Below are 72,089 nucleotides of genomic sequence, written 5' to 3' on the forward strand. Positions count from 1 at the left end.
TGGTCCTCAGAGACGTAGTCAGCTTCCTGGAAATAGAGAAGGCGTTGCGCTATATAATATGGCGATGGGTTGGATGGTCAATCCCCTTAGAAGTCCACCCCGTGTTGTACTCCATACTTTTTGTCAATTTAATATACCTACCCAGAGATACGTGTTTAACGAAATGTGTAAGTTCCTCCATGATCAGATAGCGGCCGATGCGCCTGACGAGGTGCTGACCGCCCTGTCTGATCTTCAGCTTCAGTTCGCAAATGGACTGATAGTAGATACTAACGTTCGACGTGCTGTTGAACGATTGCTATCTTTTCGTCCCGCTCCAATCCCTCATGCATTGTTTGTTGAAGATATTGAAAAACAGCCAGATGAGTCTGGCCAATATCCCATGCGTGAAGTTCCACCGGTTTGGATGCCAGGTAACCCCGCAGCTGCCCCTCCGGTCCCGCCGTATTTTCAGAGAGTATGGATACATCTCCCATGGAAAAGATCGGAAGTGTTACAGGTGAAGCAATCTTTGCCTGACCCTCGCAAAAATCCTGCAGGGTATTACAAAGAATTATCGCAGCTCGTAGATGCTACGGTAATGAATCTTGCCGATATCGATATGTTGTTTGGCAATGTTGTACCGCAACCGGTATGGGCTAAGATTCGTCAGGAAAATCACGCAAACGAACTAGGTGGTGATTGGGCGGCCATTGTAGCGGCGGATGGGTTGCAAGTTGGTGGTGCTAAGCCTGAACAGTTGATTGCTGCTCTCCCTCAAAGAATAATAACATTAATGAAAACGCTTATGCCAGCTATGAGGGTAAACTGGGACAAATTGTCAGCCTGTAAACAGAAGAAAGATGAGAGTGTTTCCGACTTCTTTACGAGGTTCGAGGAAGCATTCATCGACCATAGTGGACAGGATATGGGTACCGAGGGTGGCCAAAGATTGTTTGTGGATAAATTTGTTTCGAATTTATTGCCCGATTTGAGCAATAAGTTAAAGAATTCGGAAAGTGCATGGGCCGTTTCTACTTCGGCTCAGATATTGGCTACGGCGCAATATTATGAGAATAGGGAGAAAGAGGAGAATGACCGTGCAGATAAAAAGACGAAAGAGCTCAAAACTAAAGTGTTGCTTCAGCAAGCGTATCCTCCACGTTCGAATCAGAATAATTCTCAACAGAATAGATCGCAGTCGCAATCGAATCGATCGCAGCCGCGTAATGACTCCTCTTCCCAAAGATCCTCGTTGGGGTACAATCAATGTGCTTATTGTAGACAGGAGGGACACATTAAATTCAATTGTCCTGTTCTAAATGAACGTAGCAATGGTAACTCGTCTAGAGGAGGTCGTGGTGGTTCGCAGCAGGCGTCACGTAGTAGAGGCCGTGGTGCTCAGAATGATCGCTCAGATGACTCATCTAATTCTAATAATTGTTTCGATCAACGTGGATCATCGCAAGGACGATCTGCGCAGTACAATGTCGACGACTATTACGTCGATCAGGGAACTGACGACAGTAATTACTAGGACAGCCAAAGACAAGGAGAGGGAGTGGTATCAGTTCCGGTTGATCAGAGAGGGCCTTACGTCGCAGTTGCTACATCGGGCGTCGTTGAGCCTTTTCTGTTGGACACTGGTGCAGCGAAAAGTTCTATCATGCATTCGAAACTCCCTGACGCACCTTTGTCTGGCTTAACAAATGTTTCCGTTGGATTCTCTGGGGCCCACGTTAGCAATCCAGTTTCACGCCCTTTGCCCCTTACAATTGGGCCACGTGAGCTAGAAGCTCCGTTGATTCTAACCACAGGTTGTGGTGAAAATCTACTGGGCCTGGATTTGCTTAAACGTTTGTACGCGACTTTGTATTGTTCTCCTGCGGGTGTAAAGCTTACGTTAGGAGAGAGGGTTGTCTCTCCCATGTATTTGTCTCTCGATAAGCTTCCACCGGAATTGAGTTCTCTTCCTGCGTCTTTGTGGGCAACGGGTCCAAATGACGTGGGCCTACTTGATATCTCCCCTTATGTTGTTCAGTTGAAATCTAATGTGCGTTTGCCACGTATTCCCCAATATCGTATCTCCCTTGATGGTGAACGAGCACTGTTGGCGATCATCTATGATTTGATCGAGAAAGACGTTATTGAAGAGACTCGGGGAAACGTGTGCAACAGCCCTGTGCTGCCCATTCTAAAACGTACTGATCCTTCAAAACCGCCTGTTTATCGCTTTGTTATCGATTTACGGGAGGTGAATAAAATTGTGGTTCCTCAATTTCCCGTTGTGCCTGACATCACGGCGCTACTGACTCTGATTCCAGCTTCTGCATCATGGTTTTCGGTGATTGACTTGAAAAATGCGTTTTTCAGGATCCTGATTGCCGAGGAGAGCAGGGACCTTTTCGGTTTCTCTCTTGGTGGACGCAGCTTCCGGTTCAAACGCGCTCCTCAGGGCTACTGTGAAAGTCCATCGATTTACAGTCAAGCCTTGAAGGGTCAACTGGATGCGTTTAGGTTGCCGGTCGGTGCGGCCTTGATCCAATACGTCGACGACTTATTGGTGGCTGCTGAAACTCAGGACATTTGCAAAATTGCTACGGTGTCGTTGCTGCAACATCTCTGTGAGTTGAATCATAAGGTGTCCCCTTCTAAACTCCAATATTGTTGTCAAGAAGTAACCTATCTAGGTCACTTATTGTCAAAGGAGGGAAGGAGGTTGACCCCAGAGAGAATTGCAGCAATTGCGCGAATGGCTGTGCCAAAAACCCAAAGAGATGTGCGTGCCTTTCTAGGTATCACGTCGTACTGCAGGCAATGGATTCCTAATTTTTCATTGCTGGCGAAACCATTGGTGGCTCTTACGTGCAAGGACGTTTCAACTCCTTTACCATGGACGGAAGAATGTCAGAAAAGTTTTTCTGAACTACGTGATTCATTGTGTTCGGCTCCTGTGTTAGGTACTCCTGACTATAGTAAGCCGTTTACGTTATATGTTCACGAGAGGGAAGGTTGTGCTTTGAGCGTCTTAACGCAACCTTTTGGTGGTAAGCAACGTCCATGTGCATATTTTTCCTCGACCTTGGACCCAGTAGCTAGAGCATTGCCGAGTTGTTTACGAGCAACAGCGGCAGCTGAGGTCTCCATCCGACAATCAGCAGGATTGGTCATGGATAATATGCTTACGGTGATGGTTCCGCATGCAGTCGATACTCTTTTAAATCGAACGAAAACTCAGCACTTGACGAGTGCGAGGTTGTCTGCGTACGAGTTGACGCTTTTGGCAAGCCACATTCAAATAAAACGTTGTAATGTTCTGAACCCGGCAACTTTGTTACCAATTAGCACAGAGTCAGGTGAAGTAGCAGAACATGATTGCTATTTGAGGACTGAAGAGGAAACGAAAGGTCGAGTGGACCTTAAAAACACTCCATTGGAAGACCCGGATGGTACTTTGTATGTGGATGGGTCATGTTTTAAATTGCCGAATGGCGATGTGACTACTGCTTATGCTGTTGTAACATTGAATACTGTTGTTGAGACGGCGAGGTTGAATCAGAATTCTGCCCAAGCTGCAGAATTGATTGCTCTCACTAGAGCGTGTGTGTTAGCGAAAGGGAAACGTGTGAATGTGTTTACCGACAGCCAATACGCATTTGGCGTCGCTCACAGTTTTGGACGATTGTGGAGAGAGAGAGGTTTCTTGACGTCGCACGGTACGAAGATTCAGCATGGCCAGCTTGTGAATGACCTTTTGGATGCATTGACTTTGCCTACGCAAGTTGCGATTGTTAAGTGTAGTGCGCATCGTAAGGTGACGGATGATGTTGGTCGTGGTAATGCGTTTGCGGATGAGATTGCTAAGGAGACTGCCCGGAACCTTAGCACTCGAATGTATGTGACGAGTTCGGTTAGGTGGCCTACAGAATCGAGTATGTGTGAGGACACTATCGAAAGTGTGAAAGAAATTCAGAATGAGGCCACCGAGACTGAAAAGACGAAGTGGAAAGAAAGTACGGGAAAGTTGGATGCGAATGGTTGTTGGATTGATTTGACTGATCAGAAAAGATGGATGTTGCCTGATGCGTATGTGCTGGCCGTTGTGACAATGGCGCATGGGTTAGCACATATTAGCGCGAAAGGTATTTGTAAATTGTTGTCTCCGGTGTGGAAGAATGATGGCATTACGAAATGTGCTGAACGTCTGGTGAAGAATTGTATGGTGTGCATGATGTACAATCCTGGCAAAGGAACCCCAACTCCTCCTGGCAGTTTTGCTCCCCCTTCATGTCCCTTTGAGGTGATTCAATTGGACTTCATCCATATGGAGCGATGCAATAACCTGAAATACGTTTTAGTTGTGGTTTGCGCATTCTCCCGATGGATCGAGGCCTATCCTCTCAAAGACAATACTGCTTTGTCTACTGCGAAAATCCTACTGAAGGAATATTTTCCTCGGTATGGAATGCCTAGAGTCGTGTGGTCAGATAACGGAAGTGAGTTTGTTGGAAGTGTGATGAAGAGTGTGTGTAAGGGCCTTGGAATTAATCAGAAATTCCACAGCGCCAATCATCCCCAGTCAGCTGGATTGGTTGAAGGGTACAACGGCACCCTTAAACTAAAATTAGCAAAGATTCAGGCTACGACTGGTCTTTCGTGGCCTGACGCTTTACCTTTGGCATTACTATCAACTAGGGCGACTGTACACTCCCGAGTAGGGCTTAGTCCCTATGAAATAGTGTTCGGCCGTCCTGCAAATGTGTGGGGGGTTCCTAGGCCAGGAATGTTCTCTGACCTTGAGTACCCAATGTTGATCGATTATCTACATGACTTGACTGCTAAACTGAGGTTAATTCACCAACAGGTTCACGAAGCATTGCCGACGCAGACGGAGGGTCCAGGCCACCAACTCCAGCCCGGAGATTGGGTGGTGACGAGAAACTTTTCACGCAAGAATAACCTGGACCCGAGGTTTACCGGACCCTATCAAGTGCTCCTGGCCACGAGGACTGCCGTTCGTCTCGAGGGAAGTAAGAATTGGGTGCATGCCACTCACACCAAAAGAGTCCCCATCCCTTTGCCGGCAGACCCGTGGGTAAGGAGAGGCATTGCGTCATCTGAAACAGAAACATTGTCGGCGTTTGTACCTTTTAGCGACGCACAGCCTGTTGGAGAATCCTCAGCGCAGCAGAAAGACACTGTCGAACAGTTAGCATCAAAAGACTCAAGATCAGAACACTCAACTGATCAGCAGGACGCTGTCTCTTCAACGGATCCTTTGTTTGACGAGCAGACACGTCCTGGGAAAACTCGATACTTTTTGCGATCTCGCACTAAGGACAAATAAAAAGATCTTGCTTGCCGTATTGATAACTGCATTATTCCGTTTTCCGTGATCAGTTTTGAACCTTCGTATTACTGTAATTATTCCTGTATATGTATTGAGCTTCATTCCTTGTACTTTTTGCTTCCACAGCTGAGAGACTTTGTTTTTGCATATATACATATTGTGTATTGAAGGCCGTAGGGCCGCGCGCGTACTTCCTTCTGAATAGTAGGTCTTGACGCTAGGTTAAAGGCCGTCGGTTCCTGGGAACTCCTAGGGATTGACTATTGCTACACAGAACGAAGTGCGTCAAGAAACGTTGCGGACGGTCGTAGGGAATGGCATTCTCGAAGCTGAATGATTTGGAAGGAGCTCAGGTTCACAGATTCAAGCTGCAGCAACTCAGTCGTACCAAATGTTTTATATTCCAACTGTTTGTATTGTTTTTGACTGCTTCTGCATTATTGGCGGGTGGGGTGTATTATACGATGTCTTACTTCTTGCCTTTTGCTACACCTACTCCTACTCCTGACCCTAAACTTACCTCTACTGCTTCTCCCCATTCCTTTCACATGTTACCGGAACACGAGCAGGCTAGACGTGTAGAATTCCACAACAATTCCTTTATTCAGCTCCTTCATCAGCATCAGTTAGTGGTTAACACTACTAATTGTTGGGTGTGTGGGTTGATGCCACATACTACGGATAAGGGAATTCCATATCTGGTGTTACCGTATAGTTCCCAAGGGTCAGCTCGAGCATTTCAAACAATGTTTCGAAGCGCACTGGGTTTCCACCCCATTCGAGAACCACGTTCCCCCTACTCTGGTCCTACCTCGTATCAAAAACCTTTGTCGATAGCAATAGAGGATTTAGATAGTGATATCTATGATCCCTCGCTTATTCCCGAAGAAGAGGTACAGGCCTATAGGGTCCTAAGTAGAGGTGAATATAGTGCGTTCACTAGCGAAAAGCAGCTTAAAAGCTCGCCTCCGATATGGGTCGTACCCCACACTGGTAATTTTTGTCTCATGGGTCGTGGCCGAAGATCGCAAGCCCGACTTGGAGCAAGTGCTTGCACCGAAAATTACATTCTGCCGATGTTCTCGTCTCCTGTGTTTCTGGCTGCCAAGGGTACATACTTTATCTGTTATGATCGTGCATATGCATGGTTGCCCGCTGACTTCATGGGCTCATGCTTCATCGCAAATTTGTTGCCTCCGACGTTCACTGTAGATGCCGATTATCATAAGACCAGAGTTGTGCGAGGCGTAATTAGCGAAGAGGATACTGCCGGTCAAGAGGCAGGAGACTTTTTCAAGGGTTTCCTCCCGTTTTGGGGACCTATGGTCAATAGTAGGAACCTGAGACAGTTGACTCGAGTGGTAGAATCGACAGCTAATATTACTCCCAGTGCCCTTGGTAATATCACCACAGAACTTCAGGCGGATAGACTCATGAGGTTACAAAACCGTATGGTTTTAGATGTCATTTTAGCAGATCGAGGTGGGGTATGTAAGGTGATCCATTCGAGCTGCTACATTTTTATTCCAGATAATGCTCCTACTGTCTATCAAGCCATCTCGAGGTTGCATAAGATCTCCGAATCCATACACGTGGATGTAGGGGATTGGACACTACTTGGGTGGTTTTGGGGTCTGATGTCGACTTGGGGTTGGAAGATTCTGATGATCATCGGAGTCGTTGTAGTGTTCCTGTTCACGTGTTGCCTTTGTGTGCAGTGTGGTCCTGCCTTATGTGGTCTCTGTGCTACAACGTGTATGAGACAGCCACCTGTTACCAAGGGGACTCGGTTGGACAGAGCTATGCTACAGCAACATCTCGATGGTCTGATGAATATCGAATATGATTCCGACTAGTGCTTGCCTACATGAGGGCAAAAGGAGCGTCTGAGGTTCCGTGACAATTGTAAGTGGTGTTTTTAACTCGCACGAATATAGTCGAGTTTGGTATCTATGAACCGCAAATAACGAGTTTAGTAAGTGTGCGCAGTTTCGCTGTGCTAACTTAAACCGTTCGTTGGCTATGTGGGTTTTTGGTCTGTACCCACGGGTTCCATCTTAGATACGGCATCCATTTTGTCTCTTGCCCTCAAAGTAGCCAGCGAACGGACGATGTCCGCTTCGCGACCCTGGGACTCCCAAGATATTTGCGGAAGACACATGTTCTTTGTAAGTGTCTTTATGACGAGGGGGATGCTACTGTAAAGCAGATGGCGCCGCTCGAGGCTCATCTTGCCGCACGGACTTATTGTCTCAGCCGTGCATCTCATTAGGCACGTCCCTTTGATGCCTGTATCTCGTGTTTCTGGATACCTCCCCTTTTACACCCTTTCCGATCTCCCCACTGTTTCCGTCTTCCTCTGCACCTGTCCTTGTTCCTATTTCGATCTGTTTTACTGCTGATTGGAATTTGCTAATGGTGGGAAGATGGGTTTTTACAGTTGGGAACCGCCAAATGTTTCCGCACTTATGTTCCGGACCTCATGTGTATCAAAGTGACCAAAGCGACCCCTCTGGGGGATAATGGTGAGAACCAGGTTGTAAACTTTTGTGTACCATGTTGTTCTATGGGTAAAAACTGTATAAAAGGAGCGATCCACAGAACCAATTTGAAGCAGTCTCCCCAAGTTGCACGTGGTGTACTTGCTGTGACTTCTGTGTTCCCTGCAGTAAATAAACCTTGAATCTTTGACGTCGAAGGAAGTGTCCCGTGTCTCTGTGATTCGTACGCCGGAGCAGGTTACCCACGAAGGTTTCAGGTGTTGTGCCCTGGCACCGCTGGGTCTTAAAGAACCCAGTCCTTCAAGTCGGCTACTTACAAACTTGTTTCCAAATGAAAATGTTAGTCCGGATATAATGTACAAGAAAATTGGAGAAAAGTAGTCTATAATTTACTTAATGCCAACACTGCAAGAGTGTTCTACACTCAATCAAATTCCTTTGAAGCTGAAAAAACAACATATAATAAAAATGGAAGCCATCAATAAAATAGAACATGAAGGAATTACCATTATTCTCTCAGAAAAATTTAAATGAAAATTGGATTTTTTGGAAAAGTCTATATCTAAGACTGCTGGTTTTGAAAAGAATTTATATGTATGTGGAAACATTTGGGTAATTTTACTGCGTAATTTAGATGTAGAAAAAGGTTCAGTAAATGGAGGAATGGGAAAAGTTGTTGATTTTGTTAATTATCCAAAGGAGATGGAATTGATTGTTGAAGAGTACATTTGATCAGATTGAAGAGGTAAAACAGATTGTTCGTTGTGCTGTTCGTTTTTTGCTTGTTAAAGACTTGTATGCTCATATAAAACAGTTTCCTCTTTCTTTAGCATATGCGGTAACCATTCATAAATCTCAAGGTCTAATTATAGATAGTGCTTTGGTAAACATTGGATGTACAGTTTTTAAAGAGGGTATGGCATATGTTGCATTGTCTCGAGTGAGAACATTATCTGGATTGTATTTGATTGATTTTGATGATAAAAGGGTTGGTACCAATGCAACTTGTGCAAGAGAGTATAATTGGTTAAGAAGACTGTATGCTCCTAACTTTGGGGAATATCCCATATCGAAAAGCATGTAGTATGTCAAAAACAAACATATGAGGAACACTCTAGTGAGGTTGGAAAGGAGAAAACAATTCAAGAGAATGCTGAGGCTGCAAAGAAATAAAAATGGACGCTGTTGATGATATTGTAGGATACCAGTTAGAAAATAGTTCAGGTATCAACTGCTGTCCTAATGTAATGGCGAATGTCGTGTTTTTTCTAGAAAATCTTCATCATCAAATTATGGAGAATCGAGAAAAAAGATTTTGTTCTTTTTTGCAAATTATTTTAGAAAAATTGACAACTGATAAAACTAAAATCCATACTGCTTCTGGCATTGGGCATCTTTTGGATATATATTCTGGTTCTTCACAATTTACACTCAATGTACAAGGAGCGGCTGTCCTGATCCTTCTGGATTTGTCAGCGGCCTTTGACACGGTCGACCATGTCACTCTAGTCGACCGTGTCACAGCCCTGGGGATAAACGGTTTGGCCAGGGATCTTATTTCATCTTTTCTCGCAAACCGTACCCAGACGGTGAAGCTGGGAGAATTTTATTCACCTATCTCTGCTCTCCCCTGTGGAGTCCCACAAGGCTCCTCGCTAAGTCCAATGCTATTTAATATCTACGTAGCGGACTTGGCGAGGGTAATAAAGGCCTATGGGGTACGGCTTACATCTTACGCAGATTATACCCAGCTGGTCCTGGCTATCCACAAGGACGGCCTTGCTGTGGCAGCTAACTTCCAGAGAGCTATGCTTGAGGTCAGTACTTGGATGACCTCAAACTGTCTTAGGCTCAACTCGGACAAAACCGAGATTATGACCTTTGGAAAACTCTCCCCTGAATGGTCTCCCAGTTGGTGGCCGGAAAAGCTTGGCCACCCACCTGTTCCAGTGGACAAAGCCAGAAATCTGGGAGTGATATTTGATAGCAAGTTGGCTTTTGACCTTCACACTAACAAGGTCATTTCGTCATCATTCTTTGTTCTGAAAAAAATAAGGAAACTACTGCCTTATCTTCCACCCTCAGCTGGGAAGACTTTGGTCTCCACCTTAGTCTTCTCAAAAATAGATTATGGGAACGCTCTCTTTCTTCATACTCAGAAGCGTCTCATAACTAAGCTGCAATCCATTCAGAATGCGGCTGCCAGGATTCTCTTAAACATTCCTCGCCGCAAATCCACTACTCATGGCATTCGTCAGCTCCACTGGCTGAGAGTTGAGAGCCGTATAAAATTTAAGGCCCTCTGTATTGCATATAAGGCAGTACATGGCATAGGACCCAGGTTCCTGACTGAAGCCTTTCAGCTTTATGTCCCTAGAAGGCAATTAAGATCGGCTAACATCAGTCTCCTCCCTGTGCCACGTACAAGAACGGTCACTTGGGGAGACAGGCGTTTTCTTGTAGCCGTACCAAAACTTTGGAATCCCTTGCCACTTGCCATCAAAACTGCCCCGAATCTGATGAGCTTCCGCAGGCTCTTAAAGACATGGTTGTTTAACCAGTAAGAGGTTAGCTGAATCTAGTAGCTCCACAGCGCCGAGACACCTCAGGGTATTTGTTGCGCTATAAAAGTTGCGTAAATAAATAAATAAATAAACAAGATGCCAAAAAATGTCTTATATGTATTCTTGCAGTATTGGAATGTGAAGGAATACAAACTTTTTGGACTTTGTTACACGTGAGATCATAAATGTGAAGACTGTTTATTTTCTTAAACCACTGAAATAGACACTGAACAAGTTGTATATTTGACAATATCAGATTGCAAAACAGTGTCTTCTAACAAATTAGTAAAATTAGCTAATTAAGATATGAAATGCACTCACTGCAAATCTGAAATGTTGTCAACAATATTTATAGAAAGATTTGGACAATATGTCATTTTAATGCTACAACATTGTAAAGCAGATGGAAAAAAACTGGAAACCAAAATAAAAATGTTGTGGTACTTTATGATGATCAACATTGAAATCACTCTTTATCGTGAAATTCAATAGAATCTGAAAACAGCATAAAAGAGAACCTGAATATGTTATGTAATTCTGAAATTATTTTTTGTTCTTAAACCTATAATATTATTTGCATTAACAGTATATTTTTTCTCTTTCACAGAAAGTAAAACTAAGGTTTGAAAATATTATAAATGTACTTTACAATGAAACAACTGTAAACTATTTTCAATGATTTTGATATCTACTTCAATACAGAAGGTAAGATTAAATAATGAAATAAGCATAATAATAGCAATTAATGTTTACAATCACTTTTATTTCAGTTATTCCTTTTCTCAAACTCAATCATTTTATTTCTCAAATCACTTCAGCAGTACTTATGCAATCTTTCAATCACTGAAGCAGAATTTATGTTCTCATAAAATCACCCAGGCATTACTAATCCACACCTTTATTCAGTCTTTACACTCCTGCAATCATGTAGACATTAGTTCTACAGTTTTGCAATCACCCAAGTATTACCTATGCACTCCTTCAATCATCTACACATTAGTTTTGCACTGATGGGATCACCCAAGCAGTAACCATGCACTCATACAATCACCCAGGCATTACCTATACACTTCCAGAATCATTCAAACAATACCTATCCACTAATAAAATCGCCCAGGCATTTCAGCAATCATTAAGCCAGTACTCATCCACTCATGGAATAACCCACATACTACCCATGCACTCATATATTCATGTACACACTACTAATTCACTCCTTCGATTACTCGAGCACTCTTCATGCACGCCAACAATCACCCAGTCACTTCTCATGCACTTATAAAATCACCATACAGTATCTTTACACTCCTCCAAACACTCAAGCAGTACCTTTGAACGTATGTAATCAACAATGTACTAACCATGCATTCATGCAATAATCCAGACATTACAAATATACTCATGTCATTACCCAGGCATTAGCCATGCACTTACAAAACCAACCAAGCAATACCTATGCAGTTACAAAATCATCCAGGTACTGCCCATGTAATCTTGCAATTTCCTAGACACTATGCATCCACTCTTGCAGTGACACAGACACTACCCATGCGCTGCTCCAATCACCTGTCTACTACCTATTCACTCCTCTAATCACCCAGACAGTACTCATTTACTCCTTCAATTGCCCAGCCAGTAGCCATGCACTCCTTCAATCAACCAGTCACTATTCACCATGCAGTATTGTTACATTCCTCCAATCACACAGGCACTACCCATGCATTCATGCAATCACCTAGGCACTACATATGCACTAATGCAATAATCAACGCATTACCCAAAGACTCATGCAATCACCCAGGCATTACCCATGCACCTACATAATAACCCATGCAGTTACAAAATCAGCCAGGCACTACCCATGCACTCCTTCAGTTACCCAGGCACTGCCGATGCACTCCTGCAATTACCTAGACACTACTCATCCTCTCATGCAATAACCGAGGCAGTACCCATGCACTACTCCAATCACCTGTGCATTACACATGCACTCCTCCAATCACCCAGCCAGTACCTATGCATTTATCCAATCACTCAACCAACACCCAAGCACTTATAAAATTACCACGCACAACCCTTGCAATCTTACAATCAACTAGATACTACCAATACACTCATGCAATCATCCAGACATTAGCCATAAACTCATGCAAACACGCAAGCATTACCCATGCACTCTTACAATCACCCATACATTACTTGTGCACTCATGCAATCTCACAGCCATTACCCACGCACTTACAAAATCACCCAAGCAGCCTTCATCTACTTCCAAAATCACCCAAGCATTACCAATGCACTTTTACAATTTATTTATTTTATTTATTTATAGCATTTATAGAGCACACTGTTACCTATGGGTGTCCTGGCACTAAATCAGCCAAGCATAACTCATCCACTCGTGCAGTAACCCACACACTACTCATGCACTCCTCAAATCACCCATGCACAAGTCATCCACTCATGCAATAACACAGACACTACTCATACAGTTCTCCAATCACCCATGTACTATTCATGCACTCCTCCATTCACCCAGTCAGTAGAGTACCCATACGCTCATTGAATCACTCCACCACTACCCAAACATTCATAAAATCACCATGCAGTACCCTTGCACTTCTCCAATCACCCACACAATATCCTGACTCTCAAGGAATCACTCAGTTAATGTTTCTTTTTATAATCAATAGATGTGGTTCTGTAAGAACCGTTTTTGTTTAACAATTCTTTTTTTAAATCTATTTTCTTAATCTTTTTCTCTTTTTTGTGTGTTTTTGATTTTTTTTAAACAAAAGAAAATTGAAAACAGCAAACGAGCTGTTTAACAAAAAGAAAAGCACATTATAAAATAGTTAACATTTATGTGCTTTGATACAACTTGTCACAACGTTCATGTACTGCTCCGCAATGCACAGTTTGGTGTCACACTTTTTGCAGACTATAGCCACTTCAAAGAATTCAGGGACGATATGGGGCCTCGTGCTGGAGGAACTTGCTGAGACGAGGTAGATGGGGCATTTATGGTTTTGCTCTGCCACTTCGTTGAGTTGCCTCCTCCTCTCTTCCCTAACCAAGTGAACAGGGTGGAGAGTCTCAAGTTGCGTCTTCATGCTGCTGGTCCTGCATGAGTATTTTTTCTCTGAGCCTCTTGATAAAATCCATTTACAGATCGTGCAGGTTACCTCGCTGGCATTATCTTTCTTCTCGCCCTCTGGTACCGTAAAAAAGGCCCATACAACACTCTCCTTCCTCTTCTTCACAGGTTCCACAATCTTGTCCTCCTCCACATCCAGGGGATCGATGGCTGCATGACAGGATGCCATACTATAGATAGAAAATTCAAAAACACACAACATGGGTAAAAAAGTATATACCAACAAGCAGCAGGTCTTGTCGCCAAGATAGCCAAATAATAGGAGGGATATCAAAAGGATCGATCCTCCCTCTTACAGAATGAAAATTATTTAAACCAATCAGATCTTTCTTTTTCTGCTGACATGAAGTCGCGTAGAGTGCAGGCACCCGCCGCTTATGCGTCTGGCACCCATAAATTATTGTATACATAATTATAAACTATAATTAAATGTTTATACAATATTTTAACAAGGCTATTAGTGAAAGTGTTTATTCCAATATGGTATTCTAATTTTCAATAATGATATTTCACACTATACACCAAAGTTGTGACCCCGGCGCGATTCCAGCGCGACCCCGGAAAATACGTGCAGGGAGGGGTCGCACACAGTACACGCATACGTCCCGCAGTCGTGAAATTTTGTATAGTTAATAGTACAAAGAAAAAAAATTTTATAAATAGTTTTGTAAATTAAATTAGGTAAACATTTTCAGTAAAACTTTTATTGATAATTTCTTTAATGATATTTCACATTCTAAAATGCGCGCACCCCTCGAGTAGGTTTGCTTAAGGTGCGCAATCAGCAGTGCAGTTTTGTACAAGTAAAATGTCCAATTACCTATAACATCCCTGAAACCAGTGTTTTTTCAGTGAATATATATATATATATATATATATATATATATATATATATATATATATATATATAAATAAATATATATTCACGAAGAACTCCAAACACGCCACTTCCAACCACGCAGATCGGCGAAGCACTAAGTAGGAGACGGACCACCAGATTGAATAACAGATCTTTTAATCCAGGTTAGAAGTTATTTTGCAGGAAATTCATAACGCGTTTCGGGCTGCAAGCCCTTGTTCACATGCATAAAACTGTCTATTACATCTTTGCTTTTTATAATGCCTAGTGAACACCGGTGCAAGACCCTCCCACACATCATGTGATCATAGACAAGGTAGGCTTACTTCTTGCCGTGACATGTGCAAACAAGCTCAATAAATAGTATAAATACTAATATCAAACATATGATCATTGTTTGTTTAAAAGCAATAAAAACTATTACCGGATAAATCCGTTAATTGCTCTAGTTCTTTTCTATTTAGTCACAAACAAACACCCATGTAATTCATGGGTGGGGCGAACCCTTATTCATAGTATGTCACTAACATATTTAGGGATGGGCATAGACCAGTGAATAAAGTGTAAAGTGCTTGTCCTAAAGTGCAAAAAATCCCATTGATATTACAATTTATTTATATATTCACTGAAAAAAACATAGGTTTGACACCAGTTATAGTTAGCTGGAAATTTTACTGACATAAAACCATTGAAATTCCACGTTATAGTTAGTTGGACTCACTATAACTTGCGCGTGTAATGCACTGCTGATGACGTCATATATTACATCACTCATGACATGGTCAGTGACATCACTCATGACATCACTGATGGCACCATCCTTGTGACAGAGTGACAGACCTCCTTTCACTGTAACCCTTGAAACACATATTCAAAAATAGAAACTAAAATTTTCAAAAAAAAGGAGATACCCATACCAGGGGCGTGTCGGTCATGTGACCTGAAAATAACACTTTTTCTTGGTGCAGAACAGTTTTGGTTTCATAATGATGAAATCCCTGGTTTTGTGACCTGAAAATAACACTTGTCATTGGTTCAGGCCTTTTTTTTTTCCAAATGATGAAAGACCCCAACTTTTTTCCTTATTCTGACTTTGTCCTTTGACTTTGGAAGACCTGTTTGGCAATATTTCAGATATATTTTGTACTTTCAAATGGCTTCAATAGCAGCAGCAGCTGGAGCATCTGCACCACCACCACCACCACAACCACCAAGAGGACCACCACAAGATTACATTGGTGGTCAACAAGAGGAGGAGGAGGGGGAGGAGGAGGAGGAGGGGAGGAGAAGATGGCTGCAAGAACACAATACCCCATACCAGCCAAAACCACACATTGTATGGGAGTTTTTTTCGATCCCAGATGGAAAGAAAAAAGTAAATGCGGCCAAGGTGACTTGCCTAATCTGTGGCGTGGAACTTTCCAGGGGAAACCCTAATAATAAATACTCTTTTGGAAACAATACCATGATTCGCCATATGCAGCGCAGGCATCCAATCAACTATTCTGCTGCAGAGATGAGGGAACTGGCCAGTAACCTTCCCCAATCTTCAAGCTCCACCTCCCAAAGAAAGCAGCCCACTCCAACGGGACCAGAGGCAAGGGAGACGATCCCTTGCGTTCAGACATGGTTTGCGGATTTCCGTATAACATGTATACATTGTGGTAAGACCATCTCCTATGGTGAACTGAGCATAAAGCTCATCGTCCTTGCTGGGGACAACCACAAATGCCCCAAAAAACCCTAATTTTTTCTTATTTTTTTTTCTGCTCCAGTTGAGCCATTTTCAATTCCCTGTTTTTTCGTTTATCCCCATAAAAATACCCAAAAAAATATAAAATAGTTCATAAAAGCCAACAAAAGTACAAAATGTTCAAAAAACACAAAAAATATAAAACAACAAAAAGAAGAAAAAAAACAGTTCTTTTTAGAACTACCTCCAATTTATAAAAAAAGGCTAAATTTTTTAATAACTGTCATTCTTCTTACCCCATGGGCCGCTCCCCGGTCGCTCCCCGGTGCGCATACCGGACGCTCCCCCGCGCAAATAAAAAAAAAACATATATATATATATGTATATATTTTGCACCGCGGGTCCCTTTTATAGCCCCCACATCAAACCTAGGGGGTCAGGGGGGGTCTACCCTGCCCCCTTATGGTCAAGATGGCGGACGGTGCGGACTGTTTCGAATGTTTACAGACACCCAAGAGCCAATCAGCTTTCCGTGCGCACCTCGCGTGTCGCGCCCGCTGCGCTCCCCGGTGCGCGTACCGGGACGCGGCCATAGATATATATATTTTTTTTAACCTAAATTACTCAAAATCCACTGGAGCACATATCTTGAGACATAGCAAAGGCACATCAGGCTACCAGTCCCTACAATTTTGCCAAGTTTGGTGGAAATCCATTCAACCGTTCGAGCTGAAAGTGAGTTTGACCGCCCTATGGAAATTAACATGGGGAAAACACATTTTGGGACCCCCCTTTTACCTCACCCCCGCTTGACGAATCCCCCCCCAAACTTTCAAGGAAGGACCGGAGCTCCGCAAGGCAAATTTGAGGAAATTTTCAGGCAGATTCGTTAACCGGCGCCAAAGTTAATCCAAATAGAATTTTGAGATTTTGCATTGAAAAAAATTCTAACTATAACTACCTACTGGCGACCGCCAGTAGGTTATATATATATATATATATATATATATATATATATATATATATATATATATATATATATATATATATATATATATATATATATATATATATATATATATATATATATATATATATATATATATTTTTTTTTAAGCAAAGGTTATTATTTTTTTTTAAGCAAAGGTTACAGGGACGTTATTGTAGCCTCAGGTTTCACTCATACAAAACCAGTGTAATTCGGAAGTTATAATTAGCTGAGTTACCTCTAACTTGAGCCCCCTGCAGTGCAACACAGTAGCAGGTTGGAAAAAATTCACGACGGAGTTTGCAAATAATTATTCAACAACCGTACGGCATTTTCCACCAAAAGCACCTGTTGGCACAAGGAAGATGTCGGGCACTCAGAAACTGGCCATGAAATCCCACAAAAAAGCGATTAATAAATCTTTAAGACTGCTAAAAAAAAGCCCGGGGGACGGAATTCTCCTAGCACAGCTTCACAATCACCGTGCAGATCTCAAAAAGTTGAAATGGGCAATGAAAAGAACTAATGCTTCCAAGGACAGCAACAGCGCCCAGTTCTGGTTGATTATAAACAAACTGTTAAATCCGAAAAACAATGGTATAACATCTCACATAACAAAATCGTCTTGGGAATCATTTCTTGACGAACACTTCAATCATCAGGATGGCAAAACAAGTGAGCTCCACAATCTTCTTGAGTGCCGACAACCTCAAATATGCTCACCACGTGAAGACGACAAACTGATACCCTCTGCGGCCCAAATCAGGAAATTAATTTCCAAAGGTAGGAAAGGCGGCGCAGCTGGACCTAACGGTATTCCGCCGGCCCACTTCAAACTCGAACCGGAATACTGGGCTGATATGTTGATTCCCCTCTACTCATCTGTTAACAACTCTGGGCGCCTCCCTACCTCATGGTGGGGCTCAATCATCTCACCGATTTACAAGGCGGGGGACAGACTTTTTCCAAAAACTACCGCCTGATTGCACTCCTTCATATTGAGGCTAAATACTTTGCTGGCCTCCTATTGACCCAGCTGCGAGAATGGGCTGCAAACCAAAGCTTAATACCATCTAGCCAAATGGGATTTTGCAAAGACTTGGGAACAACAACTAACCTGATGGCCATCTCGTTACTCATCGATAAGTCTAGGGTGACCAAGCAGGCTCTCCACCTCTGCTTTGTGGACTTCAAGGCGGCCTTTGACAATGCCAACCGAGAAATCCTCTGTCGAAAACTGGCCTCCTGGGGGATCCCTTCGCCTCTATTAAGCCTCCTGATTGAATTGTACAGGAACACGTGGGTCCAGGTAAAGCTTAGGAACGGCTCGCACCTCTCTAGGCGTATTCCTACCACAAAGGGCCTAAAGCAGGGGTGCGTGTTAGCTCCATCTCTTTTCAATTTATTCACAGCTGACCTGCCACCCGCCCTAGAGGCTTGCAATTCCCATGCCCCCCGGTTAGGGGGCAAGAGCTGCCCAGCATTTCCTAAGCAGACAATGTGGTCCTGGCAGCCACACGAAAGTTGGTCTTCAAAACCTTATTAACACGCTTCACGGCTATGCCGCTGAAAACCTACTAGAACTGAACATCAGCAAGACAAAAGTTCTGTCCATAACTGGGAACAAAAAGTCGCATACTTGGTCGCTTGGCACAAAAGTAATTTCAAATTGCTCTGAATACAAATATCTTGGGATCCTAGTCGACAAAGGTGGCCGCTACCTAAACCAACTAGAGGCCATCAAGAGGAAAGGCATGCTAATAGCCATGACACTGAAACAGCTAAAGCCCAATTTGAACTGCAAGACTCTATTGCCACTACTTCGAGTAGCCAAAACCAAAATAGAGTCATCAATTGCGTATGGCAGTGAGGCTCTAAGTGGAACTGACGTAAAACTTCTGGACACAACTATTTCAAAGGCCTATAGACTTCTCTTCAACCTGCCATCGTATACTTTGCAAGCCCAGATTCGGTTGGAATTTGGGCTGATGAGCCAAACCCTTGCATGAAGAGGGTCATACATCAAGTGCTGGCACAATTTAAAGAACTCTCCAGAAAATACCTTGAATCGACAGCTCTGGCAAGACTTGACTAGCTCATCCAGAATGCCGGCGAAAAAATACTTAGAAGAATCCCTGACCATCAAAGGATTGAAAGAGCTATGGGAAACTCCTCTATCACATTTGCAATTCAAGCACACAGTGAACAACAGCTTAAAGAGATACTCGCATGTGGAGGACAAAGCCACGTTTTCTCACAGACGCCATGCCTGGTTGACCCTGTGTACATACAAAACACCGGGGCTCTGAGCATATTTTGGTTTGGGGTATTGCTGGAAAACTAAAGAAGCCTTTTTAAAACACAGGCTAGGGATCCTACTCACCATTTCTCACCTACCACCGTGGCTGAGACACAACTATGGGTCTAAATGCCGGCTTTGCAGACGTGGACCGTAGCCTTATAACATCTACTATTCACTTGCTCGAGGCTGAAAGAGGAAAGGGCAGCCCTGTTGAAAACAGCCTTTAACGAACTAGGAGTCCGCTCACGCAGACAAGCCGTCCTCGCCTGTTTCGATCCTGGTCTCCCACCACTAAATGGGAAGCTGGTGAAATTCCTGAAATTAGCAGAATGAAAACAAACAACCCGGGCACTTGGCTAAGAGGAAACCTCGGGCTAGGTCCAAGCTGCCACGAACAATATATCCAACCCGCACTTTTATTGTCTTTTATCTTTGCCATTTTTTTAATCAAAAATTCTTGCTTTTAAAGGTTTTCTTTTAATTTCTCTCGTGGAGACTTGTCTTTTTTAAATGCATTCTTTTTTGTAATGGTTTTTATTAACCTAAAAACAATAAATATTTACTGTCCTCAGCAGAAGCGGCCGCTCCCACCACCTCCTCCCGACCTGACATCCTACCACAGATCCTCAACTCCGCTAAGTACTCGTTCTGCTGGGCTTCTGTTGCGCTTTGCTGGAATCGCTCTGCTGGCACTTCTGTAACGCTTTGCTAGCTTCGCTCTGCTAGAATATAGTAGCGCCTCTTACTATCGCTCTGTTGGGCTTCATAGCGCTTGGTGTTAGCGCTTATACTATTGAACTTCTGGGCTTCATAGCGCTTGGTGTTAGCAACTGTACTAGTGAACTGCTGGGCTTCATAGCGCTTGGTGTAAGCAACTGTACTAGTGAACTGCTGGGCTTCATAGCGCTTGGTGTTAGCAACTGTACTAGTGAACTGCTGGGCTTCATAGCGCTTGGTGTTAGCAATTGTACTATTGAACTGCTGGGCCTCATAGCGCTTAGTGTTAGCACTTTACTATTGAACCACTGGGCTTTGTAGAGCTTGGTGTTTTTATTTCACAGATCTCCGAGTATACTTTATCATTGCTAATTTAGTCTAGCCTCGACCTACGGGCTGCACAATTACATAACTTAGTGAACTTCACCCAAGTACTGCCTTACCTCGTAGCGCTCTATCCTCCCCCATTAACGCTCCACTATATTTACAGCTGGTACCTAACATCGTCCTATTTGAGAAGTAACAACCTAGGCAATTTAACACATTGAAACACCAATAGATCAAAAGATATATAGCAATGGACTACAGCTAGCTTAAAAAACAAGTTTTTATTAGTTAATTAACACAAGTAAAAAAGGTTCATATATATGACATTAAAATAACAGTAAAAAAGTTCCATAGGGTATGGTTGACATTCACAATTTAACACTTTACAGACAATAAAATATTTTTTTTTATAATGGGGATGGGTGGCATGAAAATTCAATCTCTACACGCGTTTCGGCGGCCAGCGCCTTCTTCCTGGAGGAGCCACACAATATTAATTGGAAATTTTAGCAGAAAGTAGTTGTTTAAAACTAGATATTCAATTTCTTTTTTGAAATCCTTTCAGTGTCGGATATGATAAAACTGATTGTATAGATGCTTAAGTATCTAAGCCCGCCAACCGGAACCCTTTAGCGTGGATGAGTGCCTGATAACGATCGGTCCTTGATATTCTGGATTTAGGATCTATTACATTATATTCGTTTCTTTTAAGATGTTGGAATGGACTCGCTGTTTGTTGATATATACTCTCTTTTAATATAGTCCTGAGCCCTAAAACGATAGGTACTTTTCTTTTCTAGTTCACCGAAATGTGAGAAGTTTCTTGATCCTCAATGGTGTTGAGTTCAAGAAATTAAAAGATCTCCCTGCCTAGCAATGATCGGCAGGGCTCCCTATGTCCGGTGGCGGGTGGTACGTCTCGTCGAATGGTGAGCGCGGCAAAAAATGGTGACCTAACACCGTCCTGCCTTGCAACATTTGTTTGTTTACTGTTGCCGCCATTTTGTTTGCAGTGCCGTCCTCCCACACCGTCACTCCACCTGACTCCCCGCCTCCCAGCTGCCCCTCCCACGCTCCGCCCCCCCCTGCCCATTTATAGCACATGTTCCAACGCGCAGCGTCCACGCGCTGCGGCCGCGCCGAAGGTGCGGCAAAGGTAAGCCCATCTACGCCCATCCGCGCCTGGACCGCGCCCAGCGCCAGACCCCCTGGTCCTCGCACCACCCACCCCTCCCGCATTACATACGACGCCACCACCCTCTTAGCCCTAAACCACGGCCGTCTCCCCAACTGCGTCCAAGCCGCTCCCGGACACACCCATGGACCCTTCTCCTGCAACTCCTGCAAGTTCGACGGCACCAAGAACAACTCCTCATCCACTAACACCAAACAGATTTCTGACACCAACCACCTACAATGCATCCTACTCAACACCCGCTCGGTCCACAGGCACGCCATCGACCTTTGGAATCTACTAGACACCATCTCCCCGGACGTCGCCTCCCTAACAGAGACATGGATGAACGCCTCATCAGCCCCAGACATCACCATTGCCATCCCGGAAGGATACAAGATCATCCGTAAGGAGCACACCGACCAAACAGGAGGAGGCATCGCTATCGTCCATAAGAATTCCATCCGCATCTCAACTAGCTCTGACGTCAACCTTGCTAGCGCCGAACACCTTCACTTCCAGATCCACACCGACCCCAAGACCACACTCAGAGGCACTCTCCTCTACCGGCCTCCAAGGCCCCGTGCACAATTCAATGACGACATCACTGACTTTATCACCCCACACGCCCTCCCCTCCGAGGAATACATTCTATTGGGAGACCTCAACTTTCACCTGGAAAAGAGCAACGACAGCAACACCACCACCCTTCTGGACAATCTCGCCAACCTCGCACTCAAACAACTTGTCACTACCCCCACCCACATTGCAGGTCACACACTCGACCCTATCTTCACTTCCAGCAAACATGTCTCTTTCAGTCACACCACAGCTCTCCATTGGACGGACCACAGCTGCGTTCACTTTATCTACAATAAAACCACAACACACAACCATCCTCAACCTACTCTGCGAAGAAACTGGAACAAAATCACCATCGACCAGATCTCCTCAGCGCTTCTTCAAAACCCCCCTGCCCACCCCTCAAACCCCGACCAAGCAGCCATTAACCTCTCCCAATGGCTATCCAACAGCGCCGACATCCTAGCACCGCTGAAAAAACGTCAAACCAAACTAGGCAGCAAAAACGCCTCCTGGTTCAACGATGATCTTAAGAAATCGAAGAAACTGTGTCGCTCCCTCGAGAAGGCCTGGAAAAAAGACCCTAACACCAGCACCAGGGATGCCTTCAAAAACGCCACCCGCATACACCACCAACTAATCCGGTCTGCCAAGAAAGCCGCTTTCAAAGACCGACTAGACAACAACGCCCACAACAGCAAGGAATTATTCAACATCGTCAAAGAATTTACCAACCCTTCAGCCAACTCCAACGACATCACTCCCTCTCAAGCCCTCTGCGACTCCCTAGCCTCATTCTTCCACAACAAAATCGCAGACATCCACAACAGCTTCGACAACAGACCCGGAGACCAACCCACCCAACCTTCTGCAGGACCCTCACCCCCCTTGAACATCCTTAATGACTGGAACCCAATCTCCACTGAGGACACCATCCGCCTGATGAACTCCATCCACTCAGGATCCCCCACAGACCCATGCCCTCACCACATCTTCAACAAAGCAGACTCCATCATAGCACCACACCTCCGAGACGTCATCAACTGCTCCCTCAACTCTGCCACCTTCCCGGAAAGCTGGAAACACGCCGAACTCAGCGCCCTTCTGAAAAAACCCACAGCTGACCCCATCGAACTCAAAAACTACCACCCCATCTCGCTCCTTCCATTCCCAGCCAAAGTCATTGAGAAAGCTGTCAACAACCAGCTCGCCGCCTTCCTCGAAACCAACAAATCCCTCGACTCCTCACAGTCTGGCTTCCGAGCCAAACACAGCACTGAGACCGCCCTCATCGCAGCAACAGACGACATTCGAACCCTACTAGACAATGGAGACACAGTCGCCCTCATCCTCCTTGACCTCTCCGCAGCCTTCGACACAGTCTGTCATAGCACCCTGCTACAATGCCTCAGAAACATCGGAATCCATGGAAAAGCACTGGAATAGATCACCTCGTTCCTCACCGGAAGAACCCAGAGAGTCCGCCTCCCACCATTCAAGTCTGAGGCCACTGAAGTCATCTGCGGTGTACCACAAGGATCTTCACTCAACCCCACCCTCTTCAACGTATACATGAGCCCCCTCGCGGCCATCGCACGCCAACACAACCTCAACATCATCTCCTACGCTGATGACACTCAACTGATCCTATCACTCACCAGAGACCCCAACACTGCCAAAACCAACCTACATGAAGGAATGAAAGAAGTAGCCGAGTGGATGAAGCACAGCCGTCTGAAACTGAACTCAGACAAAACAGAAGTCCTTATCTTAGGTACCTCCCCCTCCGCCCGGGATGACTCTTGGTGGCCAGAGGCCCTTGGAAAAGCACCCATCCCGACGGACCACGCACGGAACCTGGGCGTCATCCTGGACTCCTCACTCTCTATGAACAGACAAGTCAACGCCGTTTCATCATCTTGCTTCAACATTCTTCGCATGCTCAAAAAAACATTTCGCTGGATCCCCACCGAAGCTAGAAAAACAGTCACCCACGCACTGGTCATGAGCCGCCTGGACTACGGAAACACCCTATACGCCGGTACCACCGCAAAACTCCAGAAAAAACTCCAACGCATCCAGAACGCTTCAGCCAGACTCATACAAGGCATCCCGCGTAAAGACCACATCTCCCCGTCAATAAGAGGATCACTTTCCGCCTCCTAACCCACACACACAAAGCACTTTACGATCTGGGACCCGAATGCCTCAATGCACGACTCTCCTTCTACACCCCCCCCCGCCAGCTACGATCCTCCAACCAAGCCCTTGCTACTGTACCTCGCATCAACAAAACCACCATGGGAGGGAGATCCTTCTCCTACCTGGCAGCTAAAACCTGGAACTCACTCCCTACTCACCTCCGCCTCACTCAGAACCACCTAGCATTCAGAAAGCAACTTAAAACTTGTAATTCCCCACCCTTCTTCAAGCGCCTTGAGACCCTCTGGGTATGTAGCGCGCTATATAAATCTTTTTGACTTGACTTGACTTGACTACTTTCCTTGCAGTGCACTGCTTATGACCTCACATATTACATCACTCATGACATGGTCACTGATGACATATGACATGAATGATGACATTCTCTGGTGTTTTAAAAAGTTTATTAGTATTAACTATATATACACCAAGGTGTATTGGAGAATCAGTGGTGTGTGGCTGACTGTATAAGTGAGTGATTAGGTGTCTCAGTGAATGTATGGGTGAGGTATTGTATGTATGTCTGTATCAGTCTGTCAGTTGGTGTCTGTGTGTATGGGTGTGTGAGTGGGTACAAGTTCAAGTTTTATTCACATTTATTTGGACAAAATATCCTCAAACATTTTCACAAATACCTTAAAAATACATTGAAAATCTCACATCATTAAAAAACATAAAAAATCATATTATACACTCAGCTTCTCTTTCAGCTTCGCCCATAAGCAAAGGCACCAGATAGTATTACATTTCATTTCTAAAACCATTAAAACATACTTTAACCCTTGGCATGAATTTCCCAATAGCAACAGTTATATCTAAATGGCTCAATTATTTTACAAGGGTTACTGCCTGGGCCTTATTTTTTATATCATACTTCTTAAAAATAGGTCATAAAAACTGCATTTGAATATCTAAAATCTTCTGACTGTCCATTAATATATGTAAAATTTCTCATGAAGTACCCAAAGTGCAGGTGCCTTTTCTTTATTGTTTATTATAGATCCTTTCCCCCCATTATTTACGTTACAGGGGTTCACCCCAATTCTTATTCTTAATATTTCTCTTCATACATGCCAGTCAGGTAAAATATCGATATAAGGGAAGCATTGTTTGTTTTTCCACGCTGTAGCCATAAAATGTACTGAAATTTGATTCAAGAGATAGTCTAGATCCTGTGCCCGCGAAAATTCTTTCCCCTGCACCCTAAGTCTTGTCAATTTTCATCAGGTAAGTGTTGGGGCACAATTTAACCTTCATCAGACAACATGCCTTTGTGATAATTGCTCTTATGTCTTTTGCCCCATTTAATTCACTCTTCTGAATTTCGTTTTTGCACCATTGTGATATTTTAAAAATCTCCCCTTATCCTAGGCGCTTCCAGAAACGAAGTAAGGCCATACAAGCTAAAATGCCCCATGAGGTAATTCCTAATTCAAGTCTCACTGCCTGAACCTACGTAATGAGAATCCTCAGCATCCCAACCATATTTTCAGGTAAAGTAATTCAGGACCATTCAAAAACTGAGGGGGTACCATAGCTGAGTAAGCTTTTAAAACCGGTCTATCTGACATCGCGCCATAAGCCGAATTATTTTTTTTTCAATCCGCTGGCCGATGCTGATGATCTCAGCTTATGTGCATCAAGGTGTGTATGCCATTTCAGTCTTCTAACAAAACACATTTCCAGATACCTATATTCTACAACCTTTTCCAGCTTCTCAGCACCCAGAAACCAAGTAAACCTAATTTTTTTCCTGCCAAATCCTAGTATCTTTGTCTTGCCAATGTTGACAACAAGTTTTTTCAAGCAACAGTAATCATTGAACCTACTTAACTTCCTTTGCAGGGCAATTTCAGTTAGGTCCATAATTACTAGGTTGTCCGCAAGTAATAGGCATTCCATATACTTTTCATCTTGTTTTGGGCTTGCCCCATTTTCATTACCTAAAATTGATGGCAAATCTGCTGGGAATAGGGAGAACAGCAGAGGGGCCAATATACACCCATGCCACAGCCCATTTCTGATCTAAATTTTTGGGGAAATGCTTCCTTCTGTTTCCAAAATTATCCGGTCCCAGTTGTTTGTATTGACAACTGGTATCAGTCCTAACAAATCCTTTGGGATACCATATCCAATTAAAGTCTCCCACAGCAGCTCCTAGTTCACTAGATCAAATGCTGCGTGGAAGTCCACGAAGCAGCAGAACAAGCTTTCCCTCTGCTCAATCGACATCTGTGCAGTGGACCAGAGAGCAAAGCAGTGGTCGACCATAGAAGGACCTGATTTAAAACCCCCCTGTTCAGGGGGTACAATCTGATTTTCTTCAGCCCAGTCTCTGAGCATGAGTAGCAGTATTGTTGAGTGATTGGTTGACTGAGTACTTGTATGGTTGTTTGAGTATCTGTGTGGGTGGGTGAGGGTGTGACTGCCTGTATGGATGAGTGAGTGCTGGGGTAGAGAGGCTGTTTTGGTTAGTGAGTGCATGTGTGAGGGGCTGTATGAGTGAGTGAGTGTGTGTATGGATGTGTGGGTGAGTAAGTAGATGTTTCAGTGGTATATGGGTGAGTAACTGAGTATGTGAAAGGCAGTAAAGGTAAGCAATGGGGAAGATGAGTGATTGTATGGGTGAGTGAGAGAATGTGAGAGTGGCTATATGGGTTAGTGTCTGCTTGTATCAGTGAATATATAGGTGAGTGAGGTGAGTGAGTATGTGTTAGTATCTATATGAGTAAGTGAGTGTGTGTGTGTATCTGTATGGCTGAGTCAGTGGCTGTGTGATTGACTGTATGGGTGAGTGACTAGGTGTGTGAGAAGTCCTATGGGTAACTGACTCAGTGTGTGAGTGGCGGTATAGGTGTATAAATGTATATGTCAATGGCTGTATTAGTGACTGAGTGGGTGTATGAGTGGCTTTATGGATGAGCGGGTGAATGTGTGTGCAGATCTATGAATCAGTGAGTGGGTGTGTAGGTGCTGGTATTGGTCTATGAATGGGTTTGTGAATGGTTGTGTGTTAGTTGGTGTATGAAAGGTTCTTGGGCTGTGAGTAGATATGTCAGTGATTCTGTGGATGATGTCGTCAGTGATGTCATCAGTGATGTCATTTCGGATGTCCTCATTGAATTCATCAGTGATGTCAGTGAACGTCATGAGTGATGTAATATATGCGGTCATTAGCAGTGCATTGTGGGGAGTGCGAGTTATAGTTAGGTCCCATAAGTTATAGTGGCCCCCCATTCCATGAGCTGATTTTGGCCCGGGTCCCACCCCCCAGGGCCAAGCCATTATATTTTTAGAGGCTTTTTAAAGGGAGGCACTGAGTGGCCCTCCTCCCAGGCCATCTTTTGTGCCGAGGACCCCATTCCCTGGCGCCTGGCCACTTCATAGGGGACTGCAAGGGGGGCCTGAAGGTCCTGTGGTCCCTGCCAGCTCCCTGCCTCCTACAGGAATCTGCATTGCTCTAACACACATGAAGCTGCTGACATGCAGCTCCCTGTGTTTAAAAGCAAAATGCTCCACTTTGAGCAAGGGAGAGCAAAATGCTCTATTATTTCATTATTTATTTATTTATTTTAAGGTTTTATAGAGCACGAACATGACCCGTGAGGGTATCAGAGCGCTTTACAGGTACAATAGAGTAATACAGGTGCTTTACAGGTACAATAGAGTAATACAGGGTCACGGCAGGTCATAACATACCAACAATCAGGTAAAAATGATAAAATTAGTATATATGCGCAGTACTCCTTGCTTATATCCTCCCGCCATGCCTTAGCAAACTGCAATGTCTCAGGGATGGGCACCCCAAGACATTGCTACAGCCAGCCCTTGGGGGTGGTGGTCCCCAGAGGCATTATCGGCTCCTGAAGGGAGGCCGCGGGCACTACCTTTGGTGTGCAAAGGACCCCCTTCATTCATATTCATATTATTGTATTTGCCCCGGGTAGGTCTCTGGGGCTGCAAAGGATTTGCTCGCCCTCTGCAATGTATTATATAAGCCCCGGGGAGGTGGTGGTCCCTCGAGGCCCACACTCTCAATTTATTTAAGCTCCAAAGAGGTGGTGGACCCCAGGGTAGCAGGGGTCCACATGGCTCCTGCACTATGTTCAAGTGAAACCTCAGGAAGGTGGCAGTTCCTGGGGCAGGGGGGTTCATGCAGCCTCCCCACTCATCTCTAATGGTAGCCCTGAGGTGGTCATCCTCAGGGCTACTATAAGCTCCAGTAAGGGGCCTTCTGCGCCCCTTCCTTTTTTACACCTCAAAGGCCCTGGGACCTGGTCCACCCGGAGGCCATGTTAACTGAAAGCAGGAGACCGTGTTTTTTTCTTAAATCTCAGAAAAATTTGTGGCTCCACCTGGAGGTTTTTCTTAGCTGTGGAGGGGTATCTGAGAGACCACTGCACCACGGTCAGGAGCTCAGGGTGTCCATACACTGGCCCTTTTCATTTTTTAAAGTAATTCTAGGACTCACCTTCAAGCCGAGTCCCAAGATGGCTGCCAACACGTCCTGGTTGAATTGTTGGCAACCAATCAAATGTTAGTAAGATTTGTGAGTCCACTGCAAGGACTCGCATCCTAAAATATCTATTTTTTTTAAGGTTAGATATCTTAAAACCTACTGAATATATTTACACCAAATCACAAATAACACGCTTTCTGAACCTACATCTAGCCATCTGCCAAATTTGGTGTAATTCCGTTCAGCAGTGCGGGCAGTTGTCATGTTAACAAAAAGAAAAGTGCCTATAGATTTAACGTGGGGAAAGCATGCTTTGGGAGCACCCTTTTTTCCCAGCCGCTGCTTGACAGATCACCCCTAAACATTCAACACAGCAGCTGAACTAAAAAGGGGACTTTGGTCTTAACTATAACTACCTACTGGTGACCGCGAGTAGGTAATATATATATATATCTTTAACTGGGGAGAGGATGTGGCCTAAGGGCTAGGGCAGTCGATCTCAAGTCTGGGGAACCGGGTTCGAGTCTTGGCAAAAATGCTCAACATCCTGTGATTCTGGGCAAATCACTTTGGGCCAGATGTACAACCTTTGGCAATTACGACTCACAAATTGCGCCAAATTGCGAGTTGCAATTTGTGAGTCGCAATTACCAATGTAAAACAGTGTCTGAGACACTGTTCACGATTCCCATTGGGGTTGCAAATTGCATACTCATGCATATTAATGAGGCTGTTGCATTTTGCGACCCCATTAGGAATGGCTGGCACTACCAGGAATGGTGGCCTGCTGTGATCAGCAGACCTCCATGTCCGGGACTGCTTTTAAATAAAACAGTTTTTTTAATGCAGCCCATTTTCCTTAAAGAAAATGGTATGTATTTGAAAAAATAAATGAAACTTTTTTGATTTATTTTTTAAGAGCAGGTACTGGTCCCTGGGACCACGGCCTGCTCCGAAAAAAAATATGCGCACCTATTCACAAAGGGGCAGGGGTTCCCTGGGGACGCCTTCCTGTTTGCGAATGGTTTACCACACTCTTGAAGAGGCAAACTGCAAGTGTTTTGCAACCGCAATTCTTGCATAGGGTTCAGACTCGCTATTAGTAAGGGACACCCTTGGAACGCCCCTTCCTAATAGAGAGTCACTAACCCTATTTTGCGAGTCGCTATTTAATTACCGACTGGTAAAATAGGGAGAGCATATGGCCCACAGGTTTTTTACATGCACAAACGGGTCTCAAAATCATTTGTGAATGTAAAAATCTGTCAAACATCTGGCCCATAATCTACCCGTGTCTAACAAAAATCAATGTGTCCTTGTGTAATGCAACTGGTGCTCATGTAAAGCACTCTGATAACTAATACCTTCGGGTCAAGTTTGCACAATGGTGTTCCTATCCAGGAGTATATTCCTCATGAATCAAAATACTGAAAACATACCACATTTTTGATATTGAGATGCTTACTTGCAAAATGCATCTAGTATATATTTTGCAAACCAGGTAAATAAAAAAAAGTGCTTCAGTGCTGCATATTACATAATAAATACAGATCATATAAAATAAATCTCCTCCACTTGATGTAAAAATAATGTGTAGAAATGCGCATATCTTGCCATTTCCAGACCAGTGCAAAATGTGCTACGTGCATTTCACAGTACAATTGCATATCATTTCACATTTTCTAATGATACATGGACTTTAAACAACACACCATGTGTATATGCAATTAATGTGCCTAATTACATATGCATTAAAGAGAGCCTTGTTAGTCTCATGTATCAGACAAATGAACAATCAATTTTCCAGTTCGTCTCACTGTCATATAAGTCACAGCATGCCAAATGGTTGAGATAACATCTACACTGATATATATCTGCGCAATTCACAATCCAATATATAACACAGACTGAAACCTGAGCTTTTCTTCATACGCAGAACACTCCCCAATCCTGAAAGTCTTGTTGACCTCATAAAGTGCCAATGCAAATCAAAGAGCAAATGCCAATTCTTGATGTTTGGGTAACCTGATAAAGTGCCAATGGAGATCAAAGTGTCAATGCACTCATTCCTAAATTAGGTCATTATTACTATCTCAAATCTCTAGTTCATTCATCAGCTTCAAACTTAAAGTGCTGGTACAGAAGGAACATCCCCTAAAGATAAAATGCATAAAATAGATGTACTACGATGAAAAAAATATGTACACCCGTGCATATGTATAATCCATGTTCACACATCCTTATACAAATTCAATCACATATAAATAAAAAAGGCCACCACATACAAACATACATATATATATATATATATATATAGCAATCCACTTCTGATGATGTCACATATTACATCATTCATGACATGGTCAGAGACATCACTGATGACATCTCAAATTACATCACTGATGACATCATCCAGTGAATGTGGTGTGGTTTGTTATTCAAATATGTATTATATATATCGCAATTTGCATTGAAGAATGAGTGGATATATAAATATAAATATCTGGATGGAGGATTTAGTAGCAGTGTGATTGACTGTTTACTTCACTAATTTAAAGTGTATCTCTTAATATATTGGATAGTGACTAAACCTTGTGAACATCTGTATCACTTTGTCAGTTGTTGTGTAAACTGCTTCTCCAGTTTGTTACTAGCTATTTGAAAGTCTATATTAGTTATTGAATAGTTAACTGAGTATTTGTAAGGGAAAGTAAATGTGTGTGTGGTTCGGTGGGGGGGGTGTGACTGCTCAAAGATGTGTGAATGAATAGTTGATTCAGTAGGTATATGAAGTTAAAACTACATGGTATAACAGTTGTTTGGGTGAGTGAATATCTTTATGGGTGTGGTGATGAGCAAATGTGTCTCTCAATTGTACATGTCCAACAGACTAGAACAATAAAAAGCAGTGTATGTGTCAGTTGTTATTTATAAATAGGTATTTATAAGACTCAGTGATTGTATTAGTGACTATATGGATAACTGTATACTTGTAATAGTGATTTTATAACACACTACGTATGAGTTACTATCTATATGAATAGATAAAGTGGTGTTTGTATAAGTGTATAGCTAAGTAAATATAAGTGTGATACATTGTTTGCATAAGTGAATAGGATGTGTGCTGTGTGTGATGTTGAGATAGGTGTATAAATATATTTGATAGTGTTCTATTGATCATTGACTGCATGTGTGAGTGAATCTATAGGTAAGTGATTAGATGTGTGTATAGATCTAGGAATCACTGAGTGGGTTTTTAGAAACTTGTATTGGTGTGTCAATGGATTTAAATATGGTACTCTGTATTTTACAGTGTGTGATGAAAGGTTATACTATTGTATGATGAGGTGCATCTGAATGTCACGTGGATGATGTCATCAGTGATTTCATCAGTGATGTCATTTGAGATGTCATCAGTGATGTCACTGACCATGTCATGAATGATGAAATATGTGACATCATCAGCAGTGGATTGCGGGCGTGCAAGATATAGCGAATACAACTAACTATATCAGAGGAATTTCAATGGTTGTGTACGAGTGAAATGTCCAGCTAACTATAACACCCCTAAAACATATGATTTTTTCAGTGAATTCCTAACGATTTTTAAATGCTAATTCCTAACTATGTCAGGCCTGAAACCTATGGTTTTTTGTGAATTCCAAAGGTTTTTTAAATGCTAATTCCTAACTATATCAGGCCTGAAACCTATGGTCTTTCCAGTGAATTTCAAAGGTTTTGTAAATGACAATTTTTAAATGTATTAATTGTTATTTATATTTTTTGGATACTGATTTACTACATTTTTTAAACTAATTATTTTTAGATATTTTATTTTTTAAATTACATTATAATTACATTATACATTACATTACAAAATATAGTTTCTCAGAATGAAATACTTTAGTTTAAATACTTTGCAAGTAGGCAATAGACTTTTAAGTACAGTAGTTACAGTTTTTGCAATGGGCAACACAATTTCAAACACAGTGCAACATTGACCTCAATGTGAATTTCCAGTTAAATGCAATAAGTTACTTTATGGATTACTTTTCTAACCACAGGACTGGATCCTGGATTTAGTCCTTGGACATCTCCTGTAAACGGTTGAATAAAAGCGTTTTAGTTACAGTAGTGATTTTTAAGGAATATTATTGTATTTTAGAAATGTTTTCACATAGAATCACCAATGTTATCCTATTGCGGGAAATTCCTTTTGCAGGTAAGTAGTGCTATTGTCACTTTTTTTTACTCAGTAGTGGATCCTGGATCCAGCACTGGTGCATCTCCTGTAAACAGTTGAAAGAATGTGTTTAAGTCATACAGGCAATTTTTTAGGAATATTATTAGTTTGTGAAAATAGCCACTTAGAAAATGTTCTGGTGAAAACCAGACAAACAATTCCTATGGAAGGAAATACAAGTTACTGGTAAGTATGGTTAGAATAATTTTTCAGGGTCAGTGCTGGGCTAAAAGATGCAGCACTGGGTTCTCTCCTGATAACAGGTGAGTAAATCGGAATTCGTTGTTCAGATGATTTTAGGTGAATATTTTAAAGTTCCAAAATTCCACACTTAGAAGAATTTTCAAGTGAAATCAGTCAATGTTACCCTATGGAAGGAAATTCAGTTAGCAAGTAAGTAGTGTTATCGTTACATTTTCTTACTCAGTGGTGGATCCTGGATCCAGCACTGCTGTATCTCCTGTAAACAGTTGAAAGAATGCGTTTAAGTCATACAGGCAATTTTTAAAGAATATTTTTAGTTTTTGAAAATAGACAGAAACTTTTCTGCTGAAAACCAGACAATGGATTCCTATAGAAGGAAATACAAGTCACGGGTAAGTATGGTTAGATTTACTTTTCAGGGTCAGTGCTGAGCTAAAAGATGCGGTACAAAAGGGGGTGGTGATGGACGGAGCATCTGAACCAATCAAACACTCGCACCCAGTCAACAGATCTGGGTTTAATACATCACCGTTCTGTAGCCCACTCTGCCACCCCAGTTCAGACATGGCCATATGCAAATCAGTCTGACCCTGTGCCTCATGGGAACAGTCCAGCCCGAACTGCCGAGCTATGCCTTCCCTGGACCGCAAACAATCTTCCGAGGACCAGTTTCTGGCATTTCAGCCATCTTCAGCCCGGCTTGCTTGAATCCAGTGGCAAAGTGAGCAAGGGACTCACGTCTAAGCATACCCTGCCAACTTATGGCGAACAAAGCGGTACAAAAGGGGGTGGTGATGGACGGAGCATCTGAACCAATCAAACACTCACACCCATTCAACAGATCTGGGTTTAATTCATCACCGTTCTTTAGCCCACTCTGCCAGCCCAGTTCAGACATGGCCACGTTCATCACCACCCCCTTTTGTACTGCTGAGCTAAAAGATGCAGCACTGGGTTCTCTCCCGATAACAGGTGAATAAATCGGAATTCGTTGTTCGGATGATTTTAGGTGAATATTTTAAAGTTCCAAAACTCCACACTTAGAAGAATTTCCAAGTGAAACCAGTCAATGTTAGCCTATGGAAGAATATTCAAGTTACTGATAAGTACGGTTAGAATTACTTTTCATGATTAGTACTGGGTTCAAAGTTGCAGCACTGCGGTCTCTCCTGATAACAGGTGTGTAAATCGGAATTCGTAATTCTGCTGATTTTATAGGAATATTTTAAAGTTCCAAAACTCTACACCTATGAGAATTTCCAAGTGAAACCAGTCAATGTTACCCTATGGAAGGAAATTCACTTAGCTAGTAAGTAGTGTTATTGTTACCTTTTCTTATTCAGTGGTGGATCCTGGATCCAGCACTGCTGCATCTCCCGGAAACAGTTGAAAGAATACGTTTAAGTCATAAAGGCAATTTTTAAAGTATATTTTTAGTTTTTGAAAATAGACACTTTCAAACTTTTCTGCTGAAAACCAGACCATGGATTCCTATTGAAGGAAATACAAGTTACTGGTAAGTTTGGTTAGAATTAATTTTCAGGGTTAGTGCTGGGCTAAAAGAAGCAGCACTGAGGTCACTACTGGTAACTGGTGAGTAAATCGGAATTCGTAGTTCGGCGGATTTTAGAGGCATATTTGTACGTTTCAAAAATCATCACTTAGAAACTTTTCTGCTGAAAACCACACAATGGTTTCCTATGGAAGGAAATACAAGTTACTGTAAGTATGCTTAGAATTACTTTTCAGGGTCAGTGCTGGGCTAAAAGAAGCTGCACTGGGTTCTCCCTGATAGCAGGTGAGTACATCGAAATTCGTAGTTCAGCTGATTTTAGAGGAATATTTGTACAGTGGTAAAAGATGGGGTGGGGCCTGAGGTGACATGTGTGAAAACACGCCTGTGGCGCGTTTTAAGTGGCGTGATTAAGTGCACTTGAATCCTGAGGTTCCCTGGGGGCCAACTATCCCACCAGGTACCTCCAGTATGTGCCAGGGAGCTGCGTTGCAGAGAGGTGTTCAGAGGCCACGCCCTTTTTACAACACTCTGCAATGCAGCTTCGTGGCGCTTACTGGAGGTAGCTGGTGGGCTAGTTGGCCCCCAGGGACCCTCAGTATTGACAAGGAATTACTTCCCCAACTTAAACTGCGCCAAAGGGTGCATTTTAAGTTGGGTATTAAGTCCCCTTGAATACTGAGGGTCCCTGGGGTGCAACTAGCCCACCAGCTACCTCAAGTAAGCGTCACAGAGCTGCGTTGCAGAGAGGTGTAAAAAGGGGCATGGCCTCAGAACACCACCCTGCAAAGCAGCTCCCTGGCACATACTGAAGGTACCTGGTGGGCTAGTTGGCCCCTAGGGGACCTCTGGAGTGAAGAGGAATTAATTCCCCAACTTAAAATGCCCCACAGGGCGTGTTTGCACACATATTACCTTAGGCCCGGCACCCTACCTTCACCACTGTGCAAACACACCCCGTGGCGTGTTTTAAGTTGGGGGATTAAGTCCCCTTGAATCCTGCGGTCCCCTGGCGGCCATCTAGCCCACCAGGTACCTCCACTAAGCACCAGAGAGCTGCTTTGCAGAGATGTGTAAAAAGGGGCGTGGCCTCAGAACACCTCTCTGCAAAGCAGGCCGCTGGCACATACTGGAGGTTCCTATTGGGCTAGTTGGGCCCCAGGGACCCCCAGTATTCAAGGGGAATGTGTTGCCTCTCTGCAAACATGCCAGGGGGCGCATTTGCAGAGTGATGCTGGTAGGGGGGTGGCCTCCGGCCCAATCCTGTTTTTTTTTATTTAATTTTTTAGCCCCCTACTTTTTCTAATTTATTGGCCCTGGGGACCCCATCCCCCAGGGCCAGCCCCCAATTTTGTTTTATTTATGTTTTTTAAATCGGGAAGGGGGCCGCGTGGCCCCCTCCCGAGGCAATATTTTGCCCCGGGGACCCGATCCCCCGGGGCATGGCCCTTTTTAAAAAATATATATATTTTTGAGGGGGGGCTGCCTCACCCCTCCTATAGCCAGTTCTGGCCCAGGGACCCCATCCTTCGGCCCGTTTCTTTTTAAAAAGATTTATTATTTTATTTTTTGGAGGGGCCCCCTCCCGGGCCCCTAATAGCCCCAGGGACCGCATCCCCCTGGGCTGGCCCTCTTCGTTGTGGACCGTGGGGGGGTCCCCAATCCCCCCACAGTCCCACCGGCTCCCCGCCTCCTGCGGTAGCCGGTATTGCTTTTCCATATGGGGAGCAGCTAAGATGCTGCTCCCCATATATAAAAGTAATTTGCTTTGCTTCATTGAAGCAAGAGCAGGTTTCTTGTAGGCTGCGCGTAGGGTTCACGGATACTACTCTGGATCCTCCGCGCCCATAGATATATAAATGACTTTAACAGTCATTTTCTCAAAAACTACTGAACAGATTGACACCAGAGAAGCGAAAGGCACAAGTCGGAACTGAGGACTAACTCTCTGCCAGATTTGGTGTAATTCAGTTCAGCTGTTCGGGCTGTAGCCATGGCTAAAGGTCCTATGAGAAATTGCATTGGGAAAACACGTTTTGGCACCCCCCTTTTTTCTCGTCCCGCGCTTGACCAATCACTCCCAAATTTCAAGGGAAGGAGCGGAACTGAGCTGGCCAAAAGTTTGGAAATTTCGTGCAGATTCATCAACCGGCGCCAAAGTTATTGTCACTAGAATGTTGCGGATTTCCTATGGATAATAGGTCCTAACTATATCTACATACTGGCGACTGCCAGAAGGTGATATATATATTCACTGAAAAAACCATAGGTTTCAGGCCTTATATAGTTAGGAATTAGCATTTAAAAAACCATTGACATTGCTCCTATATAGTTAGTTGTACTAACTACATTTCGCGCACCCACAATCCACTGCTGATGATGTCACATATTAGATCATTCATCACATGGTCAGTGACATCACTGATGACATCTCAAATGACATTACTGATGACATCACTGAGGACATCATCCAGTAAATGTGGTTTGCTTCGGTATTTAAATATGCATTATATATATATATAGCAATTTGCATTGAAGAATGAGTGGATATATATAAATAAATATTTGGATGGAGGATTTAGTAGCAGTGTAATTGACTGTTTTCTTGACCAATTTATTATATTTCACTAAATATAGTGGATAGTGACTAAACTGTGTGAATATCTGTTTCACTTTGTCAGTTGTTGTGTAAACTAGTTCTACAGTTGGTTACTAGCTATGTTAAAGTCTATATTAGTTATTGATTAGTTAACTGAGTATTTGTATGGGAGAGTGAAAGTGTGTGTGGTTCGGTGGGGGGTGTGTGACTGTCCACAGATGTGTGAATATTTGATTTAGTAGATATATTAAGTTAAAACTACATGTTCTAACATTTGTTTGGGTGAGTGAATCTCTTTATGGGTGTGGCGATGAGCAAATATATTTCTCATTGGTACATGTCCAACAAACTAGAAAAATAAAAGGCAGTGTATGTGTCAATTGTTGTATATAAGTAAGTATACATAAGACTCAATGATTGTGTGAGTGACTGTATGGATAACTGTATACTTGTAATAATGATTTTATAATTCACTAAGTATGACTTAATATGTAAATGAATAGATGAAGTGGTGTTTGTATAAGTGTGTAGCTAAGTAAATATGTAAGTATGATCCATTCTTTGCATAAGTGAGTAGGATGACTTCTTATGTGAATAGGATGTGTGCTGGTGTGTAATGTCGATATAGTTTTGATAGTGTTCTATTGTTCATTGACAGCATGTATGAGTGAATTTACAGGTAAGGGATTAGATGTGTGTATACATGTATGAATCACTGAATGGGTTTTTAGATACTTGTATTGCGGTGACAATGGATTCAAATTTGATACTCTGTATTTTACAAAGAGTGATGAAAGATTTTCCTAGTGTATGAAAAGGTGTATGTGTATGTCAGGTGGATGATGTCATCAGTGATGTAATCAATGATGTCAATTGAGATGTCATCAGTGATGTCACTGACCATGTCATGAATGATCTAATATGTGTCATCATCAGCAGTGGATTGCGGGTGGGCGAAATATAGTTAGTACAACTAACTATATAGGAGCAATTTCAATGGTTTTTAGATGCTAATTCCTAACTATATAAGGCCTGAAACCTATGGTTTTTTCAGTGAATTTCAAAGGTTTTTTATATGCTAATTCCTAACTATATAAGGCCTGAAAATTATGGTTTTTTCAGTGAATTTGCAAGGTTTTTTTAATGCTAATTCCTGACTATATATGGCCTGAAACCTATGTTTTTTTCAGTGAATTGGCAAGATTTTTAAATGCTAATTCTATTAGCGGATAACATTTAAATATGTTAATATTCTTGTGGGACCACCTGTGCAGCCCTAGGGGGTCAGTTTCTTTCTACCCTGCCCCCTTTTTGCATTTGACATGTTTGTTTTTCTGCTTCTTTTGTGCCTCGGTCTACCTAGCACAAGATGAATGCCAACACTTCCTGGTTAGAAGTATTGGTATTGACAGCCAATGAGCATGCTGCTTTCCTGTGAAAGGCATGCTGAATGGCTGCCACTGTCTGTCAACACTCCAAACCAGGAAGTGTTGGCAGCCATCTTGTGCCTTGTAGAACCAAGGCACAAGAAAGCATTGAAACAAAGGTCCAAAACACGCAAAGGGGGCAGGGTAGAAGCTCCCTGACCCCCTAGGCCTCCTCAGGGGGTCCCACAAGGAAACCTCAGGCCCAAAAATATTTTTTTTTCTGGTTTTCCCCGTGGTACGCTCAGGGTACACGTACCAGGAAGCGCACATGGGAACGCACCCAGCGCTTACCCCACGAAAATGTAAAAAAAAATGTTTTTTGCCCTTCAGGGTCCTTCTAGGCCCCCCTCAGAAAACCTAGGGGGTCAGGGGTTGTCTACCCCCTGACCCCTTTTTCCCCCTTTTTATTCTCACCTCTTGTGTCTCGATTCTACCGAGACACAAGATGGTGGACTCTCCGGACTGTTTAGAATGTTGACAGACATCCGAGAGCCAATCAGTTTTCCGCTTGCGCACTCCTGTGGCGCGCCGGGTGCGCTCCTCGGTACGAGTACCGGTGAGCGCTCGGAGCGCGCCTATAGATATATATGTGTTTTTGAAGTTAATTTTCGAAAAACCCACTGGAGCAATTTTCACCAAATATAGCAAAGGCACATCTGCGTACCAGTCCCTACAATTTTGCAAAGGTTGGTGTAATTCCGTTCAGCGGTTCGAGCCGTAGCCTTTCACTGAAAAAAACAAAGATTACGGGGACATTATAGTTAGGCTCAGATTCACTCATACAGTGAAATTCAGCAGTCATAGTTAGCTAAGCTGAATATAACGTATGCCCCAGTGATGCACTGTTTATCACTCATGACATTGTCAGTGACACCACTGATGACATATCAAATGACATCACTGATGATATCACTGATGAACTCATCCTGTGAGTGTAAGTGTTTTGGAAAAGTTTCTTACACTTAGATATATAGATATCTATAGCATAAGTTAAATTACTAGGCGCATAAGGATCCAGACCCGGTCACCCTTATAGATTTGGTGAATAGTGACGAGCTTGGACAAACATGTTGCAGGCCATACGCTGGACAGCATCTCCTCCAATAATCCATCTCTCACATTTAGGGACCTTCTGTCTTTAGAGTGGTCAGACCTAGTGGCAGTACTATTTGAATGGGCTATCCAAGACCCTCGTGCGGATGGGAGACCCCCCAAGAGACAGAGGGAATCCAAAGCATGGAATAATGTGGTGGGTTCAGAGTTAGTAGAATTACTTACCATCACAGCACATCTTATGCCCCCAGATGTGGAGGAAGCCACCACGCTCTACACCAATTGGCTAGAAGCAGCATGAAATAAAGTTGCCCGTAAGAAAATGCTTACTCTTAATAGAACATAACCATCCGCCCCTTGGTACACACAAGAACGTAAAGACCAGAAAGTGTGTTGCAAAGGGCTGGAGAAAAATTGAAGGAAAGAGTACAAAGAATTAGAAAAAAATGTCTACAATCAAAGCCTCAGGATTTACAAAGAACTTATTCTTAAGAATAAACAGGAGTTCTTTGTCAACCGAATTAAGTTAGCTAAAAACTCGGCCAGCTGTTTGAAACATTAACTAGTCTAGCCCACCCTCGCCCAGAATGCATCCTAATGAGCCAGGGCCATTGTGACGAAATTGGCAGATTTTTCTTTGGAAAAAGTCAAGTCCATTTTCTCCTTATTTAAAGGACCAACCACACAGGTTATTATGGACCAACTAACGTGTCATAAGCCAGTGCCCCATTTACAGCTTACTCTTGATGAGTTTACTCCACTATCTACTATAGACACCTATAATCTGCTCATGTCCACTAAATCGGGATCCACTTATGACCCGTGTCCGGTCAGAGTGTTTAAAATGGGCCCTGAACTTATTGTGCTGACTCTTACATGCCTGTTCAATGCGATGTTTTCAGATGGACATTTTCCTAGAGCTTGGAAAAAGCCTCAATACTGCCACTTAAAAGCTTAGTCTGGATCCCAAGGATCCAAATAATTTCCGCCCCATCTCAGGTCTCCTGGTCCCGGCTAAAATAGTGGAGAAAAGAATGAATGCCCAATTGATTACTTTTTTGCGAGACACCCGAGCCTTGGATCCCACTCAATATGGCTTCAGAGAGAGTCACAGCATGGAGTCCGTATTTATAAACTCTACGGATGAGATCAGGGTAGCCCTTGATTGGGGTGGTAAGGCTACCTTGATTATGCTTAGGGCTCCCGGTTTTCAGTTTTTGCAGATTGTTACATATAAATACAGACGGAAAACAAGTTTTTCTTTATCTGTATTTATATATAAAAATGGGAAATTACTAGTACATTTTGCTGTGCTGCCATCTGGTGTCTCCCCCATCTTAGAGGGTTCAAAGGTGTCAGCCCGGGCTGAGGCAGCTTCCGGGCACATACAGAGTTGCCAACCGCACCAGAGTACTTCACAGGTTTTTGAAATACCATTTACTTGTTAATGAGGCTTTGTTGTTACTTAACCCCTTTTAGAGCGCCTGCCAGAGTGAGATTAGGAGCCTCTATTCACACCATTGTTGTGTGAGTTGTGGCTCTTGCACCATGTTGTGAGCACAATTACAGCAATGGAGCATTTGGTGACGTGGTGGGACTTCGCTCCCTGATGGAATTAGCAGGTCTGGGAGGCAGCAGCTGCCTCTGGGGATGCAGAGCCGGTGCTTGACACGTAGATATAAAAAGTGCCCCCCTTCCCCTCTTTCTAGATGGCAAGCTATAACTGTTCTTCCCTTCTCATGGTCCCTCTACAGCTGATCACTTTCCCACTTGTGTGGGTACATAACCTACCCTGTTCTGTGATGTAATGTCTGTGAGAGCAGCAGTCACTGGTGTGCGTGGTGTAGTGTGTAATATTCAATATTAAGAGCTGAGGGTACATACAGCTCTAAAACAAGAACTAATGTTTTCATTAAATGTTAGTATATTAGGTTGTTGGCCAAGCGATGATCATAAATGATATATCAGATTTAGGATATTCATAGATTTTATAAATGAATAACTGATTTTATGAGCATTCCTTAAAAATATCCTAGTAACTAAAGTTATCAACAGACTTCCCAAATCAAACAATGGTACAGTAACTTCCCCAGTAGCCCTTATTTTGATATGTTATTAGTTAATATAACATTCTAATAGTATACTAACCTCCCCAAAGCTGGTTACAGATTAAATTTTCTGGGATCGATTTACAACGGGCAAGTGAGCAGAACATTATTCTGGTCATTAGCATATGGTCATGATGCCTGCCCAATGTTTGAGTGGCCTCGGACAATTTAAATAAATAATCCCTATAAAAGGGGTGCACAACATTTCCAGTGGGAGAAACAGTAAAAGGGTAACATCAGGAAAATAGCTGGCCTTAATGATATATTATTACATGTGTGTAATAGTACTTGTGATGTGCAAACCTATTTGAAAACAAATGGAGTTCTATTCAACAGATGAGAGTCCAGGGCTACAATATAAGGCTGATTACAGGTGCGGTTTAGGATAATCTACAAGGTACCAATTAAGTCTTGAATGTGAATGCAGCGTAATACTCCATAACAAGGGGAGTTTTTAAAATCGTTGTGAATTGCATGACGGTCAGGTGCTGTTCCAGTTGTCAATGCAGGTAAAGTGTGCATAAATGGGGGAAGCCTGCCTTCAGTTATTTTCTTTTTTGCACATCTTTGTCTCTAGTTTGGACATATTCTGGCACCCAATGGGCGATTCTCTGCCCGAAGTGGTTAGTTAATTTACAAATGCATACAGGTGTCATTTCTGTTGGGCGTGTCAGTGATGCAAGTGGTTTTGAACCAGACTGGACTGAAGGAAGCTGTTTGAGATGCTGAAAGAGAGTGAAGCGGGTTGTGAGGAGATTGAATGACTTGAGTACTGTTGATTTCATGAGGATACAAGGGCCAATTAGACTAGTGAATGGGAGTGAGTCCTCCTCTTATGTTGTGAGTGCAGTTAATCTGCTGTATGATGCAGGGATGAGGACATCAAGGTTGTGTGTACATGTTGGTGCAAAACTATTTTCTGGGATGAAGAGTGCCTTCAGGTTGTATTATGTGATGATGTCACTATGTCAGACGTATAGATAACTGAAGAGTGCATTGATGAGCATGAGTTGGAGGGTATGTGGCATTGATGGTTTGTAAATGTTGTGAGCAGATGCATGGTTTGGGTGTGGTGCAACTTGCCTGGGGCATATATTATTTTAGCTAAAAGTCTTGGGGGCCTATTAACATGGCAGCGGAAAAAATGCGAGACCTTTGTTGCGTCTGTTTTTCTGTCCTCCTACTTCAAGCACTCACTTAAAAAAACAAGCATTTGCGAAGCAATAGGTCTCACATTTACTTGCGTTTGAGGTATTGTCATTGTAAATGACAATGCTTTTTATTTATGTTTTAGTTTTTAAAACAGATAAATAAAAGCATTGTAATTTACAATGCCAATAGCTTAAACTGGCGTAAATGTGAGACCTATTGCATTGCAAATGCTTGTTCTCTTCTGCACACACAAAACATCAATCCTCTTAGTGATGGCCAGGGACAGCTTTAGCGCTGGTGGAGCACAATTGGGTTGCAGCTAAAGGCAGTGTGAGTTTCTCTCAGTGGGGCAGTATGGTGTTCAGTGGGGGAGAGGATGTGGCACTCTGCCGATGACAGAAACTGCAAGGCTCTGAGACAAATGGCTTGTGATAGCACTTTTAAGCATATTTGGGACATTTTTCAAAAGGCAAAGTTTTCAGATGAATGCATAGTGTTGACCAATAACAACTGAGCACATGTGTGCATTGTCAATTTAAATCAATGTGAAAAAATACTAGCTGTAGCGTTGCATTTTGCTCATGGCAAAAAAAAAAATGTGGATAAATACAGAAAAAATGTCTGAAAAATAAATATGGATAAATACAGACAGAAATGGCAAAAAAATAAATACCATAAAACCGGGAGCCCTAATTATGCTGGACCTCTCTGCGGCCTTAGACACGGTCCAACATGATGCGATGATAGACTGGTTACGGGAATGCGGAGTTCAGGGAAATGCCAGAAAATGTTTGAATTCCTTCCTCTCCAAAAGATCGCAAATTGTATTATTGGGTGATTTCCCTGCCACTCCATTTTAGTCTGCCTTGTAGTGTTCCACTTGGGTCCTCTTTGAGCCCTACACTCTTCGACGCATATGTGTCCTCCCTGGCCCCTCTCATCAACTCCTTCAGCTTCTCTTATGCCGACGACACACAAATCGTTGTGCCCGGCAAAGAGATTGGAACAGGTAAACTGTTCCAGGTTTGCATGGAAGAGGTGGGGAGATGGATGTCCCAAAACTGTCTTCAACTTAACTCTAGCAAGACCGAAGTTGTTCTGTTTGGGAATGATCTTAGTTTCTGGAACCCAGGCTGGTGACCGGACATTATGGATTTTCTCCCAACTCCCACTGGGAAAGATAAAAACCTGAGAGTGTTAATAGATGACAGCCATCATTTTGGGGCTCAAGTCAATGCAGTGGCCTCCGACACATATTATGACCTAAGGACATGTAAGAAAATAGTGCCTTTCCTGTGGAAGGACAGCCAGCATTTGGTGATTACCTCACTGATTACATAAAGTCTAGACTATTCCAACAGTCTATATCTGAACTTTCAGGAGCGTTTCACCCATAAACTCTTGCAGAACGCGACTGCTATATTGCTTTCAGATATACCTAAATTTGCTTCTGTGTCCGGGGAAATCCGTAGACTACACTGGCTCTGGCAGAGACAGAATATTAATCCACAAGACACATTGATAGAATCCCATTGTTTAAGTAGCTAGTCAAGGAGGCAGATTCTATCACTCCTACCTCTACCCTCCCTTCTATGTTTTTGAAGTAATATTGACAGTGCACAACTGTGGGAGTTTTTGTTGCTGCTACTTGCAGAGAGATACCCACACACCCTCTTCTCTCTTCACTCAGTGGAACACAATAGAATACTTTCATATACAAACTGAAAATGGCCACCAATTTAGGTCTGACCTTTACTGAAGACGAGATTGCAAACCTGATGTCATCATTGGGCACTTTTGAAGGATTAAACACAGCTGAATTATGGTGCTTGAAAAAGGTTTAGGATATGTACCCACGGCCAATATGGATACATTTCTACTGTGCAAGGAAGTACAAGAATTTATGAGATGACTCAAATTGCAAGTCTTTTTTAAAGACAAAGAAAAATAAATACAACAAGGTGATACAGGGCTAAAACCTAAATCAACATTTACCCCCATGGATAACACCCTTCCCATTGAATTACTTGCTTTCGAAAAAGCTGTAATGAAAGACCTCAATGACCTGGATTCACAGAACAGACAGATCTTCCAAAACATCACCAAGGAAGAGAGAAGAGCCATACAAGAACTCAGCAGCAACACCGAGCTGGTAATAAAACTGGCAGACAAGGGAGGAGCAACAGTCATACAGACTAGACAACAATATGACCAAGAATGCAAACGACTCCTACAAGACCAACGCAACTATGAAGTTCTACGCAGCGATCCCACAGAGAGGATCAAGTTCAAAATCACCACATGGTGGAAGAAGCAATAGCCCATAACTTGATAGCCAAAAAAGAGGGTGATTTTCTATGCCAAGAGAATCCCAATAACCATACCTATACACAATACCCAAAATTCATAAACGCCTTGATAATCTACCCGGATGGCCTATTGTTTCCGGCATTGGATCAATTTTAGAGCCTGTTTCAAAATTCGCTGATGCTTTTCTTAGACCGATGGTACAAAAGATGTCTACCTATCTCAGAGACACCAAGGATGTCCTCAACCTTTTGGAGGACTTAACATTCAACCCTGACACCCAACTACAAATTAGTTGTGATGTCAAAAGTCTCTACATGAGTCTTCCCCACAACAAGATATTAAGCATCATCGAAGACGTTCATTTCGAAGACGACTGTGAATACCATACTCCCAGGAACATAATCATGGAATGCTGCAGTTTGGCATTAAAGGAAAATTTCTTTAAATATGAGGACACCCTATATCTGCAAAAACATGAGACCAGCATGGGGAGCACCTTTGCTCCTAATATAGCTGGTCTCTATGTCCATCATCTAGAAACAATGAAGATATTACACCCCAACAATCCCTACAGAAAACACATAAACATCTGGAAATTATATATTGACGATATTTTTATCATATGTGATGGGGATGAAACAACGTCAAAGCAATTTATCACCTGGCTTAACCTCCAAGATGATTTCCTCCAATTCACAAAGTACTTTTTCCAACAGCAACCTAGTTTTCTTAGACCGCAACATTTTTCCGAAGGATGGAAGACTAATGACAACCACTCTCTTCAAAAATACATCTAAGAACTGTCTCCTGTTGTATCAGAGTTTCCACCCCAAGCATATGAAAGACAATCTACCCTATGATCAATTTCTGAGGTTGAGATGCAATTGCACTGAGATTGCTAATTTTAAATCCCAAATAAAAGACTTGAGGAAAAAACTAGAGGTAGGCAATTACCCAGGCAAAATAATCAACCGGGCATACAAACGAGCACGTAACAACTGTAGGGAAAGCCTACTCGAAGAAGCACGACCGAAAGAGGAAGAACGAAGGCCATTCTGCATCACCACCTATAACATCAACTCCAACCAAGTGACGAAAATTGTTAACAAACATTGGAAAATACTGAACAGTGGAGGTCTAGACATTCCAAAACCTATGTTTTCACATAAGAGAGGAAGGAGCATACAGGACATGCTGGTCCATACCAGACCAAGTAAACAGGATGACGCCTCCATACCCACCAGCAAAGAGAACCTACAAGGACACCATCTGTTCGGGAGATTGAAAGTGTGTAACCTAACAAAAAAGAGTAAAGAATTAAAATTCTGAGACGGTAGCTCATGGGAACAAAGAAGATTTACCACTTGTAACAGTCAGAACGTGGTTTATCTAATCACATGTCCGTGTGGACTAGAATACGTCGGTATGACCACCAGACTCGTCAAGATAAGAATAGGTGAACACAAAAGTAACATCAAATTTAAAAAAACAAGCACTAAAATGGCCACACACTTCCTGGAACTGGGCCACAAACCAGAAGATATCACATGGACCGTCATTGAGCAGGTGACCAACGACAAACACCTTTTCGAGAAAGAACAACGATTGGTATTTCGTCTCAAAACTAACCTTCATGGCCTAAATGACGAGATACCATGGGGACAACTGAGATAGTGGAAATATCACTGAATTAACATCATGTACCAGAATCAACCAGATGCTTTTCTTTTCCCAGAAGTCTTTTTTTAAATAGTCTATTGCTGTAACCTTCAATTACAAGTGAAAATTACTAGCCAATGTCATCTTACAAAAGCCAATGTTTTAAGGATTGTCCTCTAGCCTAGAGCACATCTTTTTCAATGTGTTAATATAATAACAAGCCATAATGAGACTCTGCACAAACTCCTTCAAACAATTTTGAAACTTCCGTATCTGGACCTTTAATTGTTTCAAACCCAAAATAACCAGTGGTTCCTTCGACACGTAAAAGTCAAATTTAGATGATCAGAGCGATCTGTGAGCACCAATTTTTATTATACTTCCCCTATCAAATCTTTAATTTTTTCTAACCCTAAATAACTTTACATTAGTGGCCCTCTCTACACGTAACGTTCGTATTTTGATTATCAAGGCGATCCGAGAATTATATAAAGTTATGTACCATTAAAGCGGTAACATAACCACCGCTATTCCCATTATGAGCAGCCATTTTGATTAGCACACCAGCTCTCAACAGATTTAACTAAAAACGGACTCTTGCAGTATAGAACACCACCGCTTTTGCCGTTTTTAAGTAGCCATTTTGTTTAGCACACTAGCTCTCAAAACTTTTCTTATTTCCGAGTCCTCCCACATTCAACACTAAGATGACGCCGAGCCGATTCGCGGCTTTAAACATCATAAAAAGCAAAGCCCCAGTCAATCGGTGACATCCACGGAGCAGCACAGGGGCGGAATGAGGAGAATAGCCGTGTCCGGTTAAGTGAGTAAGACTATGGCCAGAAGTCTAAAAAATATGGCCTTTGCAACACGTCCATAAGACTAACATTAAAACGCTGATTCTTAATTTTTTACAGAGACCACATGAACTATCTTCCGTTGCTGTCTCATGGGGCTCGATATCTATAGATAAATGTATGTATATAAGAAACTTCGTTTATTTAGCTGCACGAATTGCAATCTTGACAACAATGCTCCATTTTACCAAAAATTCACGTCTAGATCAGGCGGTCAGTCTCACGGCAGCCGCTGCGCGCAGATCAATTTAGGAAAATACTCGAGACAATGTATTCATAAAATTGACGGGATCATTACTATTATGCCAAAATATTTACCGTTTTATATAACCTTGAAGTTCCCAAGTAGTGTGAGTGATCCGGGTGAAGTTGTACTGCTTGAATGCAACTTCTGAGAAGAAAAACGATCATTATATCGCAATAACGACGAATTTCGCAACCACAAAGATGTGGTTTGTACCAAAATGGAAACATCTCTAGCAAACAAGAAAAAGGACTATGAGAAAAATATATCACTTTGTTTCACACAGGTTACAATTGAGACCAATGTTATTGCATTTTGTCCTCTGGAATAGTTAGTAAATGATTATGATTCCTTATGTGTTTTCTTTCCCTTATTTTTTTCTACCATTTTCTTTCTTCTAGAGACCAGAGTGTGTCGATATTTTTTTATTCTTTTGAGGGGCAAACTCAAGCCCTCATGCTAAGTAGAATAGACGATTTTTGCTTTTCTGTTTTAGGAAAGTAGGCATAACACAATTAGTGAGTTACCGGAGTATAGCAGGGATTAACAGAGGTCCTGATGAGTAAGCAGTAGGGGACTGCTTATGAAACATGTCGACCAAGTAGGGTGCATCAAATAGCCTTACCACAACCCATTTTTAAAATTTCCAGCTAGAGAATCAAATAAATAATTTTTTCTACTAGCCAGGGAATTTTTTTAGTTGCTTTCACTTTAATCCCTACACTATTTATCACTTGCACATTTGTCACACCACATATAGTCGGATTTCAACAATAAAAAGTGCTCCCGAGTAGTTCGTAGGTCTTAGCACGCCCCGCCCCGTAGAGGGACGGGAACACCCCAAATGATGAAGCCTGACACTATGGGAAATCATAGTGTGTGAGGGGTATTTTAAAAACACATAATGCCTGTCTTCGTTAATTACAAAGACCAGCCATATACACTTTATTTACACCTTAAAATAATTTAAAAACAAAAAATATGAATCCACAAGACACATTGATAGAATCCCATTGTTTAAGTATCTAGTCAAGGAGGCCGATTTTATCACTCCTACCTCTACCCTCCCTTCTATGTTTTTGAAGTAATATTGACAGCGCACAGCTGTGGGAGTTTTTTGCTGCTACTTGCAGATAGATACCCACACACCCTCTTCTCTCTTCACTCAGTGGAATTTCCCTATGATACTTTGAATAAGGGCAGGTAGCTGCTCCTTAATTGTCTTGGACTTTTGCATCTTGTATAACCACTTCATCTAGGGAAGGAAAGTAAAAAGACAACACAAACGACTGTTGTATATACGTTCAGGAATTTTCACATATTCTTGTGTTGTACTATTACCCCCATGTTGTAATGTAATGAAGGTGATAAACGTAATGTAGCATGTGATATACTTGCGTTACCTATCACACACTCAAATTTGTAAAATGCCCATTTTGGTGGCGGCAGGTTGCCGCATCCTGTCATCTTTCACTCGTTAGTGTGCGATCAGCGCTAATGAAACATCTGTGTCATTCTCACTCATTCAAACATGTAAACATAAAAATGCTGTACCTCTCTTTCCAATAATGAAGCATGACACCACTAGGGTGTGTGAGGGAATATAAAACAAAAGGACGTGCCTCCTTCCTCTGTACTGGTGTCATACTCATAGCTTCACATAGGATTCTCCACCTACGGTTAGTTCAGGGATTGTTCCAGTAAACTTAACCACTTAACTATGGTTAGGGAATCAGGGGAGTACTCTTTGTAAAATAGGCCTACTTGTGGTAACAATAAGAGTTCTTGGCCCACAGCAACCCTCAGCAGGCTTGGGCACGTTATCCCCCAACCAGTAGTGAACTAGGAGGCCTCTTTGCAGAAAGGCTGAGAAAGGGGGTGGGCCTCCAATGATGTCTCAGCAATTCAACCGTGCAAACATATTTTCCTACAGGGAAACAGAAGAAAATGCTGCTTTCTGCAAGCCAGAGCTATTCGACCGATCGGTCTTGCAGAAAACAGAGTTATGTTTGCTTTAGCTTGGTGGTAGCTTTCACCTCCCATCAAGCAAAAAAAAACAGCTACATCCTGAGGGTGGGCACCATGGGAGGTAGCAGGAGCAAGCCCCTGGGGGGAGGTAGTACCCAGGGCCATATATGAATGCATAAGGGGGGCAGCATGACCGCCCTCCATCATAAAACAGTGCCCCAGGGAGGCTGTAGTCCTCAGGGACGCGGATCTACAACAGGCCTCCTAAATTAATTTATTTCAGCCCGGAGAGGTGGCAGTCCTTAGGGTTATGAGAGGGCAATGTGGGCCACATTGGTTTTATATTTTATATATATATATTGTGCCCAGGAGATGTGGGGCCCCGCTGGCCTGCCCACATATATTTTTATTTTAAGTATACCAGGGAGGTAGCGGTCCCTTGACCTCAGGTGGGGTTGCGCAGGCCTCCACATTAATTTAACTTGATTTGCCCCGGGGAGGTGACGGTCCCCACGTTGCGGGTGGGCAAAGTGGGCCAGCAGGATACATATTTTTAAGTGCTCTGCGGAGGCGGCTGTCCCTGGGGCCTTCATAATACCTAGGAAGGGAGACACATGTGCCCCCCCTCCTTTATATAATTGGTCATTCCCCTTGGGACCTGGCCCACCTGGGGCTAAACATTATAGAAGCCCAGGAGGCCACACATTTTTATTTAAAATTTATCAGTGGGAGCCACAGAAAATGCACTTCTCCGGCCAAAAATCTTTCAAAAGTGTTTTTCTGCTGTGCGGGAGGCACTTTATAAATGTATATATATATATATATATATATATATATATATATATACATATTTATAGGGAAACTACTTTGCTGCTGTACGCTCTAATTTTGAAAAAATGCTTTGAATCACGTATACAAAATATTTTTAACCAGCTCTGCTAAAATTGGTTCTATATTTGATTTATGACTGCATTGCTCCAATTGCAGCCTTTCTCACATAACATATGCACCATTTTATCCGTTACATCATCACGGACACTGTAGAGTTACTACCCCAAATTGGCATAGACATAAAAAAATCATAATATCGGTCTTTCATTAAAAGCAGACATCCCATTGAATGTATTAAATAGGTCTCGAAATCAGATTAAAATACATCCTATTTCAAATTTATCAATTAATCTATGAATTGACTACCTAATAAGATGTAATGCCGTGATCACTATTGCATGCTAAGAAATAAAATTCAGCGCCAAGATGCTCCTTAGAGGGATAGCAGCACTATATATATATATATATATATATATATATATATATATATATATATATATTACCTACTGGTGGTCGCCAGTAGGTATATATAGTTAGGACCTAGTTTCCATAGGAAATCCCCAACATTCTATTGGGAATAACTTTGGCGCTGGTTGATGGATCTTGGCAAATTTCTCAAAGAAGATGGCTCGCTCCACTCCTCTCCTTCCCTGAAAGTTTGGGGGGGATTAGTCAAGTGGGGGCTGAGAAAAAAGGGGGGTCTCAAAACGTGTTTTCTCCATGTTAATTTCCATAGGACCTTTAGACACGGCTACAGCTTGAACCTCTGAAGGGAATTACACCAAACATGTCAAAATGGTAGTGTCTGGTACGCAGATCACGCTTTTGGTTAAATAGTGTAAATCCCTCCAGTAGTTCCTGAGAAAATTAGAAGAGAATCAAATTATATATCTGGGCGGAGCCTAACCACATATCTCATTGTGAGATCTGATTGGCTGTCAGCATCTCATCGTGAGATCTGATTGGCTGTCAGCAGTTCATTCAAGAAGTGTTGGCACTCTGCGATTTTTCGGGAAAAAAAATGGGGCGGGGGGCTTGGTGGGCTTCTGTCTTTTATTGTAATGTTTTTATTGTAATTTCGAGGGTGCCCACCCCTCGTTTTGCCCCCCCCAGATCACCGCCGCGGCCCGAGCTGCTTTAAGATGGCCGCCGCCTGGTTGTGGGTGGGGCTGGGAGGACGTGGTTTCCGCTTCGATGTCCGTTCTCCCGTGCCGAGGGGGAGACCGGGTGAGTAACAACTGTGGGCTGGTTCGGGGCTCCCGTGTGCTGAGGGAGCCCCGGGAGCAGAGGAGACGCCGTGGTGTTGGGAGAGCAGTGGCCACGTTCAGGCGACGTTCAGGTAAACAGCGGCCCGGCCGCGAGTGGGGTGTCTCGTGTCTGCGGTTACCGTGCTCGGGGACGCAGGAGCTACAATTCTGCCAATGTTTCTCCAACCAAGTGTTGTCTCGGTTATACTTTCCCTGGCCCTTACATGCTCTTATCTTTCATGAACCTCCGTGAAATATCTCCACATGTCGCTGAATTTATCTCCGACCTCTTACAAGGCACCAGTTCCTTAATGTATCCCAAAAAAGACGTGCTGAGTAAAGAAGGAGGGGAAAGGGAACGAGAAATAGAGGGATAAAATGAATTAATAAAAAGAAATAAAAAAAGTAAGCCAGAAAGAGCACGAAAGAGAACAATAATGAACCGTTTAATGATTCAAGTTCTGAGGAGCGTGAGAGAGTCATAGATAAGACAGGCAGAAAGGGGAAAGCGAGGCAGAGAGAAGAAGTGGCTTTAAAAAGGACAGTCGGGGTCTTGCAGTTTCGCTATTAACATCGTTGCATGTGTGGGTTCAGTGGCATTCGCCTTCAAAGCGCTGTTAGGCTAAAAAAAAACAGTACTGGCTAGGGAGTCCACATGACATGCTCCCAGTCAGTAGTAGTTCTGCTGTGCTAACTTGTGGTTATGTGGTTCTCTGCCATTGAATGCCTGGTGCCAGCGTGAGTACAACACTGCCTTACACTGACAATAATGTTGCAGGCGACCCTGTTTCTTCTTACGGCCTACCTGGCCGTAAGATAAGGCTAAGTCTAAATATAATGCGCGCGTTTCCACACCCCGTGAACACACCTGTGAGTCCTCCACTGTATGAGCGAGTTTGGTCTGGCGTCGGTCCCAGCAGTGAGCCACACCATCGCACTCAGCAGCTGAGGCCTCTCAGCACCATGCTGATGCTGCTGTCAGTATTTGCGTGCAGCACACTGACTGTATCCAGACACGAACATACAGGACACAGTGAGAATGCCTGCCAGCACGTAGCACGCCTTCAGACCTCGGTTCCTTAATGTTCCCTAGCCTCACTTCCATCCAGGACGTGAGGTCACATTTTCCCCTCCCACACTCCCCGCGGAGCCACAGCCAGTAATCACGCTGCGCTGACGCAACCACTGAAGGCAGGCACCGCAGTGCCAGGGTGTCTCGGTATTTCAAAGCAGCTGGCTTAAGTGATACATTGTCGCAGCAGTGCGCAATATTAACTGTTACCGAGCTGCTGTGCTGTTGGCAGCGCCCGGGCGGCAAGTGTCTGATTGGTTTTGATAGTCAGTTTGATATGTAGCGCTTGGATGCTTACCAAGTCTACGGCGCTACATTCTATTTAACGCTGATGGTGATGTACGTACTCCATGCCTGCCTGTCGTAAATTCTATATGTATCAGTGCTAAGTCGAAGCCTGTGTGTATGACTGCAGTCCTGTCTGTGATCGCATGCCTCAAGGATATTAACATATTTAAACGTTATCCGCTAATAGAATTTGCATTTTTAAAACCTTGAAAATTCACTGAAAAAACCATATGTTTCAGGCCTTATTCAGGTAGGAATTGGCATTTAAAAAACCTTTGAAATTCACTGAAAAAACCATAGGTTTTAGGCCTTATATAGTTAGGAATTAACATATAAAAAACGATTGAAATTCACTGAAGAACACATAGGTTTTAGTCCTTATATAGTTAGGAATTCGCATTTAAAAACCTTGAAAATTCACTGAAAAAACCATAGGTTTCAGGCCATATATAGTTAGTTGCACTAACTATATATTTCGCGCATCCGCAATCCATCATCCATCCATCAGTGATGTCATTTGAGATGTCATCAGTGATGTCATCAGTGATGTCACTGACCATGTCATGAATGATGTAATATGTGACATCATCAGCATTGGATTGCGGATGCGCGAAATATATAGTTAGTGCAACTAACTATATGTGGAATTTCATTGGTTTTATATCAATAAAATGTCCAGCTAACTATATAGGAGGAATTTCAATGGTTTTTTTTATATGTTAATTCCTAACTATATAAGGCCTGAAACCTATGGTTTTTTCAGTGAATTTTCAAGGTTTTTTAAATGCTAATTCCTAACTATATAAGGCCTAAAACCTATGTTTTTTTCAGTGAATATATATATATATATATATATATATATATGAAAAGTACAAATCTTCAAACACCACACTCCTGCTGTGGAAAACGAAGACACGGACCCAATGGCTGCAGTAAAGGAGATTTTATTGAAAACCTCTCTGGTTACGCGTTTCGAGCAACTTGTGCTCTTGGTCACACGTATATATATATTTGCACTGCAGCGTGAGCAAGGGCATCCGTGCTCGAAACGCGTCGCTGGTACATGGCTTGTGAACTGCAATAACCAATAAACAATATTTGCCTGCTAGATTGGTGGTCCGTTTTTCCTTCCTGTGGTTGGCGTGGAGGCTTTGACCGCGTACGCAGAGCTGGAGAGAGGGAATCCTGTGCTCATATATATATATATATACACAATTACATTACATATCAACATACCCAATAGGCTTACTGCAAAAATCATAAGCAATTTGTCTAATGCATATTACTGCTTCATTACATTGTATCTGATGAACATATATGCCAAAAGAAAATTACATTAATCTTTATATAGTGCATCACATAACAAATTATAAAAAATAGAATCGTAACCCATCTGAAAAGAAAGGAGAAATGAAGCCTTTGACCACATGTGCAGCCACGGCCCGTGGAGGGAGTTGCGGTGGGACAGAGAGGTGGGGCGGGGGAGGGTCAGGGTGGGGGGTGCTAAAAAGCAGCATATGGATATTTGGAGGAAGGTAATCAATGTAATTAATAAAAAAGAATTTCGTAGCATGCGCTGCTTCGCATTTTGCGATGCAGGGCACGCTACGAAATTCGTTTTATTAATTCAATTGTTTACTTATCTCCAAATATCCATATACCAGTTTTTAGCACCCCCCCCCCCACCGTGCCTCTCCCCTGTCCCGCCTCTCTGCCCCATGGCATCTCTCCCTCCACAGGCCGTGGCTGCACATGTGGATCTTCTAGATCTGAGAAGGAGAATGTTGCATGGCATGAAGAGCAGTTTAATTTAGGTTCGCACTGGATTACTTGGCACAGTATTATATATGTCTCACAGACAGGCCTACAACTCTGATCTAGGTTGAGCCTGTTTGGTGTTTTACGGTCTAAGTTGGGTATGTACTGCAGTTCAAGTTGTCTGAGTTTCTTCACCCGATCTCCCCCTCTAATGCGTCCGGATACTGAATCTATCACAAAGTAACTTATCGAATTACGTCATGATTATGCACCTCAGCACAATGCCTAGCTACTGGGTATGTGTGATTGATGTTACTGATAGTCCTCATGTGTTGCAGTATATACTTATGTACCTGAAGAGCCGTAATTCCAATGTAACCAAGGTTCCTGCTGCATGTAAACACATACTGAAAATTCGGTTTTGCAGTTGTATGTACCTTTGCTATTGGTTTATCATGGAAGGGTAGCCGCTGCCACTACATGTAAGAGTGGTGGGGGCGGCTGGGGGGGATTTCGATTTTGGTTCCGGAAGTCGTTGCAGGAGTCATCGGGCCCATAAAGTCACACTTGTTGCAGATCAAACTCCTCGCAGTTGAAGTCAGGAGCAACGGTGTTGGCAGACAACAGGTGCTGCGGTGCAAAGTGCAGCAGTGCAAAGTGCAGTGCCCTCAGGTCAGGGTACAGGGAGGGGCTAAGTGACTGTCATCCAGCATTGTCGGTGAGACCAGGGCTGTGGTGCGAAGGGATGCAGTGCTCGTCGCAGTGCTGGCATATCACTGTGCAAACAGCGGTGTCATTGCTGAAGCGCTGTTGTCAGCTGACGAACTGTTGTCGATGGTGCCGGCGTCAGTAGGCCAAGGCTGTGGTGCAGGATGAGGATGGTGTGCAATGTAACTTAAAAGCGGTGCCCTTTAACCATGGTGCAAGCAGCGGTGTCGATATCAGCACGGAGTGGCGGCATCCAGGATACCAAGGTGATGATGTGAAGTGAGTCGGTGCGGAGTGCAGTGCCCACAGGTCACAGTGGTAGCAGTGGCTTTGTGGCAGCGTCAGCAGGCGTCGTCGGTGAGACCAGGGTTGCGGTGCCGTGTTCTGGAGGTTTCCTCTGCGGTGCCTTCAGGAAACGGAGTCGGCAGCGGCGTTGGGTTGCATTTTCTTCTGTTGCTGCACAAAACACACAGTCCTTAGTGCTGAGGGCAGGCTCTTTAGATTCTGAGGGCAGGCATACTAAACTTTTTTTCCAATCTGGTCCCAATGGGAAGTTATATTTATAAGATGTTAATAATTAACTCACATTCTTTCCTATGGGCCAGGTAGCTTTTAAATAGTGAAAAATAAAATGCACTGTAATTCACTACTGGGACATGTCACACACATCAGTGCATGTCTTACCTTTCACATACACTGCACCCTGCCCACAGGGGTACCTTAGGCATACCTTAAGGGTGACTCACATGTAAGAAAAGGGGCACTTAGGGCCTGGCAAGTGGGTGCACTTGCCATGTCGACATGGCAGTTACAAACTGCACACAGACTCCGCTTTGGCAACTCTGAGTTACCTTTTCAGGGCTACTCATGTGGGTGGCACAATCAGTGCTGCAGGCCCACTAGCAGCATTTGATTTGCAGGCCCTGGTACACTCAGTGCACTTTACTAGGGACTGACCAGTAAATCAAATAGGCCAATCATGGAAACACCAATCCATAATACAAATTTCACAGAGAGCATATGCACTTTAGCACTGATCAGCAGTGGGAAAGTGCCCAGAGTCCTAAAACTAACAAAGACAGATCAGGAAAAAAATAGGAGGAAGAAGCAAAAGGTTTGGGGATAACCCTCCAAAAAAGTCCATTTCTTTTTTTTTATTTTTTTTATTTATTTATTTATTTATTTATTTTTATTTCAAATCGTTTTTATTGAAGTAAGAAAACAAAGCAAAAGACATTACATTAAATCTTCCATCAAAAGTGAATTAATACAGATGTTGTCAGACCAATACAGAAACTACAAATGATAAAAATAAAGAGAATAAAGAGAAGAATCACTCTTGCTTGTCACATGGTTATTGATCAAGTTGTTAAACACTTGACGTGTGGATGAATGGGGATAGTTCTGACATAGCAACTAGGATCACACCCATATATCTAAGATACTACTACAAGGTCGTATTGCTTCAAGGCGGTTCAAAATGGAGGAATGAACTGTCTAGTGACTTCCATAATTTCTTATTGGATGGACACCACGTAGAGGACTGTAACGCCTGATTCGTGGCACCTCTCAGGAAAGACAGCCATTCCTGCCAAATTTTGAAATTTACTTCCTTAACACATTTCCACTTGCACAAAATAACCTTACATGCCAGTGTCAACATTAAATCCAAAAGCTGGCGATCATGCTCATTTGTTAATCGCGGTTCCAACCCCCCTAGAATGACATATACAAATTCCTTCATTGGCTTTATCTTAAACACATGATGAATGCATACAAATATTTTCTCCCAATATTCTTTCAGCAGGGGACAGTTGAATAGCATGTGAGGAAGATCACCAGTCCCTGATTGGCAATTCCAGCACTCCGGAGAATCACGTAATTTACATTTAAATAGCTTTTCCGGAGTCCAGAACGACCTATTTATGAGCATATACTTCGTCTGGAATAGGATGGGTGATACTTTGTGGGCAAGTGCTGACTTATGAATCAATTCCCAATCCCACTCTATTCCTGTGGAGTTAGGTTCCGCTTCCCATTTCGCTTCCACTTTTTTGTGAGATTTGCTGGGCAGTGGTAGCAACAGTTTATACACCTTGGAAACGAAGTGACCTGAGTGCATGATGCGTGGGAGATGTGTTATCAGCCACGGAGTGTAGGGTGTGAAATTACGGTTTGTTAATGTCGCCTTAACTTTTAGAAAATTATAGAAGTCTATCGGGGCTAGGCCAAACTTCGTTTGTAGGCTTGAGAACGGGATTGGTTCGCTGTTGTCATACAAGTCTCCGGCCAGGTTAATACCTTTTTCGGACCATGACTCCCAGAAGAGTTCCACACCCGTGTGTTTAAGGTAGGGGTTTCTCCATAATGATATGCATGATGATTTAGAGAATGTCAATTTGGTTTTATGCGTTTGGTCAAGTCTAAGTAGGGCCCTTCTGGTATTTAACAATATGTATCTGGAGTGAGGTTGGTGTGACAGATCCATGGTGATTAAAGACTCAAGAGGAGCCTTGCCCACTATTGATCTCTCAATGTCAATCCACACAGGAGTGTAAGTTGGTGATTTTATTAACCATTGAGCACCTTGCTTACACAGAAAGGCTGTCTGATAGTTCCTGAACGATGGTAGCCCCAGGCCACCTTTATCTTTTGCCAGTTGTAGTTTCTTTAGAGATATCCTGGCTTTCTTGCCCCGCCACAGGAAGTTACCAAACAGCTGGTCTATTTTTAAGACAAAATTATTAGAGAACGTCATAGGGAGCATACTGGCCATGTAGTTAACTAATGGTGTTGACATCATTTTGAGAGTTTCTGCCCTGCCCCACCATGAGAGAAACTTTGGGGACCAACTTTCTAGAAGAGTAGATATTTTTTTCAAAGTCGATTCTTCATTTATTTTTAGAGTGGAGACTAAATCCTTATCGAAGTCCAACCCCAGGTACTTAAAGCATTTGGGCTGCCATGTAAGACCAGAATCCCCCAAGATCCCCTTATCCCCTATATTATTTAGCAGCTTGACCTCCGTCTTGTCTTTATTGAGCTTATAGCCCAAAACCCTCGAAAAGTCTTCAATGTCCGACATGAGTGCAGACACTGCCTCATCGCCCTTTCAGATAGGACAAGCACATCATCTGCATATGCTGTCAATTTAACCGTGCAGTCTCCAAAGGGTATACCTGCAATTTTAGGATCTTCCCTTATATGATGTAAGAACGGTTCAATTGACAACAAAAATAACGAGGGTGATAAAGGGCACCCCTGCCTCGTACCTTGCTTTAAGCAAAAGGAGGATGAGAACGATCCACCCGCTCTAACTCGCGCCGAGGGGCAGCAATAAAGTGACATCACTAGCCGTGTAAATGTTTCCCCCAAATTAAATTTATTGAGGACTGCTTTGAGAAAGACCCAATCAATCTTATCGAAGGCCTTTTCGGCGTCTAACGTTATTGCTACTGTAGGGGTTTCTAGAAGTTTAGATTTCTCCAACACATGCGCCAAAATCCGTGTGTTATCACTGGACAACCTATGCTTTAGGAAGCCCGCTTGAGATGGATGGACTAGTTGTGGGAGCACCTTTTGAAGACGTGCGGAAAGTATCATTGCTAGAATCTTACAGTCAATATTAATTAGCGAAATTGGCCTGTAGTTTTTTGGGAGCGATGGGTCTTTCCCTTCCTTCGGGAGTACTGCAATTGTTGCCTCCGCCAGGGTGCCTTTTACTTCACCAGAGCTATTTATTTCTTGGAATAGGTTTATCAAGGGCCCAGTTAACATAGTTGGGAATGTTTTATAGAATTTTGCTGTAAAGCCATCTGGGCCTGGTGCCTTCCCTGTTTTCAATTTTTTAATCGCGCTTTCCACTTCTTCAGTACTGATTGGGCTATTTAGACTAATCTGGTCTTCAGCGGTCAACCTTGGAAGGTCACACTCATCCAAATAACTCTTAATTTTATCTTCCTCCACCTTTGTATTTTTTGCATACAGGTCCTCATAGAACACCCTAAATACCTCAGCTATCTTGTCTGGATCAGAATGTGAGTTCCCTGAGGCGTCCTTAAGGATGTTAATACAGTTTTTTTGCACTTTAAATTTCAAATATGAAGCGAGACTCTTTCCCGCTTTATTGGATTCACAAATCTTAAACCTCTTTCCTTTGTCTAGCCAAACTCCCGCCCTTTCACTTATTAACTTATTGTGTTCATATTTCTTATTTGCCAGAGCATAAAGAGTCATATCGTCTCTTAACCTTAAATGCTTACTTTCAAGATCTCTAATTTCACTTTCAAGGGATTCTAATTTCGCGTTATAATTTTTATTCATGGCAGACCTAATCTTGATACATACTCCCCGTATTGTACTTTTCATAGCATCCCATCTAATAAGATCAGATGTGTCCCCTTCTTTATTAATTTGCAGGTAAGAGACAATGGCAGCTTGTATTGTAGATCTGTGTTGAGCGTCGCTTAATATCTCATCATTCAGGCGCCAAGACGTCTGACGGGGAGATGGTTTGGCATTTGCAATGGACAGGGAAATACAAGAATGATCCGACATCACACGAGGCTCTATGTTGGTAGACTCTATTCTGGGTACCCCGTTCTGTGTTATGAGGATGTAGTCAATCCTGGAGTATGAATCATGTGGTGTAGAGTAAAAGGTATAATCCCTCCCTGTAGGATTCTGGAGCCTCCACGCATCCACTAAATGAAAGCGTTCACACAGATTATTGAAGGCTCTATGAGATTTGTTTGGTTTGAAAGGGCAGTGGGAGTCCCTATCTAGCGTTGCGTCTTTTGGAAGATTAAAGTCACCACCCACTATGTGAACAGCGCTATCTGGGATATTTTCCATATGTTTATTTAAGTCCTCCCAAAACTTAAGGTCACTGGTGTTAGGGGCATATATGTTCGTAACATAAAATTCCGTATTTTCTTTGCTTAGTCTGGCCGTAACCCACCTCCCGTCCGAGCTAGCCTCATGAGATAAAACCTCCACCTTTGATTTCTTCGCGACAAGAATCAACACCCCATTCTTTTTGTGTACAGATTCTGCACCCACAACCTCGTTGTAAAACTTGTTCCTCAAGTGATAAAACAGCTTAGCTTCCAGCTTCGTCTCTTGTAGCAATACAATATCGCCTTTCAACCTACGCACATAATCTAAGATTTTTTGTCTTTTGATCGGTTGGTTCAAACCTTTAACATTGAGTGACAATACCTTCATCTTGTCCATATTACATACTCCCATCGGAGTATTCACAGCGTTATGTGTGAACAGTTAAAGAATGCTTCATCCGGAGAAAGACATGCATCACACTTGACCAATTACAAAATGCTGGACTTCCATCTCCCCGAGACTTCGAGAGGACATATGAGTGAACATAGAGGCTATAACCCACACCACCATCAGGTGTCAGTGCAATAGTGAAAGTGCAAGCAAGAAGAAGAAAAAGAAGAAAAAGTCCATTTCTAACATCCTCCAACAGCAGAGAATTGGCTGTGGCATTCACTGCACCAGGAAGCCACCCACAGAAATCTAAATGACTTCACTCTTCACTCATAGTCCTTACTAAGAATTTGCTCAAAATGGCTGAAAAGTGTTGCTAGAACACAGCAGAGGATTGCCCGACACTATGGATGGAGACCCAAGCACATAGGGCCATATTTATCAAGATACCAATTAGCGATTCTGTAATAGCGATTTTTAAGAAATCGCTATTTCAGAAACGCTAATTGGTATGTATCAAGAAAATCGCAATTTTGTTTGCGATTTCTTGATATTCCTTATTTGCAAATTCGCAAATTGTGAATTCTCAATTAAGGGATACTTTCCCATTCATTTCTATGGGCCTCCTGGCCCATAGGAAGGAATGGGAATTTATTCTCAATTTGCAATTCACAATTTGCTAATCGCAAATTGAGAATAATTTCAAGGGGGTAGCGGTGTCCAAAGCACACCCTGTTGCACCCCTGAAATAAGTATGGGTGCACATGTGGTGCACATACATGCCCTAAGGGCATGTGTGTGCATCACATGGCACTTAGAAAAATGCAAAAATGGGCATTATTCAAGAAATTCGCACAGTACCACCAACTTGAAGTTGGTGGTAATTTGCGATTCCTTTAAATGCAATTGCAAAATAAGGAATCACACATTTTGCGATTCCTTATTTTGCACCGAATTTTCATTCACACATCCCATTTAGCAAATTTTGGCCTTTGCGAATGCGAATTTGCTTTATACATTTGACCACTAGTGAATCAAGGTTCTTTCACAAACCGTGTATCCACCGAATGGAGGAATATTTCATTTAAGTTTCAAAACTGTCATTTATCAATACCAAAAGGAAAGTTATCTGTTTCAATTGACATTTTTACTACACTTTGCTTGAGACATTTTATTTATTTCGCCTTCTTAATAGGACGCATTGGCTCGTGACAAACTTTTGCTCAGTTGCAATATTAAAAGTCGTGTCCATACACTCAAGAGTTAGGGGCAAACAGAGCTAGCACCAATAAGCTTGTCTGGTAGATAAGATATGACGGGCATAAGGCCAAACAAATATGTACTTTCACAGAACAAACAGCAAATTGGTCCATGTGATTAGACAAGCTTGCCAAGTCACCGAAACATTGTGTTTAATATTACCAGTAATCTCTTAAAAATGTCACAATGTCATCTATGCAAAAATATGCATTTTGTAAAGTTTTGTTGATGTTGCAGTTGACAGTGTTCTATAATTTATGTATACTTGCCTCTTTGAGGAAAGGACGTATTATTTTATTAATCACTGCATGTTCCTGCACAGAGCAACATGTATCACCATCTTCTCTGTAACCAGCTAAACTGCCCCCTGGTGCTAGGCACACAATATATCAATAGCCTTGAAATTGAAAAAATAAAATAACATGTTTTAATAACTCAAGGTCGTAAAACAATGCCCTGAGTGCTCCAAGTGCCTAGATGATGTCAATTCCCGAAGAAGGCTGCTAACATGTTTTGTTATTACAATTGCATGTTGTGAGCTTTTTACTGCCAGGCCACCTTAGTAGGATTTCTTGGCTATGGCATACACAATACTTTTATGGAATGTAAGATTAAGTAGGGCCTAAACCATAGAACGTAGCATGTAACACTAACACCTGCTTCTTGGTAGAGGTGCTCCGTATAAAAATATGAAACAAATAAATAGCAATTCTGTGGAGGTGAAAGTTGAGTTTGGCCGCTCTATGATCTATCGTTCCCGTGCATTTCAATTCTAGTAAAGCGGGCTGTACTGGTCAACAGCGAGAGTATATGAGAGAGCTTGTGAGCAATTAAGTAATTCAAGCAGTCACGACTAAGGAGACGGGAGTGGAGCGATCATTGGATGGATGTCCACAATGGGGTAGAGTCAGAAAAGTACTCCCACCAGGAGAGTCTGAGCAGAAAACAATTACATAACATCACCTATAACTGGACAAACCGTTTGGGCCTATTTCTACACAGAATTAGGTCATTAAGTAAAGTTGCTACTTTATTTGAAAAGATCATGCTGTTTAGTATATTTATTTACTATGTTCCCTTCATTGCTTCATCAGTGGTTTTGTGCTGCTTAAAGTAGGGCCAACACCAACTTCTTTCCAACATTGAAATGGTCGTAAAGTCCCTTTTAGGATGGTGGATGCCCATATCACACGCAGGGAGACACTAGAGGGGACAGCCCAGCCCCTTAGTATTTCCTCACTGCCTAGGGTAGTATTTTTTCTGTAGCTACCTGGCCTTGAAGCCGGCCTCGGTGAGTGCGAGATCTCGCCTCCGCCTGGCCCCTTGAATGATGTCAAGTCTGGGAGGGCAGCAGGGTATTTAGGTGGGTGCCACACCTAGATATTCCTCTTTTAGTGGCCAGCAGCAGAGGAATTTGGGGTGCGTCATTTTCGGGGCCAGAGGCAGCGGTCGATATAGTTTAAGGTGAGTTTGTCCCCACACCAGTTCCCCCCCTCACACACACTATTTGGGGGTCCGAGGTTGCTGCCTCAGGCCGAGTACGACTTGCCCTCCTCCTCTTGCCCCCTCCCCCAGGCAACCTGGAACAGGCCGAGCGCTAGAATAGTGCGGGCCGCCCTTATGGCGGTCGAGCCTGTCCCGGGGAAAGGAGGAGGGGGTAGAACTCCCATCTCCCCCATTTGCGTCCAGTAGGCAGTTACGGCAGGCGTCAACCGGAAGCACTTTAGTGCTTCCAGTTCACACGGGCACACAACAGCGGTGCCAGACCAGTTTAGACTGGCCAGTGCCCCCCTGTTAAAAGGGGGTGTGGGGAGCAGAACATTCTCTTGTTCTTACACTCCCCACAGGCGCAGCACCCGGGCCACCAGCGGCCCGTAATTTCTTTTTCCCACCCACCATTCCCTAAGGCAGGTAATTTAAATGCATCGGTCAGGAATGTATTTTGACGTTTCTCTGAAAAAGTTTTTATTACAGATATCTCGGGTGATAGCATTAGTGTAAGCTTGATGAGTAGGTACCTGCTAATGATGTCTGTCAGTAACCAGTTTATTATGTTCATTTACATTTTATTGCAGGTATAACAGGAAATAGAAGTAATGCAAATGTGATATGTTTGCTTTGTTCTTTTACTTGATTACAGGTATCCCAGGAGATATTCAATGCGAATGCGATGTTTTAGTGAACTTATAATAAAAGTGTCAATATGTGTAAACTTGTCAAGAACAGGATCGGTTAGGACAGAGTTAGCTGATTGAAGTATGTAATGTTGAATAAATGTCAGTACATGTTATTTGATATCAGTTAAAAATGTCGTATTTAGTTTTTTGTCTCCGTTTAGGCGGTAAGGTCATGATTGGTAAGCATAGTCTTCGGTCCTTAGCGGTCAAACATGTAACTCCAGGGGCAGTGACAGCCGGTAGGTAGGCGGTCAGGGTGCGGGGGCCGGGGGAGTCTTTCTTCCCAGTGGGCCTGTGGCCACCCCCACACGCACATGGGCATCAGGGCGCAAGTATGCAGAGTTTCTGCAGCCCCCGTTATGGAGTTTAAGGCACTGGGCGTAGGGGGGGCCCAGTGGAAAGTATCTGTCCGATAAGCTGTACCCCCTGCGCAAGCCGACTCCGGTGTAGTAATTTCTCGTAGTTTGCAGGGATCAGGAGGCTGCCAGTCATTGACCTTGCTCTAGGTTCTAGAGGGAACACGCAGAAAGTGTATATATGTATTGTTAGATTTACAGTAGAAGTGTCCTGTGTATTAGAGTTAAGCTTAGCCATGTGACATCATTGGCCTAACAATGCATCTGGCCTTTCTGCGTAATTGTAAATAATGTTAATAAATAATGTTTTTTAATTTTGTAATAAATACGGCCCGGGGGGTTACTCCCCCCAATCCAAAAATTTCCCAAAATTGGTGTGGTCTCAATACTTGACTTGAAGGAGGGAGGTAGTCTCCATCCGGGCAAGGGCTGGCCGTAGGTAACAAGTAAAAAAGGGGACTTGGGGGAGTACCAGGCCATATTTCAGTTGGTAAGCCACTGGCAGGGCGTCTTGCCCGATTTATTCGGTCCAAGGTTGGTGACTCCAAAACTGCGGTCACTGCCAGTGCTTACAAAAATGATAGTGTGATGGTATGGCAGATAAAGTTATACAGGCATTATGGGCAGTCTGGTATGTGCCAAGCGCGATTCAGACACTTAGGTTATATGGCATTTTCAGCCTCCTTGCCTTGAGAAGAGAGTGGATACGACCTGACACACCTAGATATGCCCACGTATCTCTTGTCACAATGATGACAGAGCTGTTAGTGGCAGCAGTAGCAGGGGTAAGGTGGATATGCAGCCCTCCGAGGGTGCCGGGTGCCCCGTGAGGCAGGTCGCGCTTGCTGGGCATTGAGACTTGGACCTCCTCACAGTCAAGCGCTTTGGAGTATTTTTTGGCCTGGCCTTTGTCTAGGAGAGAATAAGCTGGAGCGTTTTTTATGCCAGGGACAGATAAGAGGCTTCAAATCGCTTTGGACGAAAGGGGCACACCTTCAAGCTGGCCTTGAAAGCTTGTGCACAAACAGCACAACACCTAAAAATACGCTCTGTGAGATCCCTATACTCGCTACCAGTGAGAGCAAGGGGCTAGGGTTAGGGTTATTCCGGTGACTATTAACAAGAAAATGCAAAAAGAACAGTTGATGGACAGAATGCAGAACAATGTCATACATTCACCCCAGTACAGAGATCTGGGCCTAACTTTTTTTTTTGCACATTATGCCTTTCCCATTTGGACCCAGCCAGATCTCTTGACTGGGGGAGAATGTCTGAATCATTCAGCATTCCGTCAATCATTTGTTGCAGTTACACTAATAACCAGAAAAGGCATGTTCATAGACAATAGCGCCACAGGGCCAAAGATAATTGAGGCCTAAGCAGTAGACATACATTTCCGAACTGGATAGAGGAAATGGTTGTAACAGGCCAAAAAGTGTTCTCGCAATGCAGAGTGTCTGACATGCAAATAACAGAGTATACGTGGGGGTAAGCCCAACAGGAAGGTTTGTGTACTTTTGTTGTTGGGTTGCTAGTTCATTAGATCAGCTATTGCGGGCAGGGGAACTTTCGGGGCCAAACTATTACCCTAGGGGGCCAACGATTTAATTGGATGCCAGTTCCTTAAGGATCACAGCTGCTAACCGGGATTCAGGCTCCAGTCTCTCACTCGGACAAACATCCTGTGATGCTGAGCGAATCACCTATTCTCTAAATATATATTTATATATTGAATGTAAGGGAAAGAAAAACACTTGATCTCACTGGAGGTATAGGTGGCCCACTGGCCCAACTGCCCAGAGCCAGATCAGGACTCTTTTTGACCATGGCACTTTAATTAATAGGTCCCTGGGCAGAGTCCTTAATTATGTATTTTAGACTTCAATCTCCATCCCGCTGGGGTTTGGGTCCTGTAGATGGACACTTTGGTTTGTCATTGAAAGCCAATGCAACACAAGTTTTTTATGTTGCAGCGGTCAAGCAAGGTAAATTGGGTTCTTTAACTTCACTGTGCCAGTCACGAGTTTATAGTAGTGGATTAAGAAAAATGTGGTTAGGCTGATTTCTGTCTGAATTTGACTAGCGTAAGGATGGGTCTGTTGACTGCTCCAGTGTGGTACAGTTTATCAAAAGGAGATAGGACACTTGTGACCACTTTTTCCAAGAGATTTGAAAAAGCCCTCATAAACGCTGCGTATCTCGAGAAGCGGTATATTTTATTCTCCGCCCCACGCAAGCGTTATGGCAACAGTCATTGGGCTTATTCAGTCAGTGTCTTGCCAGCCTCACCCGAGGCGATCTCTGGTTTTTTCGTGGCAGTATCCAGAGAAAAGCGAGTTACCCCACTGAAGCTGAGTGATAAAATAAAAAAGTGTGCAGGTGATTATAGGCTTTATTCAGTTCACTTGACCACTTATTAAAAATTATTCGGTATGCTCTGGGGATAGTTAGGAATCCTTAGCATAGGTCCATTAGACAAAAAAATAACGTCGACATGTTTCTGCTCTGTCGGCCCGAGGGTCTAAGAGCTTTCGTCAGGACAAATATACAAAAAAACACAGAGTGAGTAAAAAATGATGTCACACTTTTGACATGAAGGGACTCTATTAATTAATAGTCTTACCCTTGAAGGTTTTCATATACCTAGGGATTTGAGAGAAAAGAAAAAGGGGGTGACTAATGACCATTTGGCAATTTCATACTAGAAGAGTGGTCTTTAAGACATGCATTGTGTCAATATGCATATTGCATAATTTCTACAACCAATAGTGCAATTATAAGAAACACACAACAAAAGTGACATTAAGGTGAGTTAAGGGGAGGAAACGGCGATATCACAGCAGTACACAATTGACTTTATGGTATGTTAATTCATACCTGTGAATCTTGGCTTAGTTTGCTTAGAGCGCTTCGATAGCAAGGGGCGGTGGAAATGCAAAGTCGCTCTTATACATGTATAGGCATTGTACCTCGTGAAGAGGTCTTACCGTAAAAAGAAATCAACCGCATTTCAGCAGGAGGGTTCAGGCTGCAGAAACATCAAAAACGGGGTTGTGATAAAGCTGTGTGCCGGTAACTGACACACGGCGGTGGAGGTGGAAACACTCACCCGCTTTTGAAGCGTACTCCGCGTCTTGTGCTGGCTCTGCCTCCTGGACGCCAGGAGCACGCTTTCGATGGCGTTTTACCATGTTCAGTCATGGAGAGAGAAAGCGGACAGTTGTTGTATAGCAAACGAGGCACTTTCAAAGACATAAAAATGCAGTTAGCTCCCTGTAGTGTAACAATAAAAGATTTTTGGGTGATTAGCATGATTTATCTAAAATTACCAGAACTTAAAAAAGGTATTTTGAAAAATTGGCAAAAATGCCGAACGAGGTGGTTTACATACTATTTGCTTATCACTTTGATATTAATGTGTCTCTTTTATGTGTGGGGCTACAGTTGAGTTCTTAGGGCTCAATTTGCAAAACTACTGTTGTGCTTATAGGTTCAGCGTGCAAAGTGATGCCATGAGATCTCGTCATTCAAACCAAACTTATTGGTTTTAAGACGGTCCACCCAACGTTGTTCTTTCTCATATAGTATTTTATCTGCGTTGGGTGTAGTTTCCGATATCTTTTCTATTACCGTCCATCTCAGGTCTTCAATGCTGTGATTTTGTTCAATGAAGTGGGAGCAAAGTTTGGTTGTATTCTTTTTGAGGCGAATATTACTTTTATGTTCCCCTATGCGTAGTTTCACCTTCCTACAAGTCATCCCAATGTATTTTTTATCGCAAGGGCAGGTGACCATATAGATCACATGGGATGAATTGCAGTTACTGTGTTGTTTCTGTGTCCATTTTAGTGTAGGGGACAATTGTAAGGTTTTTGTGCTAGTAGTAGATTTGCAGGCCAAACAGGACCCGCATGGGTAGTGTCCTGTTACTGGGACCATGTGGGCATTTATTGTGGATTTTGCCATGATTGTTTTTCTCGGGCGCGTGTGTACCAACATATCCCGTAAGTTCTTTGTGCGTTTGTTTGCCATACGTGGCTTTGGCCATTTGAATTTTCCGGTATTGACAATATGCCAGTTTTTGTGGATGAGTTTATTCACCTGGTATGAAGCTGGGCAAAAGGTGGTTACGCATGTCATGAGATCCACAGTTTCACTTTTTTCAAAAGTTGTTAAGAGGTTATCTCTAGGTTGGTTCATTGCTCTTTTTCTGCATTTTGCTATGGTCGATGTCTTGTACTCCCTTTGAAGCAGTCTAATGCTGAGTTCTTTTGATTGTGCCAGATAGTCCATTTTTTGGCTGCAGTTCCTTTTCAACCGTAAAAATTGGCTATACGGTAGATTGTCCCTTAACGGTTGAGGATGGTAACTCTTCTAGGACAATAAACTGTTCTTAGCTGTTGGTTTCCTGAATGATTTGGTTTCTATTTTCAGCTCTTTCGAGTATATAGTCAGGTCTAGGAAGTCAATGCTTTCTTTATCTGCCGTATATGTGAAGCGGAGCCATGGATCACGGGTATTCAGCCAATCCACAAATATTTTTAGATCTTGGTTGTTATGCCATATTAGGAGGACGTCATCAATGTAACGTTTCCAGTAGAGTATACTGGAAACGTAAGGATTGGTTTGTGTCAATACATGGTTGGTTTCGAAGTTGCTCACGTAGAGCCCTGCCACCGAAGGGGCAAAGGCACTTCCCATTGAGGTTCCGTGGCTCTGCAAGAATAGCGGATCCTCAAATTCAAAGTAATTTTCAGTGAGTGCCATCCGGCAACACTCTAGGACAAAGTGTCTAGGTGTCCTGAAGTCCCAATTCTCTGTGAATAGAACGTCTTCCAGCATGTCTAGTGTTTCTTTTTGGGGTAGGCTTGTATATAAGGACTCGACGTCCAGTCCTACTAAGAGCATCGTAGTGGAATCAAAGGATCGGTCTTTGAGTTGATTTAGCAGATCCCTGGTATCTTGTAGGTATGTAGGGTTTTTTTTAACCAATGGTTGGAGAAATTGATCTGCAAATTTGGAGAGAGGTTCTAAAACTGATCCGATACCCGAAACTATCGGGCGACCCGGCGGTGGAACTCTGTTTTTATGGGTTTTGGGTAGCGAGTAGAAGTATGGGATTTTTGGATTCTCAGTAATTAGAAAATCTGCTTCTTTTTTGCTTACCCATCCATTTGTTTCAGCTTCATAAACCATCATAGCTATTGTTGTTTTTAGTCTGGGTGTTGGATCAGTATTGATTTTTGTGTAGAACTTTTCATCCGCAAGTAGTGTCAGGCATTGGGTCCGATACTCTTCTTTTCCAAGGATGACCACTCCTCCCCCCTTATCTGCGGGTTTGATGACTATGTCCGTATTTGTTTGGAGTTCTTCTAAAGCTTTTCTTTCCAATCGGGTCAGATTTTGATACGGTCTCTTAACACTATTTTCCATCTCATCAATTCCTGTTAGGATGGCCTGTTCAAAGGTTAGAATTTCTACTGGTACCATGTTGGTAGGTGGTGTGAAATTAGACTTCTTGCGGAGGTTAGTGTCTCCAAGATCGGTGATTGGTGCAGACTCAGAAAAGTATGCTTTCAGTTTGAGTGAGCGGCAGAATTCAGATAGTTCACATTTTAATCTGAAGAGGTCAAGATTGGGAGTAGGGACGTAACCAAGTCCCTTGTTTAGGACGTTTTCTTGTTCCTTCGATAGAATCACTGAGCTTAAATTAACTATTAGTGACTCGTTTTGCTGGTTCCTGGTTTGGATGATGTCATACTCCTGGTTTGGACATTCGGCTGTTGGTCTTGCCATGAAATGGTTCTTCTTCTTCCTCTTTGGTTTTGGCCCCTCAATAAAAAAGGATCCTGATTCTGATTGTTAATCCCCTGCGGTGGTATGCCCATGTAATTCTGCATTTGCTGGGATCCTTGATTGTACGGATTCATCCATCCGGTATATGGTGGCATGTAGGGCTGGAAGAATGGCATTGGGGGGCCCATGAAGTTTTGTCTTGGCCATCTATTACCTCTTCTTGTGGTCTAGATCGAAAGTTACCTCGGCCTTGTTTGCGGCCTGAGTCATCGGACCCTGTATCAGACCCTCCGGATGTGTCCCAAGCATCGGAATCATTATCTGTTTTTGAGTCATTCGTCTTATAATCAGTTTTTGTATAAGGATGCATTTTTTCATGACTAAACTTTTTGATATCCTTGCTTAGTTTTTGCAGTTTGTTTTGCATCAGAAAGTCTTCACTGTCTGTTATTTCTTTGTTTAGATCCTCTAGTCTTTTTTTATAGATCGCTGGTTGTATGCCTTTCTTTAGTTCCGCTTCAATGGCTTGTATCTCTGTTAATAGGGCATCTGATAGTCTCTTGGTAGTTTTGACTATTAGCACCAGATAGTCGAGGGTGCACTTCCAAGAGATTGCCGACCAATCACGTCTAAAGGCTAGATCATGAAGAAAAATTCTTGGTGCATTGGTGATCCAGAGACCACGAGGCGCTATTTTTGCGCGTAGGTACTCTGTCATGATGATTCCGTGAATTGCGACCCTTATTTGTTCCTGTTTTTTTGCTGTAAGACTGTCCCAATCATCGGTCTGTGCCAGTACTTGAACTAGATCCGTATTTTGAATTAAGGTTTGTGCTGCTAGAATCTCGCTGATATCATTCCCCGTGAAACTCAAACCATTCATGTCTTCCATGTTGGATTTCTTAAAGAAATGTCTGTTAGACGAATGTCAGAGACAAAGTTCCCACAGCTGCACGCTGCTTAATGTACTTAGTTATCAATAGGAAGGAAGAGGAATGGCTGTCCTATCGGTTCCCCGAAACAAGGTACAGTTTATCAAAAGGAGATAGGACACTTGTGACCACTTTTTCCAAGAGATTTGAAAAAGCCCTCATAAACGCTGCGTATCTCGAGAAGCGGTATATTTTATTCTCCGCCCCACGCAAGCGTTATGGCAACAGTCATTGGGCTTATTCA

The sequence above is a fragment of the Lissotriton vulgaris genome, chromosome 1_1 (assembly GCF_964263255.1).
Source record: "Lissotriton vulgaris chromosome 1_1, aLisVul1.2, whole genome shotgun sequence".
Lineage (NCBI taxonomy): Eukaryota > Metazoa > Chordata > Amphibia > Caudata > Salamandridae > Lissotriton > Lissotriton vulgaris.